At 46.6% G+C, this 72,089-nt stretch overlaps 1 protein-coding gene across 1 annotated transcript; it reads left to right on the forward strand.

Moving 5' to 3' along the window:
- Window positions 1–10,972: 10,972 nt before the first annotated feature.
- PWWP2B (PWWP domain containing 2B) lies at window positions 10,973–54,769 on the forward strand. Its single transcript, XM_040436824.1, has 3 exons — window positions 10,973–11,199; window positions 17,671–19,339; window positions 54,457–54,769. Exons 1-2 carry the CDS (start codon window positions 11,057–11,059, stop codon window positions 19,325–19,327), a joined length of 1,800 nt encoding a protein of 599 aa, XP_040292758.1. The 5' UTR covers window positions 10,973–11,056; the 3' UTR covers window positions 19,328–19,339; window positions 54,457–54,769.
- Window positions 54,770–72,089: the final 17,320 nt, after the last annotated feature.

The following is a 72,089-nucleotide window of genomic DNA, read 5'->3' on the forward strand; positions in this document are numbered from 1 at the left end:
CCATACTGCTGTTTGCACAGGAATATGCATAAATATGTAAGAAAACACATGGTTAATCCTATTTGCTGTGTGCACATAAGAAATGCACATAAAAACCGTTTTGCAGTGGAACACAAACATTGCTTAAAAAACTGCATAAACATTTCTAGCAACCGTTCTCCTTAGAACTTTGAATTGAGACCCAGAAGGACAAGACATTGAACGTACAGTGTTTGCATCTTTTTGGCAGCTGAACTACATTTGCTGAATCCAATATTCTGTGATCTCTTCAGGCTGGGGAGATGCTGACTATGGTGGTCTTCAATGAGAAGACAGACAAGACTCAGTCTCTGAGACGTCTCCAGTTCTGAGGAGCTCTGACGCACTTTCAGACATTTTTATGATATTAGTAGCTGACTCCTATAGTGTCAACCATTTTGGACCATCACAAATCCAGCCGCCACGGTGATGGACCATGTGATTGGACCATGTGATCTGACGTCACCACAGGTCCTTTAGCCGGCAGCTCATGATTAAAGAAGTAAGAAGAGACCGGCAGCTACGCGATCAAGAGGAGAAGGTGAGTTAATTATTTTTTAACCCTCAATTGACCACCTACTAAGCATTCTGTATTCAGAATGCTATTATTTTCCCTTATAACCATGTTATAAGGGAAAATAATACAGTGAATAGACTGTCACCTAGCAACCTTGCGTGAAAATTGCACCACATCCGCACTTGATTGCGGATGCTTGCGATTTTCACTCAGCCCCATTCACTTCTATGAGGGCCTGCGTTGCGTGATAAACGCACAATATAGAGCATGCTGCGATTTTCACGCATAAGCATAAGTAATGCGTGAAAATCACAGCTCATGTGCACAGCCCCATAGAAATGAATGGGTCCAGATTCAGTGCGGGTGCAATGCGTTCACCTCCCGCATTGCACCCACGCGGAATACTCGCCCGTGTGAACTCAGCCTAACTCATTGGGACACATTTACTATGGTGTCTGCGCCAGTTTTCTTGAGTAAAAAGCCTGTTTACGACTGTCTTATTTTTCATTCACCACCTTATTTTGCACCTGTTCTGGAGGCACTTGTGCCTGTGGCGCCTATTTGGAGTTTTAAAAGACTAATTCAGAAGTTTCTTAACTTTTGCGCCTATTTTCCGACCTATTTATGCAGTTGCACCTTATTTTGTGCCTAATTTACTTGTGAAAACAGTCTAATTTCTACTCCACTCTAGGGCTGGCGTACTTTTCTGTCTCTGTTTTGAGTGACGAGTTGTTCTACATTTTGCCTACTTCCATGGAGACGTGCACCTAATTTTAGCTCACTTGCACCACAATTTCATGCACATACTTATTAGACCTGTCTTTGAAAATATGAACCTGTCCTACAAGAAAACAACCACTAGATGTCAGACTTAAACCAAAGAAGAAAAACCTGATTTATGAAAGGATAATAAATGAGACGCAAATTAAAAACAGACTTTGCCAATATTGCAAATACACAAAAAACAGCCGTGTCCAGAGGAGGGTGAATGGAGCCTCTAGGTCAGTGATGGCGAATCTTTTAGAGACCGAGTGCCCAAACTACAACCCAAAACCCACTTATGTATCGCAAAAAGTGCCAACACGGTAATTTAACCTGAATACTGAAAAATACCAGCCAAGTTAACTGTGGGCGCGTGGCTTAACACGGGCCCCAGTAAAATGAATAGTCCCATTGGCGCCCCCTAGCATTAAAAATGTTGCATTAGTGGCCCCCAGTATTAATAATGCCCCAGTAGTGGCCCGCAGTATTAATCAGGTCCCTGTTAGTGGCCCCCAGTATTAATAATGCCCCAGTAGTGGCCCCCAGTATTAATAATGCCCTAGTAGTGGCCTCCAGTATTAATAATGCCCCAGTAGTGGCGCGCAGTATTAATCAGGTCCCTGTTAGTGGCCCCCAGTATTAACAATGCCCCAGTAGTGGCCCCCAGTATTAATAATGCCCCAGTAGTGGCCCCCAGTATTATTAATTCCCCAGTAGTGGCCCGCAGTATTAATCAGGTCCCTGTTAGTGGCCCCCAGTATTAATAATGCCCCAGTAGTGGCCCCCAGTATTAATAATGCCCTAGTAGTGGCCTCCAGTATTAATAATGCCCCAGTAGTGGCGCGCAGTATTAATCAGGTCCCTGTTAGTGGCCCCCAGTATTAACAATGCCCCAGTAGTGGCCCCCAGTATTAATAATGCCCCAGTAGTGGCCCCCAGTATTATTAATTCCCCAGTAGTGGCCCGCAGTATTAATCAGGTCCCTGAGTGGCCCCAGTATTAATAATGCCCCAGTAGTGGCCCCCAGTATTAATAATGCCCTAGTAGTGGCCTCCAGTATTAATAATGCCCCAGTAGTGGCCCACAGTATTAATCAGGTCCCTGTTAGTGGCCCCCAGTATTAACAATGCCCCAGTAGTGGCCCCCAGTATTAATAATGCCCTAGTAGTGGCCTCCAGTATTAATAATGCCCCAGTAGTGGCCCGCAGTATTAATCAGGTCCCTGTTAGTGGCCCCCAGTATTAATAATGCCCTAGTAGTGGCCCCCAGTATTAATAATGCCCCAGTAGTGGCCCGCAGTATTAATCAGGTCCCTGTTAGTGGCCCCCAGTATTAATAATGCCCCAGTAGTGGCCCTCAGTATTAATAATGCCCTAGTAGTGGCGTGCAGTATTAATCAGGTCCCTGTTAGTGGCCCCCAGTATTAATAATGCCCTAGTAGTGGCCCCCAGTATTAATAATGCCCCAGTAGTGGCCCCCAGTATTAATAATGCCCCAGTAGTGGCCCCCAGTATTAATAATTCCCTTATTAGAGGCCACAGTATTTTTAATGCCCCCTTCCCCACAAAAAAAAAATGAAAAAAAATTAAACTCACCTCATTCATTTGATTGCGCTGTGGTGAACACTTGCTGCTCAGTGTATGTGCAGGACAAGACCTGTGCTCCAGCGTGATGACGTTTCACACGTCCTGCTGCGAAATGCAGTGAAACGTCATCACGCTGGAGCACATCCAGTGAGCAGCGAGTGTTCCACGTGGCGCAATCAAATGGATGAGGTGAGTTTAAGTAATTTATTTTTTTAACACAAGCAGAAAGGGGGGGGTGGTGGCAAGGCTGTACTAATTTATTACTTATTAGTAATAGTGCACAGGTGACGACTCACACAGAGCTGCGCGCCCCCACAGAGAGGTCTCTGAGTGCCCACTCTGGCACGCGTACCATAGGTTCGCACAACTGCTGTACGGTAGGACCACCATAGCAGCCACTACGGGGTGCGCAGTCTCAGGGCGGCCCCGGCCTCAGTTTCTGTTGAAGAGCGGCCTAGGCAGCGGACAGCAGTGAGGGAATGTCCCCACCATTCACCGGAGCAGGGTTTCCATGTCCTCCAGTCCCCATTTGAATGGAGCGGCGGTCAAATATGCACACGGTCCATTGGACTGACGAAGATAGCCAAGCTCTGTGTTTGGCACATAGACAGTGAAATAAGCTCAAGTGCCAGGAGATGTGGTGCTCAAATGGGGGAATGAGGCTCCTGGTGATCAGTGGCTGCTCCAGTGCTTGGACCTCTACCGATCTAGAAGTTTATCCCCTATCCAGTGGAATACCCATTTCACTTTTACTTGGAACTGATAAAAGTAAGTGGCCGGGGGGGTAATTCAAAAGCTTGCTATGGATCCCAGCCTTTTCTGGTTACGTCCCTGCTCTGGGTGTTGAGGAAAGGTGACTGGGCAGGGAGGGTGAGGACAACACAAAGCTGGGCTGTATCTATCACCTATTCTCGAGACAATGCTCTTGTGCTATCTCCTTCCTGCTTTATAATAGAAATATTAGGATCCATTCTCGTTTTTTCTCCATGTTCGGCATATGCACCAGGAAATCCATAGGCCTCCATGCACCTGGCGCATGGAGGAGAGGAGAGAGAGAAAGAGAGAGAGAGGAGAAGAGAGAGAAAGAGAGAGGAGAAGAGAGAGAAAGAGAGAGGAGAAGAGAGAGAGGAGAAGAGAGAGAAAGAGAGAGGAGAAGAGAGAGAAAGAGAGAGGAGAAGAGAGAGAAAGAGAGAGGAGAAGAGAGAGAAAGAGAGAGGAGAAGAGAGAGAGAGAGGAGAAGAGAGAGAGAGAGAGGAGAAGAGAGAGAAAGAGAGAGGAGAAGAGAGAGAAAGAGAGAGGAGAAGAGAGAGAAAGAGAGAAGAGAGAGAGAGGAGAAGAGAGAGAGGAGAAGAGAGAGAAAGAGAGAGGAGAAGAGAGAGAAAGAGAGAGGAGAAGAGAGAGAAAGAGAGAAGAGAGAGAGAGAGGAGAAGAGAGAGAGAGGAGAAGAGAGAGAAAGAGAGAGGAGAAGAGAGAGAAAGAGAGAGGAGAAGAGAGAGAAAGAGAGAGGAGAAGAGAGAGAGATTTGGGGAGAGGAGAGAGACGAGGAGAAGAGAGAAAAAAGAGAGAGGAGAGAAAAAGGGAGAGGAGAAGAGAGAGTTAGGAGAGGAGTAAAAGAGAGAAAAAGGAGAAAGTGAGAGAAGAGAGAGGGGGAGGAGAAGAGAGAGAAAGGGAGAAGGGAGGAGCGATAAAGGGAGAAGAAAGGAGAGAGAGAGAGGGGAGGAGAAGACAGAGGGAGAGGGAAGAGGAGAAAAGAGAGAAAAAAATTAATTAAAATGTTAAAAGTGTGACACAAGAGAGAAAAATATGAGTCCTAGGAGACCTCACGGTGTCATACAAAACATTTCAGGCCAATTGGAGCGCTTTCATTTCAGGTAGAAGCGATTTGGACCAGTATCGAAGAGCCTGAGGTCTATGAGTGTGAATGGTGAACCTGCATCTCGCCTGAGGCCCTGGTTGTGGCGCTGAGTGCCTCGCCTGTACATAATTCTGTATTTTGGATGGTGGTAAAGACCGCCACTGACTATTTACAACATAATGAGAAAGATTCATCAAATGTAATTACAGCAGTCTTCTGACAAACCCGAATACAGCGCTAACCCTATAACACACACAAATCCTCTCTCGCCCATTTCTGAAACATCACATAAATGTCAGATCACATTTGTGTACATTGCTTTAAGGTGGGGTCACACATAGGTTTTTGTGGCAGTTTTTGATGCATATTTTTCAGCCAAAGCCAGAAGTGGTTTGGAAGGGAATATGAAATATAAAGGAAGGACTGATACTGATCCTTTCTGCCGGAACCACGGACGGTGCCCATGCATTAGGGACCCAGGCGCTGGCTTAGTTTTTACACCAGACGCTGGCTTAGTTTTTACACCAGACGCTGGCTTAGTTTTTACACCAGACGCTGGCTTAGTTTTTACGTCAGGCGCTGGCTTCGTTTTTACACTAGGCGCAACGACTGCCACAGATGCGCCTAATCATGAATTGGATTAATCTTACGGCGGCGCAAGGGTGGAAACTAAGACTGGCGAAAAAAGCCGGTCTTAGTAGAAGTGCCTCGCAGTGTGTGAACAGACACATGGAAATAAATGGATACGTGTGCTGTCCGTGGAAAATCCAGACAGCACACATCAGTGAAAAACAGAAATGTGAACGAGGCCTTAGGCCTGGGCTACACTGCGACACTTTGTAGTGCGACTGATTGATTTTAACTATTGAGTGACAGCTGCCGTCCAAACAATTGCATTCATCTGAATACATTTATTTGGACTGTAGCTGTAGTCCAGTAATTAAAATCAATCCGTCGCGCTACAAAATGTCGCAAAGTCATCAATCATTCCAGCTGATCGCATCTACTGGTGATCAATTCAAAATCCAGCTACACCCCTCCCCACAGGAAACAATCACAGGCTGCCGTGTCACATGCAATGCCTTCTCGAGTGTTCACGTGATTTATACACAGCCACGGTATCACATGCGACGTGAGATATATATATAACACTGAGGGTTTATTCACACAGCTTTTTGAATTTTTTTTTTTTGCTTAAATTTTATGCATTTTTCATTGAGTTTTAAGTGTTTTTGTGGCTTGTTTTTTTATTCATATATATTTTAGTTTTTTTTTTTCAACATAAGGCAAAATTTGTATGTGTAAGCACCATAAGGCCCCATTCCCACGAACGATATGAATTGGATGCGTTCAGTGAAACTCGCACCATTTTGCAAGAAAGTTTCGTTAGTTTTGTCTCCGATTGCGTTCAGTTTTTTCCGCGCGGGTGCAATGCGTTTTGATGCATTTTTCACTGAAGGTTTACAAACAACATCTCTTAGCAACCATCAATGAAAAACGCATTGCACCCGGACTTGCTTGCGGATGCGATGCGTTTTTCACTGAAGCCCCATTCACTTCTATGGGGCCAGGGCTGCGTGAAAAACGCAGAATATAGAACATGCTGCGATTCTCACACAACGCAGAACTGATCCGTGAAAAAAAACGCTCATGTGCACAGACCCATTAAAATGAACGGGTCAGGATTCAGTGCGGGTACAATGCGTTCATGTCACGCATCGCACCTGCGCGGAAAGCTGTGATAGGGGCCTATAGCCACCTGCACGCAACTGCAGGTAGACGCACATAAGATCCGCATAAATTTCCGTATGGAGTTATGTGCGTTTCTGCAGTATATATGCCATTTCTAATAGCGATTCTTGGTCCGGATTTGATGCTGTTTTGCAGCTAAAACGGCAAACATAAAGCCACCTGCACATGTTGCGGATTAAGTGCGTTTTTTTCTGCTCGGATTCCCGCGTGGAAAAACCGCAGCGTAACACAGTACCAGCAAAGTGTATGAGATTACACAAATGTCATGTACACTGCGGATTTTTTGTGTGCGGAAATTGACCTGCCGTGCAGATTTCCAAATCCGCAGCTTGACAATTATGTTTGCGGTTTTAGCCGTGTTTTCCATGTTTTCCAATGAAGGGTGAGATGTGCGGCAAAACTCCATCAAATCCGTCAGAAATTGCGGATTTTGGTGAGGATATGGCGCAGAAACGCACAGAAATCAGCAAGGAAATTTGTGCGGATCTTATGCGCTTTCACCAGCACTCGTGTGAAAGTGCCCTGGTTGACATGCTGCAGATAAAAATGCGTAAAAAAAAACGTAGTGTACATGAGGTTTTTCTAATCTCATGCACTTTGCTGGTACCGTATTACACTGCGGATAAACCGCTAAGTGCGCAGGTGGCCTTATGTGAGCGCACATAAGATCCGAACTAATTCCCATGCCGATTTATGTGCGTTTCTGCTGCATATCTATGTCTAATTGCGGATTTTGGTGCGGTTTTGCTGCATTGAAAAGGCTGAAATTCGCAGCTAAAACCGCAAACATAATTGACAAGCTATTTATATTGAAATCCGCACAGCGCGTCAATTTCTGCAAGGAAAAAATCTGCAAAGTGTATATGAGATAAGTGTAATCTCAGACACTTTGCTGGTACTGTATTACGCTGCGGTTCTTCCTCACGAGAATCCGCGAGGAAAAAACGCACATATACTGCAACGTGTGCAGCTGGCCTTAGGCTACCCGTACACAATGCCGATTATACGCTTTTTTTTTATGCGGTTTTGGTGCAGATTTCATGCTTATTTTCAGCACCTAAATCTGCCCCGTGAGCAGCCACTCTTAGGCGACCTGCACACATTTCCCAATATGTGGATTCCCATGCGGAAAAACCGCAGCCTAAGGCCTCTTGCACACGACCGTATGTATTTTGCGGTCCGCCGAACACATTGAGCACCCGAGCACAATGGGAGAACCCAAGCATTAAACCAGGCGCCCCCTGCTCTGAAGAGGGGAGGGTGTCTGGTTTACCGAAAAAGGTTAGAAATTGATACAAACACCACAGAAATTGTTTGGAAGTAGCATGGGGAGGATGTCTGGATGCATCTTGGACTCCTATTATCTACGACATACAATAGACAACCACACAAAGGCTGTATGCCAAAAACTGTGTATGTGCAAGCCATCAATCTATCCATGAGACAGATACAGTCTCTATACAGGTGATGTGGTTTAAAAGTTTTCTTTTATTATAGGTATTCCCGGAGGTGTACAGTGTCTCATTTCGGAGTTCATGTGGATTTATTGTCGTGTAGTCTCATGGTAGTGCGTCTTTATGTAAGGATTGATAATGCTTTATATGTTACTGGTTTCATAGTCTTATGACAAGACTATGAATCCAATAGACGGCGCTAATCATGAGTAGTGTAGATCGCGAATATTGTAATCGCAAATGTCTTTCCCATATGCCCATGTTTATGCAAGTGAGTTTACATGACAAAACTTTTTGTCACCCTTATGATAATGATCTAGGTGCGCAGGTCCACCCAAGCCATCCAACAGGTATGAAGCAACTTTGAGGCTTATTGGCTCTCAGTCAGATGAGAGCTGGTTTTGAATGTCTCATAGCGCACAAGGCTGCCATTGTGAGGTGTGCAGACTGTATCTGTCTCATGGATAGATTGTTGGTTTGCACATACCCGGTTTTTGGCACATAGCCTTTGTGTGGTTGTCTATTGTAGGTAATAGGAGTCTAAGATGCATCCAGACATCCTCTCTATGCTGTTCCCGAACCATTTCACTGGTGTTTCCATCAATTTCTAACCTTTTTCTGTGAACCAGACACCGTTCCCTCTTCAGAGCAGGGGGTGCCTGGTTTAATGCTCGGGTCTCCCATTGATTTTTATTGTGTTCGATCGCGCTCGAGCATACGCAGTACTCGGCCGAACACTGCGAAGTGCCGAGAATAGCGATGCTCGAGCCATACTGCTGTTTGGCCGGGCATGCTCGCTCAACACTAGTTGGCAGTTTTAACTGCGGATTTCACCCTTTTCAATGGAAAGGTGAGATCTGCGGCAAAAACCTGCTGTTAGACATTGCGGATTTTGGTGCGGATATGCTGCAGAAACGCACATAAATCCACACTGCGGATCTTATGTGCATTCACAAGCACTCATGTGCAGCCGGTCTTAGGACAGTTTCACATCACCGTTTTCTTTTCCGCTCTTCTGATCAGTCAGAAGAAGAGGGGAAAAAAACGGATCCTGTATTTTGAGCATCCATGGTGCTCATCTTGCATCCATTCTTGTCAGATCTGTCAGAGATCCGTTATTTTAGACGGGTGAAAAAGTCCTGCGGAGAACTGTCCCTCCTGTCTAAAATAACGGATCTGTAACGGAACTGACAAAAATGGATGGAAGATGAGCACCATGGATGCCCAAAATACATGATCCGTTTATTTTTTTCTCTTCCTCTGACGGATCAGAAGAACGTTAAACAAAACGATCATGTGAACCCGGCCTTAGGGCTCATGCAGACGAGCGTAAGGCAAATGGCGGTCCGCAATGTACGGGCACCGGCCGTGGGCATTCCGTGGCGCGGATGTGGACCTGTTGACTTGAATGGGTCCGCAACCGGCAACATACGGCAAAAGAAGGCACGGACCCGGAGTGCTTCCGCGGGCTTCCGATCCGTGCCTCTGCTCGACAAAAGTCCGCAATACGGGGACAGAGCCCTTACGGTCGTGTGCATCAGCCCTTATGGTGTTTTTTTTCACTGCCATCTACCCTCTACGATGTCAAAGCACCAGACAAAACATCTAAAGCGTCAGCATAAAAAATAAATATAAAAAAAAAGGCCACAGACCCAAAAAGCACAATCCTATGAAGAAAAAACGCCAGGTGCTAAAAACGCCATTAAAAGCCGGTGTGTGACATGTGAGAGCTCCCTCGGGGGTCTGCACGCGATGCGGAGACTCCGCACCTGCTGTAGGGGGGGCTTTTCCCCACGGGCTTCAATGGAGTCATTAACATAAACAGCAGCTTTTTATAGATGGGGGGGGGGGGGGTTGTGCCTTTTTTGATGCTGCTTTTATGTGCATTTTCTGCCCACAAATCCGCACCGCGTGCATGTTGCTTTTAGGGCTCTTGCACACCAGCGTATTTTTTGCCCGTGCCCATTCCATTTTTTTTTTTTTTTTGCAGCCCATATGTGGAACCATTCATTTCAATGGGGCCACAAAAAAAAAAACGGAAACGACATAACATGTGCATTGCGTATCCGTAAATCCGTTCTGCAAAAAAAAATAGAACATGTCCTATTCTTGCGGACGAGGACGGGCATTGTTTTAACGGATCCGTAAAAAATACAGATTTAAGGGCTCATGGACACGACTGTATGTATTTTGCGGCCCGCAAAAAACGGATCCGCAAAAAATACAGATGACGTCTGTGTGCATTCCGTATTTTGAGGAACAGAACAGCCGCTCCCCTAATAGAACAGTCCTGTCCTTGTCCGTTATGCGGACAATAATAGGACATGTTCTATTTTTTTGCGGAACGGACATACGGAAACGGAATGCACACGGGGTAACTTCAGTTTTTTTTTGCAGACACATTGAAATGAATGGTTCCGCATACGGTCCACAAAAAACGTCTATGAGACGTCTGGACGCGGATTTCAGGTGGAAACTGCGTCATGAACGGACAGGACGCTTCATTCTTTTCTGGACGTAGTTTTTAAAAACTGCAGGTGAAAACAAAAAAAAAAGGAAGAAAAAAAGCCCCATAGGAATGAACAAGTGGTTCCTTCCACTGAAATCAATGGAGATGAATTGAAAGCGTTTTTTTTAAAAAAAACCTCTGTGTGAACTACAGCAGAAAACACAAGCAAGAAGGGGAGGACATCATCTCGCTGCCAGTTCACACTGGACCACAAGCTATTGCATTTTTTTTTAACTGCGTCATTTCCATAATTGCCTACAAATAGTGCTCTAATCGCATGCGGTTTTTCTGTGTGGTAAAGCTCACCCTACAAAGAAATCGCATTGTAAATGGAAGCCACGCGGCAGTGAAAACGACGAAGCGCATCACACGGCACAGGATTCCCCCTCGCCGTGACGTCACAATGCCTGCAGGCACCAGCGTGACGTCACAATAGCCGGTGGGAAGGAGGAACAGGAGGGGGGCGGGGAAGCCCGGTTGTGTCGTCATCGCAATCCCAGAGCAGCGGCGGAGGCGGTGGAGGTCAGACGGGAGAGGGCAGGGGGCGCTGTGCACTCGGCGGGCCCTCGGAGCGAGGGAGGGCCAGAGCTGGCATCCGGAAGCATGGAGGCCGAGGACGGGCAGGAGCTGCGGGTCGGCTCCCTGGTACCGGTCCTGCTGGAGCAGGTGGTGAATGACACCCTGGTGGTGACTCTGAGCTGCGGGGACAGGAGCTATACCGGCGTCCTGCTGGACTGCAGCAAGAAGTGAGTACACTGCCGCACCGTCTGCACGCGTCCCTAGCACCCGGCGCGTCTCCTGACCAGGGGCTGTCCACTTCTATCAAGTTCTTACATAGTTCTGTCTGATCCTTGGAAAGATGGGTGAGAGCCAACATGGCTGCCATCACAGCTCCACAAGAGGTTGTCCTCCCAGTCCTGGACAGCTGATCCCCCACCACTGCCATACTGGTCTTCATCCAGCTTTCCCAGTTACAGCTTTAAAAGGACGTCCCAAGGACTCCTCTAGGTCTCAGAGGGGCAGTGATTTGCCCCCATTGTTGCGGCGGGGGCCATTCGCTACAGTTGCGGCTGGGACAATTCCACGAAGATCTGTGTGTGAATGGGCTCTTGTAAATCTCTGTTCACCAGCGCGGTGTTACGGTGTCGATTCTGCGCTGTAGAGCCGTAATGTGTTTGCCGCATGGCTGTGTGTTGGTTGATGCTGAGAATACACTGGTGGCAAGGACGTGGTTAAACCAAACCACTTTCTAGGGGTTATTCGCCCCCCCTGCCCCTAAAGCTGACCGTACCTATGAGATAATGATCGGCCACATTGCAGCCGATCAGTCGTCCATGGGATCGTTCATTCATAGGAATGATCGCACCAACAAAATTGTCCGACCCGGGAGTCCGTGTTTTTATAGAAGCAGATTCCATGCCATCAACATGCGCTATCGCCCCCACCGCCGGGTTCTGGCTCCGTCTCTTCAGGTCCCTGGTGTTCCCACATCAACGTCCGGTTGGCAGCGTGTCACCCATGCATCGTGACGCTGGGCTAAGTGCTGAACGGGTGACACTCCAGTTATTGGCGTCAGCGGTCATGTGACCCAGCATTAAACCGCATGTCGACGCGGGGAGATCCGGGAACTGCAGCGATGGAGCCGAAACCTATGGTTGGGGATCAGGTAAGTATGATTACCAGCGCGGGTCCGGCCACGCTGGGTGGTCTGTAGAAATGGTCCCCGGGGGTGAGCCACCCCTCAAAGGGTACGTTCAGACGTGGCGGATGCGTCGTGGATTATGGTGCGGATGAAATGTTAAGAAATCTGACCTGCGGCACAGAGGTGAGGCGTACGCTGCGGATCTCCACCGTTTTTTAATACAGCGCGTGGAGGAGATTTAACTCTTTTATAGACTTTGCTGCTACTGTACATGGGATGTAAATATGGCGGAAAGGTCGGCTGCAGGTTTCGCCATGTAAAGGGTGACAACTGCGGTGGAGATCCGTACTGACGGCTGACTTGGATGAGATTTCTTAAAAATGCTGTACAACGCTGCGAATCTTCCACCGGACGCGTATCTGTCACGTGTGAAGACGCCCCAGGGCTGCAGAAATCTAAAGGGAGGTCTGAGGCTTCTCCTCCTTACTGGATCCACCTCTGTTGTGTGACACCTCAAAATGGCCGAAATCTTATCTTACTGTAGATCAGGGGGTCAGTAACCTTTCTGAAACTACAGCTCCCAGCATGCACAGTTGTTCAACTGTCTTCCGGACTCCCACAGAAGTGAATGGAGCATGCTGGGAGTTGTAGTTTCACAACAGCCGGAGGCCGCTTACTCCTTGCTGTAGATCTGTTCTCTAGCTACGTGTTCATGATGATAACGGCAGAGGTCTCTCAGGGCGAGTTCACACAGTGTTTTCTTCCCGGATTTTGGCACAGATTCCGCGACTAAAACTGCTGCGCCAAATACACAGCTGCGGTTTTTCAGTTTGAATGCGGCGGATCTGCTTTGTGACTTTAGCCCCTTCAGGGTGGCGAGCAGTCACCCGCCAAAGTTTCTGCCAAGAAAGGGCGTGTCCTTTTTATGACTGTGGAAAAATTGCGTAAATAAACCGCCGTCGCATAAACGGCAATGGGAAAACTATTGAGAGGAGGAATCTGCACTAAAATCCAAGCAAAAAGTGGGGAATTGATTCGTTTTCTGGTGTAAAAAAAAGTTGCAAACCTTTTTTTTTTAACCTCTTCTGCGCCACCCTTGCAATTTTCCTATAAAGGGGAGGGGGTGTGACCAGTGGACCCCACACATTTATTTTCTTTTACGCCAGTTTTTTTATTTATTTAAAAGAAGACTGAAATCCACGCTCACTCCTAGGTGACTTAGATCTAAATCTAGGCGCACATCCTGTGCCTTGTCGTAAATTAGGCGCATTCTCCAACAGCGCAGGGGATATAGTAGACCGGACCGGCATAAAACACTGCTCTATGATAAATTCCCCACCCCCCTCAAGAACTCAGTCTGATCCCCCCATTACAGGTGACCAGATGATAAATGGGCACAATGGGGAAACTGGTGTAAAGGAAAACTGGCTTAGTTGCCCACAGCAACCAATCAGGTTCCACCTTTCATTTTCCAAAGGAGCGCTGAAAAATGAAAGGTGGAATCTGATTGGTTGCTATGGGCAACTAAGCCAGTTTTCCTTTTACACCAGTTTAGATAAATATGCCCTCACCCCCCATGTCCTTGGAGGACTGTCATGAAGCACGGGCGGCCATTTTTCTTTTGTACAGTTTCATTTACCCCCCCCTTTACAGTTAATCGGCGATTCTTGAACGTTCCTGTGATCTATGGCCACTGAACCTAGACCAAGGAGATGAGAAGGAATCCATTTTTAATGCCTCCGGCTTCAGAATGACTGTGCAGGATGCTGGTCCTTTCCCTAGGGCCTCATGCACACTGGCACGGAGACGTTCAGCCTCCATATGCTGTCGTACAGGCTGTGTGCTGGTCGGGCATGGATGGGTTTTACGTAAGAAGACGGACGGACTCCTCTCCCCGAGAACAAAAGAATCGGGCATTTGAAATCCAACTAGCCCAATCCATATCTGAACCCACAATCTGCCATCAGTGGAGATTCTACGCGACCCCCCCACCCCATACACACACAAACTCATTGGGCACGCCCCCCGATACACATACTTGATGGGCACGCCCCCCGATACACATACTTGATGGGCACGCCCCCCGATACACATACTTGTTGGGCTAGGCCTCGCATGCATGTGTTGTAGGTAGAGTGAGGGCAGTAAGTTGTTGCCGGATACCTCTGGCGGCAGCACATCTCCCTTTATGGCAAAAGGATTGGGCATGTTGCAATTCAATGGGGCGATCCTGCTTTACCCCGATATCTGCCCTCCATACACATTAGACGACCAGCGGCTTCTACCGACCTTCATCTAATGTGTACGGCCGACGTTGGATTATTTTGACAATTCTCTTTATAGGCAGCAGGATCCCTGAGTTTATTAATGTTGTTCCCCTTCCTCATACATTTTATGACCTGGGAGGGCGACTATGTTCTTGTGCTCCCCCATAGACCTGAAAGCTCCAATCGGACACCTTTGGCGCCACTTGGCCATGTCATCCATGTAACGTAATATAACACTTAGCAAGGGGCACCCCCCCGTGTGATCCGTATGTCCCAATAGAGTGCATGGAAACAGCCACCCTCCATTTCTTCCATGTGTACTAATGGAGCATGTGGAAAGGGCCGCTCCATATCGTCCATGTACCCTAATAGTGTGTGTGGAAAGGGTCAGCCCCCCCCCCCCATGTTGTCCATGTGCCCTAATAGAGCATATGGATAGGGGCACCCTCCATGTCATCTGTATTCCTCAGTAGAGGGCATGGAAACGACCACCCTCCGTGTCATCCATGTGCCCAAATAAAGCCTGTGGAAAATGGCACCCCTATGTCGTCCATGTGCCCTAATAGATCATGTGGATAGGGGCACGCCCTTATTGTCCATGTGCCCTAATAGATCATGTGGATAGGGGCACGCCCTTATTGTCCATGTGCCCTAATAGATCATGTGGATAGGGGCACGCCCTTATTGTCCATGTGCCCTAATAGAGCATGCAGGTAGGGGCACGCCCTTATTGTCCATGTGCCCTAATAGAGCATGCGGATAGGGGATAGTCATTTGTCCCCTTCTACAGATAAGGGCAAGGAGTGGTGTGGAGCAGATCACCCATTGATAGACAACTGACCATCCCCCGACCATTTGTTTGTGAATAAACTTCTCCTATTTTCCAATAAAATGGGGACAAGGACATTAGAATCGCACGGAGATTGTACTTGTACAATAGTAAGTGCTTTAGATAATAGAAATGTGCATTATTTCCCGGGGGGGTTGTTGGAAGGATCCGATGGCGCTGTGCTATATAAGGCAGCGCAGATAAATGCTCCTTTCTCCCAGATTTCCCAGTCTTTGGATCGGAGTGTTATACGTGGCCTTATAGGGTATGAGGAGCTGTCCGCACAATAGGCAGATGTCAGACGTCTTCTGGGTTTGTTTTTTGCTACTTCTTCATGTCACACAGACACGGGGCGTAGACCTTGGGGTAGGTATTGCATCTATATAGAGGCCGCCCGGACAGGGGAAGATCAAAAAAAGCAGCTGGTGAGGCCTTGGGTATAATCAGCTTTAATGAATGTAAGCCTTGCACGGTGACGCGGGGGAGGGGTGCAGGCTGCTTTCAGAAGATCTGCTGTCCTTCCCTCTGTTTACTCAACGTGCCGTCAGTGGGTGACATATGGCTGGATTCACACACAGCGTTTTTTGCTGCATTTTTCCAGGAGTTTTCCTTTGCGATTTAAGGCATCTGCTTTTTTCCTTTCCGGTTTTGAGATCCTGCAGATTCATTGTCAATGGGGACAAAACTGAACAAACTGGAACGCAGTGCACTAGAACGCGTTCCGATCCATTTTGTTGTGCTCCCATGCCGGACACACAACTGCCGCAAGCCGCGTCAATGGATACAGATCAAGACGGATCGGCACTAATGACTTACATTGTGTTTCATGCCGGATCCGTCTTGATCTGTATCCATTGACTCGGACACAAAAAAAAGGATCCAGCCCCCATAGACTTACAATGGAGAGAATACAACCAGATCCATTCTCAACGGACGCAGACGGTTATATTATTGAACGGATGCGTTTTTGCCGATCCTCTGCCGGATCCAGCAAAAAACGCAGATTTGAAAGTAGCCTACAGGTATATGCACACTGCAGTGTAGTTATGTGGGTTTTCTGTGCAGATTTTTGTTTTTTTGCTGAATTTACGCACCAAATCTGCACAAAATTCTGCTGATTTCGATAAAGATTTGCCCCAGATCTCACCCTTTGTGTTGCAAAGAGTGAAATCTACACTGAAAATCCCCGCAAACAGTGGGAAGGCTTTCAGCGCACAAAGGTTCCGCACCCATAGATGAGATTTTGAAACGTATCCGCTGCTGTATTAGGGCTCATGCCCACGAGTGTATTTGCCAAGTGCTGCAAACTGCAAATTCGGGTCTGCAATTCATGGCCCCTGGCCGTGTGCCCTGCGCATGCAGATGTGGACCCGTTAACTTTAATGGCTCTGCAATCTGCAACATACGGCCAAAGATAGAACATGTTCTATCTTTTTGCGTTGCGGAGACACTGATCAGAAGCCCACGAAAGTGCTTCGTAGTTCTTCTGTGGGCTTCCGATCCGTGTCTCAGCACTGTAAAAACATAGGTGACGCCCCATCCTCGATTGGGTCTGGCAGATGCAGACCCATTCAAGTCAAGTGGCCCACATCCGTGATACTGCCACTGAGCAAGTACACCCGTGGGCATGAGCCCCTTATGCTGCAGATTTTCTGCACCGAATTGAATGCGTTAATAGGCTCTGACAATCTCACGCCTGTGCCTATTCTCCGAGCAGTGACTGTTCATGCGCCACTACCCGGATGTCTGGCAGTGATTGCACAGTCACTGCTGAAGTAGCGGGAGCAGAGCCTCAGTGCTTGTGCCGCTCCTAGGCGTGTCAGCGCAGGCGCAAGATTGTCAGGGCTGGCACTGACAATCAAGTGGCACCAGGAGTGAGTTTAGCTTTGGCTTCTCAGGTGTAGAAATCTGATGAGATGAATGGATTTGCTCATCTTTACTTTTGGGGATCTGTGCCCCCCCCCCCCCCTTTTTTTTTTTTTGTAAATGCAGTGCACTTTTCCGCTTTTCCTGTGGACAGAATCTCTAAAGGATTTCTAACAAGAAAGAAAAAAAAAACATGTACAAAATATAACAGAAAAATGCCTGTAAAAAGTCTCCAAAATGCTGTGTGAATGAGCTCTACGAGGTCCTTGCCTGTGGGTGTAGTTTGCAGTTAAACTGTGACTTCTATAATATACATGTCAAGTAAGACAAAAGGCCCCGATGGTTTGATCAGGTCGCATTGTTTGCACGGTCAACTTTTTGTAAGAGGGAAAGAAAAAAAAAAAGCCCTTTTCTCCTATTACCTGGAAGTGTAACTATAAACAAGCCCTGGTGTTCTGCATGAGTCGCCTTCATGCAACTTGCTCCCTTTAAATACCACAGTAACCTGCTAGTTTGCACAAGGCTATAGTAAAGTATGTCCACTAATAAAAATATGTCCTTCAGAACTTGTCTACCTCAGCAAATCACACTGTTTTTTTGTTTGCTCCACTAGGTCCGGATTGTTCTGTGTGCCACCAGCTTCCGTTCCAAAAAATGACGACCCACCGTGCAATAGTTCGTGTAACAGTATTCTCGGAGATGCCAATTTTTTGCACCCTTTATCTGAAACGCCTAAGCAAGACACTGGTCTCCCTGTAACAAGTAACACTGATCAAGTTCCTCCACTCCTTCCACCTCCTGGGACTGCGCCATCTTATCCTCCTTACTTTGAAGGTGCTCCTTTTCCCCCTCCGCTATGGTTGAGACACTCATACAATCAGTGGGTAGCTCAGCCTCCACCTCGCAACATGAAAAGGACAAAAAGACGGATGTCGAGGAACAGGGACCCCGGGCGGCTCATAATGAGTACGATAAGGCTACGGCCTAGGCAGGTCCTTTGTGAGAAATGCAAAAACACATTAAATTCAGAGGAGACTCCTAAGGATAAACAGAACCTAAGAAGTAGTAGGAGGCTTCAAGGCGAGGATAAGGAGCCTCATAAGGTGGAGTCGGATCCTGAAGAGAAGAAAATGGAGAAGGAGAGGAGGGAGGAGAACAGTGCCTCTAGAGACTTGGTCCATAAGAGCCCCACTAAAGACTTGGTGCACAGAAGTCCAGTCATTAAAATCTCCTATAGTACACCACAAGGTAAAGGGGAAGTGGTGAAGATTCCTTCCCGTGTACATGGTTCTGTTGAACCTTTTTGTCCAAATAAAACTCAAGAAAATGGAAGTGGGGACCATGACATGTCGAAGGATGTAGACAGCTGTCAAACTCCTAAACGTCTGATGGACAGATCAACGAACAGTCAGATGGCTTCCATTCCAAAGTTAAAGTTAATTAAGCCATTGCATTCCAACGTAGATGTTCCACCGCCCAAAATTAGACTAAAGCCCCAAAGGATTAGTGACGGACAAAGCGTTTCAATCTATAAATCCGAGCTAATCGATGAGATAAATGTGCTTCAGAACAGCAGGGAATCTGGAACGGATTCTTCTGCTTTTTATATGGATGATGCAGCAGAAAGAAGCTATCATGATGTCTCCTTGGGAAGCTCGGGAGAAGATGATGACTTTAAAGGATTTCCACACAACCAGGAAGAACATAACTTAAATCTGCTTGGCAACTACCGCAAAAGAAAAGCTGATTCTTCGAGTGCATCCTTGTGTAGTAACGACAGTTTGGAGGAGTCGAAATCTTCTTCTTTCCTGGAGTTAAACAGGATGGATTTTTGTGATATGCCAGGCGACGATATTTCTGTGTCCTCTTCCAAAGATGAGCAAAAGACTGTGCCACCGCTAACGGTTAGACTGCATTCTAAAAGTGTGTCCAATTGTATCACTGTCGAAGGAAAGACTATTTCAGTAGGCGATATCGTGTGGGGGAAAGTTCACGGCTTTCCATGGTGGCCTGCACGTATTCTAAGTATTAATGTGAACCAAAAGGAAAACGGTGATCCTTCTTGGCAAGAGGCTACGGTCTCATGGTTTGGTTCTCCTACGACCTCTAGTTTATCGGTTTCAAAACTCTCTTCTTTCGCGGAATTTTTCAAACTGAGGTTCAACCGGAAGAAGAAAGGAGTCTACCGTAAAGCTATTACAGAAGCGGCCAAGGCTACTAGTCACCTGACGCCAGAAATTAGGGAACTCTTAATGCAGTGCGAAACGTAACTTCCATGGCAAGTAAGTGAGCCCGATAGTAATGTGTTTCTCGCTAGGTAAAGGCCCTTCAGTTCTGTCGTTCCTGCAGGGGACGCTTACTTATTTTTCTAATGCGTCGTCTCTATTTTTGGTGATTCAGGAAATCGAAGATTTCCTTACTTCTGAATAAATCTAGAGCGTTGCAACATGCCTTTTACCACAATTTTTCAAAGCGCTCCGTGAAAAGGTTTGAATAGTTTTGTGAATACGTAGGCAGAATTTTCAGGGGCATGACAGAATGTGAAGCATTTAGCAATAACGTGGGTCGTATAGAAGAAGCCGTGTATAGTGAAGGGCGCCGCATGCGAGCGATGGGAAAATGAAAAAATTAAGGATCAGTCTTAGTAAACCAGGCATTTAGCCCTTGATTAAAATTATACCCCTCTTGTGAAAATCTGTTGTGGTGTTTCTTTTTTTTCTTTATGCAAATTAGGACCTCAGTGCCCTGGGGGGTGGGGCTTAGCCCCTTGGCGCACCTCAGCTTTCCAGTGCTGGCCATATCTCTCAGTTGAATTAAAGGGTTTCTGTCACCAGAATTAACCCTATTAAGCTAGCTGACATTAGCGATGTGCTTATGTCAGCTAAACCTAACTAGCCTATTCCTACTTTTATCTATGCCCCCGTTACGCCAGAAATCTAACTTTTTTATAATATGCTAATTAGCCTCTAGGAGCCGGGGGGGGGGGGGGGGGGGGAGGCGTTGTTCCTGCTTTTAGAGGCTCCGTTCTCCCAACTTTTTCGCCTCCCTCCAAGTCCTGATTGACAGGGCCAGACAGCGCTCGCCTCCGTCTGCCAGCCCTGTGCTCTGGTGAAATCTTGCGCAGGCGCGGCGAGGAAGCTGGCAGTCTGCGAGCGTCTTTCCCTCACCGCGCCTGCGCCGAATGTGAATGTGAGATTTTTATACCAATGACCTGGATAGGTAATCCATATCTGATCGGTGGGGGTCAGACACCCGGGACCCCCGCTGATCCGCTGTTTGAGAAGGTACTGGCGCTCACAGCAGCGCCGTGGCCGTCTCTCAGCTTACCAAGCACAGCATAGTCTTTTATTCTTTATGCAAATTAGCCCTACAGTGTACCAAGGGGCGTGGCCATCATTGGAAAGCTGAGGTGCACAGAGGGTTAAGCCCATTTACGTGAGGAATAAAAAGTCTCTTTCTTGGGGGACGCCTCAGCCCATTTTCACAAGACGGTTTTAATTTTAATCAGCAAGATCCTCCCTACCAGGCAGAGTGTAGCTTGTATAATAGGACTGATTCTGCTGACGGGTGCTCTGTAATAAACCTGCCCCTGTGCGTCCTAGAAGTGAATTCCTATCTCTGTCTTGTTGACCAAGTAGAAGCGCTGAGCTTGTATTGGCTGCTTCTTGCTGTGCAGTTTGTGAGCCGTCATGATAGGCCTCCTGAACCTGCGAGAAGAACAGATCGTGCAGTGTTCCATTGTATATCGTATTACGGAGCTATTCTCTACACCCGAAGCTAATCCGCAGCGATACGTAGACACTCCATGTGCCGCCATACAGTCTGTGGGTACACGGAGGCCTAAGGCTGGCATCACACTCCTGTTTGGTTTTCTGATATGTTTTTGTTTGTGTTTTTTAAAAATGTTTTATCCGTCACCTTTTTAACTCTCAATAGTGTGTGTATGTATATATGTGTGTGTGTGTGTGTGTGTGTGTATATATATACACACACACACTTTTTAAAGAGAACATTTTTTTTTTTTTTGTAGTTTTCATGTGTGTTTTTTTTTGTTTTTGTCAGTGCCTTCAAGCCATCCTCTGCTTCCCCACTTTACTGGTGACTGGGAGGGTCCCACTTAATGAAGGCTATATATGTGTTAATTAGACAGCTTGGCGTGCTAATTAACCTGTCTGTCATGTCACCGTGATCCATGTCAGATTGTGAATTTCTGGAAATTTCCAAGAAGTAATTATAGGCCATTGTTCAGGTTTTCATTAAGGTGGTGACTTGCTCCTTTTACCCGTCATTGCTGGTGAAGGCTCCTTGTGACACGTCTCCTGCTGTTACACAGATCAGGACATCATTTTGGCCAATCTTTCCTGTTTTCTAGATGGCCCTGACCTACAACAGTCTATATATCTGACCCTCATGCACACCATCCGGATCTCATAATTTTGCAGTACCTAGGTTCTGCTTTCATCTTGAAGCCCCATTTTATTATAATTAATGGTTGTCTGAAGCAGCTTGACCAGTTTGGGGTGACCTCCGGTAGAATCCATATTCTGAAGTGGTCCCGGGAGGTTTTGTCTGTTTCACCAGGGACTCCCTTCACTAGGGTGTACTTGGGAACCCCGCGCTTAGCTACCAGAGAACTGGATGAAATTGCACAATTTGAGGATATCAGATCGGGACGAAAGGGAGCAGGTTATGGTTGGGATTCATGTGTTTCCAAGTGATCGGAATCATAATTGCCCGGGGTAAAATGCGTTTAACAACCAGATTATTGCTGATTGTGGATTAAAGTTGTTCTCATTAATTCTGGAAAATGCCAATGTACATGCGATAAATGTAATAGTCTTCGGGGCTAGAACAGTTGTGTGTCTTGGAGTTAAAGGGGATTTCCAACTCTTTTTTTTTTTTTTCTAAACGTTTTTTCTAAACGTGCCAGAGGGTAGCTCTATAAAACAAAGGGGAAAAAAATCACCCTCTTTTTGTAAGGCCACATGCACACCGTGCATAAAAAGCACCAGCTAGGTAGATGAGATTTTCAAAATCTGCTGTACACGGTGCAGACATTTTCCATGTGGAAATCAAAATTTGAAATCAGCAGAATATCAATTTTTGTGGGAATTTTCAGTGCAGATTGTACCCCTTGCTAAGGACCCTGCCATGTGCATACACCCCAAATGTCCAGCTGCTCAGTCCCCCGCCGTTCCGATGAAAATTAACAGTCCCCTGCTTTCTAATTATTTTAAAAAAAAGTTTTTAAAGGGAACCTGTCACCGGGATTTTGTGTATAGAGCTGAGGACATGGTTTGCTAGAAGGCCGCTAGCACATCCGCAATACCCAGTCCCCATAGCTCTGTGTGCTTTTATTGTGTAATAAAACCGATTTGATACATATGCAAATTAACCCGAGATGAGTCCTGTCCCTGACTCATCTCACATACAGGACTCCTCTCAGGTTAATTTGCATATGTATCAAATCGCTTTCTTTTACACAATAAAAGCACACAGAGCTATGGGGACTGGGTATTGCAGATGTGCTAGCGGCCATCTAGCAACCCATGTCCTCAGCTCTATACACAAAATCCCGGTGACAGGTTCCCTTTAAATGTTGGAGAACACCTTTAAGGGTCCAGACACAAATTTGCACCTTTTTTGTACCACTGTAATGCTAAAAATTAACCGCATGCTTTTTCTTTTTGGTCACCCACATTTTTCACCACATTTTTTGTGGTTTTTCCATTTTTGGCATAAAATTGTCACATGACCCCTTTTTTTGCGACTTTTTTTGAACGCCTGTGGGACAGTATTTGTTGCAGAGAGTGGAAGGAGGTGCCGCTGGGACTCTGGCCCTGGCAAATTTACAAATTTTGTGCTCGGAAAAGGTGTAAAAGTTGCCGAAAAACTATGGAGGCTGGCGTACATTTTTCAGCAGGGGCACGGACAACCAAAGATGCGCCTAACTTATGACGAGGCGCCCATCCTGTCATAAATTAGGCGCATTTTCCGGCAGCATCGCTGGCTAAAAGGTAGTAGGATAGCCAAAAAAATGAGTCTTAATGAATGACCCCCAGTGATTTTTTTGACATCTTCTCTATAGGGGAAAAAAAAAGCCAAGAAAGAGCCACCTAATGAACAAAAGCACCAGAAATAAAAAAAAAACCACTTGTGTCCTGTGTGTCATATTTCCCATAGACCTTTGGCTAACACCTGGAGCTGGCGTTTTTACAGCAAAAAAGCCAGGAAAAATGTAAAAAAAACAAAAACGTATGCGTCTAACAATGGTGACTTTCATATCCAGCACTGCGGCCCCTGCCTAGTCTGCTCCTCTAATCATATGAAGTTGGGTTTTTCTGTTTTTTTTTTTTTTGTTTGTTTTTCTCACAGATTTGAGAAGAGAAATGTTTTTTATATTTATTTTTTGCCATGTGGCATTCAGTATTAGAGGTATTCTCCCATAATGGCTTCCTCTTGGAGGCATCCTACAACGGCATTCTGTGTGCCGCCATATGGGGCACCGTTATCATGTGGCCTAAGGGTATATGCACATGGCAGTATTATGGGTTTTGTACAGAGCAGTATGGGGGCTGCCGTAGAGGTCTGTGATTCCTCGTCAGTACCTCTGAAGGCCTCTAATTTTGTGTATTCTGTGTTGGATTCCATTCAAATCCAGTGAATCCTCAGGATAGGATCGGTGGGGGTCCGACACCCGGGACCCCCACTGATCAGCTGTTTGAGAAGGCAGCGGTGCTCCTGTGAGCGCTGTAACCTTCTCTCGGCTCGCCAAGCTCAGCGCCATTCATTGTATAGTGGCAGTGCTTGGTATCGCGCTCAGCCCCATTCACTTCTGTGGGACTGAGCTGCTCCTAGGCCACGTGGACGATTACCGTGATATCACGTGGCCGAGAGAAGGCCGTGACGCTACTGTGAGCTCTGGTGCCTTCTCAAATGGCTGATCAGCGGGGCTCCCAGGTGTTGGACCACACCGATCAGATACTGATAACCTATCATGAACTGCAGAGACCACGCGGCAGGAGTCCGATTCTGCTGTGTGAACGGGCCCTGAGGTTGGACTGTAATAGCTTTGCCTGCATTTTTGTTTTTTTGCTGAGGTGTCTGAATGGGAGCCTGCACTTACTGTGAGGACACCAGGTAGTGTTTACATAGCGGCGTGCTGTGCAGCCGCTCCCGCGTTGCCAAGGTACTCCTATGGAAAGCCTCCCGCTGTTTGTGTACATAGAAACACGTCGACCACGCTGCAGAGACGCCAAGTGTCCTTGTGACCATTCCGATAGAGAGACCATTTTCTCTTGGAAATGTTCGTTTTTGGAAATCTCTCGGGTATACACGCGTCACAGTTGGGCTACATGCACACGACCGCAAAAAAAAGACGGATGACATGTTCTATTTTTTTTTTTTTTTTTTTACCATGTACGGCGGTGTGCTGTCCACATTTTTTGCAGACCCATTGAAATGAATGGGTCCGCATCCTATCCGCAAAAAAAACAAAAAACGGAACAGACACTGAAACAAACAACGTTCGTGTGCATGTAGCCTTACAGGTTATACTACCACTTCTTCTGCATATTTAAAGAGCACCTATCAGCAGGATGAGCCCTATTAAACAAGGCATTCTGCCGGGTAGGGTTGATCCTGCTGATAAAAATGGTACTTGTCTTGTGGATATTGGTTGCTGCGTTCCCAAGGAAATGGGACTTTTATTCTTTCTGCAAATGAGCGGTGCAGTGCATCAAGGGGTGTGGCCATCGCTGGAAAGCTGTGGAGCTAAGCCCCGCCCCTTGTGCACTGATGTCCTCCTCTACATAAAGATTATAAGTCATTTTGTAACCGATTTTCACAAGACGGGTATTGTTTTCATCAGCAGGATCTACCCTACCAGGTGCTCTTTGCGTAATGGCCAGAGATGCTTTTTATATGGCAGATATTTACAAAATTTTGTAAACTAAGAATTCAGTTATGGATTCCGCTACCACGGATCATAAGTTATGGTCTGAGGTAGCGGAATCCATAACGGAATTCTTAGATAACCCGAACCTTGTACGCCGCACTTGAAAACACAAGTTTGCTCATCTCTAGGGATAACTATCAGATCGGTGGGGGTCCTACCGCTAGGTAGGACCTCTACCAGTCACAAGAAAGGGGGCATTGTACCCTCTGGAGGCCCCCTGTTGGGCCACTGAAATGACCGGAGAGGCCGGTCGCACATGTGCTCGGCCATTATATTCATTTCTATGGGAGATCGATGAGTACAGCGCTCGCTTATCTCCAGAACTCGCATCGGTCATTTCAGGGGAGCAGCAAAGGGGCCACGGGGCCCTCGTGATCGGTGGGTCTCCCAGCGGTAGGACCCCCACCGATCTGATGGTTATCTTTTACATACCGGATAACCCCTTTTAAAGTGGTTGAGGAAAATTCATCGCCACGTCTGCAGTCACTTGACCTCATGATGTTTGTCTCTAAGGCCTCTTTCACACTTGCGTTGTCCGGATCCGGCGTGCACTCCACTTGCCGGAATTACACGCCGGATCCGGAAAAACGCAAGTGTACTGAAAGCATTTGAAGACGGAACCGTCTTCAAAATGCTTTCAGTGTTACTATGGCACCCAGGACGCTATTAAAGTCCTGGTTGCCATAGTAGGAGCGGGGGAGCAGTATACTTACAGTCCGTGCGGCTCCCGGGGCGCTCCAGAGTGACGTCAGAGCGCCCCATGCGCATGGATGACGTGATCCATGCAATCATGTGATCCATGCGCTTGGGGCGCCCTGACGTCACTCTGGAGCGCCCGGGGAGCCGCACGGACGGTAAGTATACTGCTCCCCCGCTCCCCGCTACACTTTACCATGGCTGCCGGGACGCTAAAGTCCTGGCAGCCATGGTAACCATTCAGAAAAAGCTAAACGTCGGATGCGGCAATGCGCCGAAACGACGTTTAGCTTAAGGCCGGATCCGGATCAATGCCTTTCAATGGGCATTAATTCCGGATCCGGCCTTGCGGCAAGTGTTCCGGATTTTTGGCCGGAGCAAAAAGCGCAGCATGCTGCGGTATTTTCTCCGGCCACAAAACGTTCCGTTCCGGAACTGAAGACATCCTGATGCATCCTGAACGGATTTCTCTCCATTCAGAATGCATTAGGATAAAACTGATCAGGATTCTTCCGGCATAGAGCCCCGACGACGGAACTCTATGCCGGAAGAAAAGAACGCAGGTGTGAAAGAGCCCTAAGCGGAGCGATGGAGAACCTGAGCCAAAATATCATGGCGGGTGTATTACAAAGTTCATCTTTGGGGAGGCGTTCAAGGGTTACTAGAGTCACTTGGCTCTTTGACAACCCCTGACAACTCTTCTACAGGGGACTTGTGATCTTGTGTGGTGCTTCCCTCTCCAGAAACCCTGGAAGGAGTATTGGGTTGAGGGTGACATCTCTTTTTCTGCTGTAGAGGTGGCCGTCCTGTTTGGGAGCGGCATGGGTGGCATCAACAGGGAACCGGAAGATTTCTAATCGGGTCAGAAAAATCCACCCCATTTTACCGTACCAGCGAGGTGGATGAGATTTTAAAGGGCTTCTTGGAATTCAGAATCAATATCAGATCAGTTGGGGGGTCTGCACTTGTTTGGCCAGTGACATCACATCTGTCAGTCACGTGACCTTTCTACAGCTCAGCCCTATTCAAGTGACCGGGGCTGGGCTGCAATACCAAGCACAGCCACTATACAATGTACGGCGCTGTTCTTGGTAAGCCGTGAGTAGGCCGCCACGCTCCTCGGAGCACCTCGGGCCTCTTCAAACAGCTGATAGCCGGGGATTCCAGGAGTTGAATCTCCATTGGTCTGATATTGCTGACCCATCCTTCAGATAGGTCATCAACATGCTGTAAACTACATCCAGAAAATTGATCCGCAGCATAGATTGAAGTGCAGCCCAAAGGATGAAATCTGCATGTAAATCCTACGGGATGTGCGGGTGACCTGCGTGCATTCTCCCCTGATACTTTGTAATGGATTAGTGTTGTACGCCATGCAGACTCCCACGCTCGGGGCTATGGCACGGAGTTGCACATTTTTGCTGTTTTGAAGCTTTTGACATGAGGCTTATGAGCCGAGGGCCCTGAAGCCTGTATGACGTCCTACATAGCTGCAGTCATCTGTATTTCTATAGCACGTTGTTTGTTTGTTTGTTTGTTTTTTTGTTTATTGGGTCAAAGGGTTATAGCATTTCTCAGTTAAGAAACCATTTCCGAAAGCAGTGTTCAAGTAGAAACCTCTTCTACGTGGGAAGAATAATGCTGTGTTCACACTGGTGGTTTTTACCAGAATAGCATCTTCCGAAGTCGTCGTCTTACCGTCAAAAATACAATGAAACCCGGCCCGATTCTAGCCCAGTAGGATCTGATATTGTATAAATGGGGAGAAACCGCAGCGTGCCCCTGTAAAAAAAAAAAAAATTGAGGCTTGCGAGGTACAGTATTGGACCCCTTCTAGGTTATGGGCATCTTAGTATAGATCCATACATCAAAGGGGCTTTCCGAGAATCCCAGGATAGATCATCGGTATCTGATCTGTGAGGACCCAACTCCCATAGACCTCAGCCAGTCAGCTTTTTGAGAATGCGCCGAAGCTCGCAGTAGCGCTGCATCCTTTTCGCAACTTACCCTAAGCCATGTGATGTCCTGTTCATTGGTCACATGGCCTAGGCACTGCTCAGCCACCTTAAAGTGAATGGGGATGGGCGTCATATCAAGCATAGCCGCTATACAATAAGACCGCGGCGCTGACAGCGGATCGGCGGAGGTCCCGGAGGTCATGTATGTTTGCAGCCTTATTCTCTTGCGTTAATCAATATGATTCCTTTTTTTAATTGCACCTTCCGAAGGGAGGAATGGGTGAGCACATGTAAGGCTATTTGCACACGACCGTTGTCCGTTTTGCGGTCCGCAAAACACAGGTGGCGTCCGTCTGTGTTCCACAATTTGCGGAACGGCACGGACAGCCTTTAATATAACTGCCTATTCTTGTCCGCAAAGCGCGTACAAGAATAGGACATGTTATATTTTTTTTTGCGGTCCATGGAACAGAGCCACAGATGCGGAATGGGTCTGCATCCGAGACGCCAAAACTGCGGCTCGGATGCGGACCAAAAGGCCGTGTGCATGTAACCCAACTGTGCAGGTGTTATGTCTGCTTCAGGGGTCCAGTGGTTTGGGATGTACCTCCATAAGAAGGAAGGTTTTGTGCGCTTAATGGGGCTCACAATCTAAGCTCCCAATTGTCTTTGGAGTTCAGGAGGAAACCCCCGAAAACACAGGGAGAACGTACAAACTCCAGATGTTGTCCTTGGCTGGATTCGAACCTAGGACCCCAGCGCTGCAAATCACCGTAGTATGTGTCCGCACCGGAACGGGTGCAGACCCATTCATTCTCTATGGGGCAGGAATGGATGCGTACAGCACACAGTGTGCTGTCCGCATCCGCATTTCCAGAGCGCGGGCCCGAACTTCCGGCCCGCAGCTCCGGGGAAAAAAATAGAACATGTCCTATTCTTGTCCGGAATAGCGGACAAGAATAGGCAGTTCTGTGGGGGTGCCGGCCGGGTGTATTGCGGATCCGCAATACACTACGGACATGTGAATGGACCCGAAGGCTACATTCACACGGCTGTGTGTTTTGCGGTCCACAAAACATACAAAAAATACAGATGACGTCCTTTTGGCATCCGCTTTTTCAGTTCCATTGTAACAATGCCTATCCTTGTCTGCAAAACGGACAAGAATAGGACATGCTCTATATTTATTGCGGGGCTATGGAATGGATATATGGATGCGGACAGCACATGATGTGCTGTCCGCTTTTTTTTGCAGATCCATTGAAATTAATTGGTCCTCATCCAATCTGCAAAAAAACGGAACAGACACGGAAGCACAATACATTAGTGTGAATGTAGCCTAATAATCTGATGGGACAAACAATGATAATGCCAGTTTAACTTTAAACACAAGGAACTGTGATGACTTAAAGGGGTTGAGCACCTTTTGGATACTTGCCTGCTTCCCGCACCGTCTCTCTTCAGCGGCTCCACTGCGCTTCCAGGATGTAAACTTCCATTTTGACGCCACTGCAGCCAGTCACTGGCCACAGGGGTGACACGCTCCCCTGGCATCAAGACAAATGGTCAAATGACTCAAGGATCGCAGGTCACTGTTGCAGCCAGGAATTGGCTGCAGCTGCTTCAAAACAAAAGTTTATATCATGGGAGCGCAGTGGAGCAGCCGGGGCCAAAAGGAGCGGGAGCGAGCGGCAGGAAGCAGGTAAGTAAGAAGGTTTCTCTCACCGGTCTGAACAAGAGGAACAAGGATGAAATCAAGCGAGCCCCTAGACTTCTGCACAGTCCGTCTCATGCAGTGAGGAGAGAGAGCGTGTGATAGGGATCGGTGGGGGTCTCAGGACTCGGACACCCACCGATCACAACTTTTGCTAGGTCTTTATGACATATGAAGTTTTGTGAAAAGTTGGTGACCTTTTAACTCTTTCAGAGAGGGAAGGTGGTGAGAGCATCCCACATTACACTGACGATGCTCTTCTGTCGGCATCTTTATCTAGGCCTATGGAGAACAATAGAACTGTCATCCCAATTCTACTAATCTGCTATTATGAGGATTACCCTCCCCTCACAGCAGCAGTGAACTGACAATGGATCACCTATCTATACACGGTAGAGCTCGGCTATCTCCGCCAATCCCATACAGTTGAATGGAGCAGCAGCATGCGTGCTCATGATTGCCATAGGACCCCCACCAATGAGTCGCCCTTCTGCAGAATCAACCCTATTAAACCAGGAATATAACCTGGTAGGGTTGATTCTGCTATTGAAATTGATACCTGTCTTCTGAAAATCAGTTGAGTTGTTCCCGAGAGAGTTTTATTTTTTATGCAATTGAGGGCCTCAGTGCACCCATGGGTGGGGCTGAGTGGCGCTCCTCAGCTTTTCAGGGCTGGCCACTCCCCCTCAGTTCACTGAAGCCCTCATTTGCATAAACCTTTTCACCGATTTTCACAAGACAGGTATCCATTTCATCAGCAGGATCAAACATACCAGGCAGTATTCCTGGTTTAATAGGGTTGATACTGCAGACAGGTGCTCTTTAAGGGATTAAATGGCTTGATTGATCTATCTCAATGTTTTTTGTGTACTTGCTGCTGCTGAGATAAATGATGTCATGCTTGTTTTACAGGATCAGTAGGGCAAGAATATCTGTCCAAAGATCTTCTCCATCTGCCTCATTCCTTCGTAAACTGATCTTGGAGATACATAACTTATGTAAAGATTTGTTTTGCTGACTGTATATGAAGCATTATTGCCTCGGGAAAGTACATGTTGTGATCGTGCGGCAGGATTTGGTTAGTATTTATATAAGTCACAGAATGAAGTGGCCTAAATGGGAGGAAAACCCCAAACACTGTGGCGTGTTTATACCCGGGGGGAGCAACCCCTCCGCATGTGATCCGCCGCTAACGCCAAGTATTGTCAGTAGCATATTATTGTGGTGCACCTTTTGCAGCGATTTAGTATTTATAAGCCAAAACCAGGAGGGGGTCTAATACACGGAAGGAGATCACATCTGTGGCGGATGGGGGCTGATCTGCGGCTGTGGGGTCCCATCTGAGGTTGATTGGGGCTAGGGGTCTGAACGTGCTGGGGGGTCTGATTGGAGGCTGATCTGAGGCTAATGGAGGCTGGGGGGGGTATGATCTGAGGCTAATGGAGGCTGGGGGGGGTATGATCTGAGGCTAATGGAGGCTGGGGGGTATGATCTGAGGCTAATGGAGGCTGGGGGGTCTGATTGGAGTCTGATCTGAGGCTAATGGAGGCTGGGGGGGGGGGTATGATCTGAGGCTGATGGAGGTGGAGGGGTCGGACTGAGGCTGATGGAGCTTGGAGATCTGAATTTGGGGTCTGATCTGATGTCCCAAGAAGAAGGGGGGTCTGATGAGGATTGTTGATCTGATTTGGGGGTCTGCTCTGAGATCTGATGGGAAAAAATAAATAAATATGTATATATATTTTTTTATTTTCCTCCTCCAAATCCTATGTGCATTTTATAGTCTGAAAAGTACAGTGCTAAATACTTCAGCTGCTTTTCATTCTTTGCTGCTGTTTTCTGGCCTTTCTGTCGGAATGAAGGGCCTTGGGCCTTCTAGAAGTAATAACGCTGAGGAGCCATCCTCCGTCTATTCCATTACAAGTACTGCACAAGCGCCCAATTTGCTGTAATTTAATTGGAAACTCCCCACTAAATAACATTAAACCAATAAAAAATTGACCTGCTCCACCTCCACCCCGCCCCAGAGGAACCTTGGTGGCCTAGCAGCTAAGATCTGTGTAACGGCCATTTTACATGAAGTAGGGGTCAGGGCAGTTATTGGGAGATGAATGTTTATACAATCCTTCATTCCCGAAAATTGCCTTGTATTAATGTGCTGCTGTTCATGCGATGAACTTTTTGTTGCCCGTCAGTCAGCCCATATAAAAGGGCCTTTAAAGGGGTTGGCCCATCTCGCCACCAATGTCCAATGGGAGCTGCACCCATCTCTAGAACAAGGTACCCGTAGTGAAGGACAGTGCACCAAGCATGTGCAACGTGCTCTTCATTTACTTCTATTGGAGTTCTAAATAGTACACAGCCAATCTTCAGGATCCTCTCATGTCTCTGACTATAAATGGATGGATGTTGGTGGCTTCATTGAAGCACCCCTCCATAATACGGTTGGGTTGCCATACAGGTTCTGTCTGGTGCTGTACGTACAGAAATATCTGACCGCAGAAAACTGCTGAATTTGTTTTTCTTCTCTGGAATTGCCATCGAATTTGACCTAAAACGCCTCCATATGAGATCAGAGGCCTATGGAGGGGCAGTAGAGCACCACTATGGGAGTGGCACATTACAAAACGGAATGTTTAAGGGGTTGTCCCCTGAAATCCACTCATCTTCTGGATAGGTGAGAAGTGTCTGATCAGCGGGGGTCCGACCACTGGGCCCCTGCTGAATACTAGAACCGTAGCCTGTTCGTCCCTTTTGAATAGACCATTAGACATGCATACATGTCCACCGCTCCGATCATCTCTATGGGACTACCGGATATAGCAGAATACAAGCGCTCGGCTATCTCTGGCAGCTCTAGGATGCTGCGTGACTGCCGCTCCATACAGACGGGGAGATTATTTTGATAGTCAGGGCCCCCTGCAGTCGGACCCCCGCCAACCAGACACTTATCCTCTATCATGTAAATTAGGGATAACTTGTCTTTATGGGACAATCCCTTTTAATACTGCTGTGTGCATAAGGCTTCATTCACACGTCCGTGGAACACTGTCTGTGAGACACTGGACTGTCATCCTGCTTAGTGCAGGAGCGCACGGCGTCATTGGTTGCTATGACGCCGTGCTCTTTGTGCCGCCGCCGCAGTACAGTAATACACTCGCATAGATCATACGAGTGTATTACTGTACTGCGGCGGCACAAAGCGCATGGCGTCATAGCAACCAATGACGCCGTGCGCTCCTGCACTAAGCAGGATGACAGTCCGGTGTCTCACGGACCATGTTCCACGGACGTGTGAATGAAGCCTGAGGCTTGGAGAAACCTGTCACACATAGCTACACGTCTCCAGTGCATCGTTTATTTTATTTTATTATCTTTTCTATCGTCTTTACTCTACAAACAGTAACTGCACATGACTTGGCATATGAAGAGCTGGTATCAGGATATCCTCTTGTACACGTTCCTGTCACAGGATCCTTTACATGCCCTTTATCTTTGTTCTTAAAGGATTTGTGTTGCCAAACAACCAGTAATTCCTTACAGAATATCTATCCTTAAAGTGGTATTCCAACTAACGACACTTATTCACCATGGGGCTGTGAAGTACAGCACTCGGCGCCATCTCCTGCAGTCCCATAAGTGAAGAAGCCTGTGACATCAGTGACTTTTTAAAGGAGTTGGTCAGTTGTCTATATTAATGACCTATCCTCAGGTCCAAGTCCCGGCACCCCTGCCAATCGGCTGTTTGAAGAGAACGCATCGCTCAAGCTGCATTCTTTTCCCTCTTTACTCCACTGTCGGCATTGCAGCGTCGAGCTGTGTAATTGCCGCTCCTCCATCCCCTGCACGTCAATGGGAAGGAGCAGCTACACTCAGTCTACTCCTTCCCATTGATAGATGGGGGTCCCACACCCTGCCGATCAGTTGTTCTGCAGTTGAGTAGTGGATTTGCCTGCCTGAGTAGTAGTCAGGTTATGTCTGTAGCTCGCGCTCAGACGGCACAATGCTACTGCCTGAGCGTGAGCTACTGCGCCGGACGGAGGACAGGAAGTCAGAAAAACGGGACGGTCGGGCCTAAAACCCTATGTCTGGCCACCCTTTTCCCGTAGGACTATATACAGAGCGGTCTCTTCAGTCAGGCATATACACCATCACAGAGGAAATTGCTTCACTCGTTCAGCTACTGATTTGTGTAATTACAGCTAATAATAGTTGTTTTTGCCGTGTCTTGCGCAATTTGATTTCTTCTTACAACCTCTTCAGATTTTGAGTTTTTACTCACAGTAATACGTAGCCAGGTTATTGCTAAATAGATTGTCACCAACCTGTTCCACACCAATAGGTGACGCGCACATGGCCGCATTTGGAATCTGTCTCTCATTGATCCAGGATATCTTGTACCTCATGGGATGTCTCTGCCCACTGACACCCTACCATGGCATCCCTGTGGCACTGTACTTTGCATCAGACTTTAGGAACTGCATTGCTATCATCTTGTAAGCGCCAAGAAAAGAGTTAAATATTCCATCAAAAAATTATTATTTTTTTTTTTAGGTAACCCATTGTCAGTTTACTACTGCTGTGATGGGGAAGATACCGGTTAGTATAATAGTAGGTATAGAATTGGGATGACAGTATTGCAACTGTTGATAAGGCTACATGCACACGACCGTTGTGTGTTTTGCGGTCCGCAAATTGCGGATCTGCAAAACACGGATGGCGTCCGTGTGCGTTCCGCAGTTTGCGGAACGGCACGGACAGCCATTGATATAACTGCCTATTCTTGTCCCCAAACGGACAAGAATAGGATGTTATATTTTTTTTTTCGGACCACGGAACGGAGCAACAGATGCGGACTGCACACGCAGTGCTGTCCGCATCTTTTGCGGCCCCATTGAAGTGAATGGGTCCGCATCTAAGCCACAAAAACTGCGGCTCGGATGCGGACCAAAACAACGGTCGTGTGCATGAGGCCTAAGCCTGTAGATGAAGATGTCCACGGAAGAACATTGCACTTATCAGTGTAATGCTCTAAGTCATCCCCATCCCTCTCTGGCTGCATTGAATGATCTAAGTGAGAGTTAGGTCTCTTGCACACGACCGTATGGCTTTTTCAGTATTTTGCAGTCCACAAAAAATACGGATGACGTCCGTGTGCATTCCGTTTTTTGCGGAACGGAACAGCTGGCCCTTAATACAACAGGTTATGCTTGTCCGTTATGCGGACAATAATAGGACATGTTCTATCTTTGAACCGAACTGAAAAACTGAGTAGAGGTGCCTTCAGTTTTTTTTGCAGATCCATTGAAATGAAGGGTTCCGTATACAGAACGCAAAAAAAAAGGGAACGTAAACTGGAAAAAAAAGTTTGTGTGCAAGAGGCCTTAGGGCTAATGCACACGACCATAGTTTTGGTCTGCATCCGATCCTTGTTCTTTGTGGATTGGGTGCGGACCCATTCATCTCAATGGGACTGCAAAAGATGTGGAAAGCACACCTGTGCGCTCCCCACAACCGTAAGTCCGTTTCGCGGCCCTGAAAAAGAAATAGAACATGTCCTATTTTGCAGACAAAAAAAAGGACATTTCTGCAGGAGTAAAAAAAAAAAAAAAATGGCAGCATGCACTCGGCCGGTATCTGTGTTTTGCGGACCTACGGCTGTGTGCATGATCCCTTAGGCTAGTGCTACATGGCGACGTGTCGCAGAAAAGTCGTGTGTCATTTTTTGTAATGATAGTAGTGTCGCAAAAAGTACATCCAAGTTGGATTTTTCTACGACTGTATGTCTCACTGCAACACCATTGACTATCACTACAAAAAATGAAGCAGAAAAGTTGCGTGACGCATGCCGCTGTGTAGCTGTACACTATACTGTCCCGCAACACTTGTCGCTGTGTAGCGCTAGCCTTTAGGTCTCGTGCACACGCCTGTAAGTTTTTTGTGGTGTGCCTGAGCGCATGCCACCATTTATTTTTGGCTCCTGCAGAAATGTCCTATCCTTGTCCGCAAAACAGACAATAATAGGACATGTTCGTTTTTTTTTTAACAGAACTGACATAACGGACACAGAATGCACAGAGTCATTTCCATTTTTTTTGCGGCCCCATTGAAATGAATTGTTCTGAATACGGGCAGCGTAAAAGAAAAAAACGGAACAGACATGGACAAAATATATATTTGTGTGCATGAGCCCTAAGAGAGACTTCAAAGAAGGCAGTTAGGCCGGGGCTACACGACGACATGTGTCGCGTGACAATTTTTACAATGATAGTCTATGGTGTCGCACTCACCATCCAAGATGGATTTTTCATGTTCCAGCGCGACACTATAGACTATCACGGAAAAATTGTTGCGCGACACATGTTGCAGTGTAGCTGTTGCCCTATGTGTCGCGCGACTTGTTGTCGTTGTGTAGCCCTAGCCTTAAAGAGCCAGGACAGGAAGTAAAATACATGGAGTGACTTAAACATTTTTTGGGATGAGTATCTCTTTAAGTGAACCAAGCAGAGTGATCAGTCGTGTGTTTTAGAAGGTGGGGGTGGGGCTGTGTGCTGCTGATTAGACGTCTAATCATGTTCTCTCCTATTATTGATTGCGTCCTTTGTTGTGCCGCACCCACAGACATGCATTTTATTTTATTTTTTTCCACGTTCTCCCATCTGTCTCCTAGCAAACAGCGGTGTACAGAGGCTAATTAGCATTTTGTAGTGTTTTTGTGTGTTTAGTGTCTTTGGATTGTATTAGGCCTCATGCACACCACAGTATTTCGCATCCGTCTCCAATCTGCGTACATGGACCCTTTCATTTCTTTGGGTCCGTGAAAAAAAAAAAAATCCCAGCACATTGATGTCATATGTCCGTTTCGCAGATTATAGAACCTGCGAAAAATAATACTCCTTTCTAGTGATAGGAGTAAGAAATACTCGGATGGCACACGGAAGTGTTGTGGAAATGTTACTATGCGGACATTTTACTTTAGGATGTGTGTGTGTTTTTATAGATTGTCTTCTGTCTCCCTGTGTCGGATTTAGCCAAAGAGCGCTCTAGCAGCGGGTACTTTGGCTGAATCGGGACCAGTGGCAAAACCGTCAGTATGAAAACCTTCCCATGGGCTTGGAGACATATCTGCCTTGTCGGTATACTCGTACCGTATACTGACAATAGCCGTAGCAATGTCTCGCAGATAATCTCAAACCTATAGGAACCAGTAGAATGATCTTCATTAGATACTGATCACCTTTGAGCAGTGTTGAATGAGGTCCACGCTGACAGTGATGGGGGATGGGCGGCCACCTGGCTGATCGGACAATGGACATGACTCATCCTTCCTTAAACAGGGATGGGGCGTGTGCATTGTCTGCCCGGCCACATTGATTGCCCCGCCCTGTCCTTTGACATCACTTCCTGTATGTCATCACTTCCTGTATCCTTGTCTTGGGCCAGCCCCTACAGGCTGGGCAGGGAGAAGGGGAGTTGCTCAGAATTCAATCAAGATGGTAACACCTGTGTCTGTCTCGAACTGCGGCTGAGGGAGGGGGGACTTACCTTTTTCCTTACACGGACTTTGATGCGAGCGGATTGCACCTATTAATATCTTCTACAACAGAAGGTTCCGTATCTTGTGGATCTGTGGTTTGCGGTCCACAATACGGTCATGTGCATAAGGCTACTTTCACACTTGCGTTGTTTTCCGGTATTGAGATCCGGCAGAGGTTCTCAGTGCCAGAAAAATACGTGTCCGTTTACTCCTCATGCATTCTGACTGGAAAGAGACCCGTCCAGGATGCATCAGGACGTCCGACATTCCTGCAGCATTCCGTTTTGTGACCGGACACAAAACCGCTGCAAGCTGCTGTTTTGTGTCTGGTTAAAAAACTGAAAAAAATTTAAAACAATGCAAGTCAATGGTGACTGATCGGGTTTTTTTAAGAGCCTTAAAAAAAACGGATCCATCACCCATTGACTTTTAATATATTTAATGATGGATCTGTTTTTTGATTTCACACAACCGCATCCTAAAAGAACGGATGCCTCCTGATGTGCAAAATCAAAACAGATCCGTTTAATTCCGGTATTGAGACCGTCTGCCGGGTCTCAATACCGGAATTAACAACGCGTTGAAAGTGTGAAAGTAGCCTTAGGATTTTTTCTTTTTTTTTTTTTTCTTTCTGCATCTTCATATTTTTACACTTCATATGCCCAAAAAAATAACATGCCGGTCGGTGTTCATTGGGAGTCTGACTGCAAGAATTTTGTTTCTGTAAGGGTAGGTTCACAACACAGGTTTTATTTTTTTTCTGCCATTATTCTGCACTGTAGCATTTTTTTATGCAGTAAAATCGCCCTCACCAGGTGTTAGCTGAAGGTCTGTTTTTTTTGTTTGTTTTGTTTTTGCTGCTCGTGGTTTTGTTCATTAAGTGGCCTTTTTTTTTTTTTTTATCTCTCTGGCTTCTGTTCAAAAATCCAGCATGCTGCAGCTTTTGGCATTTTTCAAGCATTTTCACATTACCTTCTCTATAGGGGGAAAGAGTCATGAAGAAACCGCTAGTGGTAGTAGTAAGACACACCGGCCAGATTTCCTAGTTCTAAGGCCTCTTTCACACGGGCGTGTCCGGATGCGTCCCTGGCATTGCGGCAAACCCGCGCGAGTAGGAACGCAATTGCAGTCAGTTTTGACTGCGATTGCGTTCCGATGTTCAGTTTTTATCGCGCGGGTTTGGGTTAGTTGTAGTGTAGATTGTATTATTTCCCCTTATAACATGGTTATAAGGGAAAATAATAGCATTCTGAATACAGAATGCATAGTAAAATAGCGCTGGAGGGGTTAAAAAAAAAAATAAAACATTTTTTAACTCCCCTTAATCCACTTGTTCGCGCAGCCGGCATCTCTTCTGTCTTTAACTGTGAGCAATAGGACTTTTGATGACGTCACTGCGTTCATCACATGATCCATCACCTTGGTGATGGATCATGTGATGAGCGTAGTGACGTCATCAAAGGTCCTATTGCTCACAGTTAAAGACAGAAGAGAAGCCGGCTGCGCGAACAAGTGGACTAAGGTGAGTTAAATTGTATTTTTATTTATTTTAACCCCTCCAGCACTATTGTACTAAGCATTCTGTATTAAGAATGCTATTATTTTACCTTATAACTAGGGATCGACCGATATTGATTTTTTAGGGCCGATACCGATACCGATAATTTGTGAACTTTCAGGCCGATAGCCGATAATTTTTCCCCTCACCCATGACGGCACCCTGTGCGACTCAGGACCTCCCATCAGGACAGGAAACCTGAGAAGATAAAAAGGACACACCTCCACACAACACCAGTTCAGGTTTCCTGTCCTCCGGATGGGAGATCCTGAGAAGCAGCACTGCTGAAGACGTACCTCCAAGACACCGGAGCTGGGGAAGGTCTGTGGCTGAGTGCCGTGGGAAGTCCTATCCCTGGGGAGCGGTAGTTCTGTGGCCGTGCCGGAAGCCGCTCCCCATAAGTCTGCCTGCGCTTGCCCTCTCTCCGGCACTGCGGGGAGCCGCTGTGGCCGTGTCCAGGCGGCTCCCCATGCTCTTCCTCGCTCTGCCCAGTTCCAAGATGGCGCCCGCGCGTCCGTGCGCTTATGCGCATGCGCGGGGCCGTCTCCTGGAGATGACATCGGGGGGGGCGGGGCTTAGCCCGTGCAGGACCCGGAAGTAGAGGCCGGAGCGCGTCCTTTAAAATACAAATACGGCGGCAGGTTCAGGCAGCCAGCTGGGGCACAATTTGGATGTGCCACGTAGCGATCCTGGGCAATCATGTCGGAGCCTACAGAAGGACGCGCTGAACCCCAGGAACCCTTGAGGCCTGCAAGTCCGGTACCGGTCTGAGGATGGGGAAAAAAAAAAGGAAAAGCTTCAGGGTGAGAGCGTTCCTTTTTATTCTAATATGGTGTTTCTTATGATTGTTTTTAGATCCCTAAACCACCTAAAAAATCATCTTCTAAGACAAGACACAAGGAATGTGCGGAGTGTAAAGTGCCCCTATCTGCATCTTATCAGAAGGCGTTATGCTCAGCGTGTATAGATAATCTGGTAGCAGAGCAATCCCAGACCCTTACTAAATCCATGAAATCTATTATTAAGGCGTCCTTTAAAGCATTCAGTAAGAGCCGTGCCAGGTCCCCAGATAAACCAGGAAAGGATACAGAGTACGACAGTATTGAGTTGGACTCTTCCGAAGATGGCGGAGAATCCGGACAACTATTGTCTAGTGATTCGGACTCCTCGGATGAAGATTATTCAGGGAGATCCTTCTTTTCCCCAGAGGACACGCAGCCGTTATTAAAAGCGGTCAGAGCAACCATGCAATTAGAAGAAGTTAAGCAGACCAGATCAGTTGCGGACCAGGCCTTTCAGGCATTAGGCCCTAAAAAACATCGGGTCTTCCCTATTCATGATAACATGCAAGCGATCATCAATAGAGAATGGAAGAATCCTGATAGAAAGTTTTTCTTACCCTCCTCGGTGAAAAGGAAATATCCTTATGAAGAGAAAGTTTCCTCCAGCTGGGATAGGGCTCCTACGGTAGATGCTCCAGTCGCTAAGATAGCTAAGAGATCTGCCCTCCCCTTTGATGATCTGGGTTGCCTGTCGGACCCATTAGATAAGAAAGCAGATATATACCTTAAACGGGCATGGGAAACTTCCGCTACTTGTCTTAGACCCGCAGTGGCAGCCACTTGGGTATCCCGGTCCTTAAGATTGTGGATTGAACAGCTAGAGAAACATCTGAGGGAAAAAAAGCCCAGGGAGGAAATCTTAGCTTCTCTTCCCACCTTTGCTAAAGCGGCAGATTTTTTAACGGATGCTTCTACGGATGTTATGCGCTTTGCTGCCAAGTCCTCAGCTATGACAAATGCGGCTAGAAGAGCCATTTGGCTTAGGTCATGGAAGGGTGACCAGGGGTCTAAGGCCAGGCTGTGTGCCCTTCCGTGTGAGGGTGATAGATTGTTTGGATCCTCCCTGGATGACATCTTGGAGAAGGCATCTGACAAGAAAAAAGGGTTTCCTGTCCCTCAAAAACCCCCCTTTTTTCGTAAACCCCAGCAGGGCTTTAGAAAACAGAGGGGTAAGCCCTATGATAGGAAGGAAAGGGATAGATTTCCAAGAAAAACTAGCGGTTTCCTGTTTAAATCCCAGGATAACAAACCAAAAGACAAGCAATGACGCCAGACTCCAGGTTGGGGGGAGACTCTCTGCCTTTCTCCCGGCTTGGGCGAACGTCACCCAAAACAAGTGGGTTTTGGGGGGGATAGCGGAGGGATTCAGGTTGGAGTTCCGCTCCTATCCCCAAGTCTTTTTCACCCACACTCCAACTCCAAAGGATCCTCTAAAATCCACAGTTCTGGAGAGAGAGGTTCAGTTATTGTTGGACAAAGGAGTGGTTTGCCAGGTCCCGGGGAGGGAGGAGGGCAGGGGGTTTTACTCCCCACTCTTTTTAATAAAGAAACCCAATGGTTCCTTTCGTATGATTCTGAACCTAAAGCGTCTAAACAAATTCCTGAGATACAAAAAATTCCGGATGGAAACTATAAAGACAACTTTAGACCTGTTATACCAGGGTTGCTGGATGGCAAGTATAGACCTAGAGGATGCCTATTATCACGTCCCAATTCACTCTTCCTCCCAAAAGTATTTAAGGACGGCTGTCCAAGTACGGGGCCAACTTCTGCACCTACAATACAGGGCACTGCCGTTTGGGGTCTCTCAAGCCCCGAGAATTTTCACCAAGGTCGTGTCGGAGATGGTGGCATTCCTTCGATCATCTGGGATAGTAGTAGTACCATATCTGGACGACTTTTTGTTCATAGCCCAAACAAGGGAGCAGTTACAAGCAGAGCTCGCCCTGGTGTGCTCTCTGTTGAAGGATCTGGGGTGGAAAATGAATCAAGAAAAATCTTGTCTAACCCCTTCTCAAGTTTGCACCTTTTTAGGAATGCAGCTAGATTCTACGGCTCAGAAGACATTCCTCCCTCAGAAGAAAGTGTCCTCGACAATAGAGCATGTTTGGTTCCTTTTCCGGTCCTTCCAATGTTCCATCAGGGAAGCGATGGCAGTACTGGGGCACCTGACGGCTACAATTCCAGCCGTACCATTCGCTCAGATCCACACGAGACCGTTACAGTCAGATATCTTGAAGATTTGGAATGGTCTTCCACAAACACTAGAGAGAAAATTTCATCTTTCCTCCAGAGCAAGGTACTCCCTTCTGTGGTGGACGTCCGAGAAGAACCTCTCGATAGGAATGCCTTGGTCCTTCATAGAACCCATGCTGATAACGACAGACGCCAGTCCGTGGGGCTGGGGAGCTCATTCAGAAGGAAAATACTGGCAGGGAAGATGGGATTTAAAAACCCGGGTCTGCACGTCAAATTACAAGGAGCTCAAGGCGGTAGAAAGAGTACTAAAGGTGGCAGTTCCAGAGGTCTCCAACAGAAAGTTGGTATTTTACTCGGACAATTCAACAACAGTGGCCTATATAAATCATCAAGGCGGGACAAAAGTACCATCCCTAATCTTCCTCTGCCAGGAAATTTTCAAAATAGCGGAAGACAGGAACCTGGTCTTATCCGCAATACACTTGAAAGGGAAAGAGAACACGGTGGCCGATTTTCTAAGTCGAGTAGAACTCAGGCAGGCAGAGTGGAGTCTGAACGAGGAAGTTTTTTCCCAGATTGTAACAATGTTTGGGACCCCAACTATAGATCTCTTTGCCACCCGGAAGAACAGGAAGACAAAGAGGTTCTTCTCCCTAGATTACACAGAGAATCCTACAGCGGTAGACAGTCTGGCTCAGGATTGGAGCCAGGAACTCGGCTATGCCTTCCCACCTATTTCCCTAATCCCGCAGGTTCTGAAAAAAGTACGGACGGAGGGAGCCACCATAATCATGATAGCCCCAAAGTGGCCCAAGAGAATCTGGTACCCCACCCTCTTAAGTCTAGCCAGGGGCCCTCCCTGGGTGATCCCTCCGAGGGAGGATCTACTCTCCCAGGGGCCTGTATGGCATCCCAATCCGGGGATTCTTCAGTTGGCAGTATGGAGATTGACAGGGACATCTGGTTGAAGAGAGGGCTTTCTAGCAAAGTTGTTTCCACCCTTCTAGGTAGCAAAAAAGCGTCAACAGCTAGGAAGTATAATAGGGTGTGGAATGTCTTTTCTTCCTTTTTGGGTTCTAGCCCTGATCCATTTAGTCCTCCTGAAATCCCTAAGGTTTTGGACTTTCTACAAGCAGGGTTAGACAAAGGGCTCAAGGCCTCCACCTTAAAAGTTCAGGTGTCGGCCTTGAGCTACTTTTTTGACTTCCAATTAGCAAACCACCCGTGGGTCAAGCGTTTCCTTTCTGCCGCTGCCAGAATCTGTCCTTCCGTTAGACCTCTTTCCCCTCCTTGGGACCTAAATAGGGTCTTGACGGCCCTAACCGATAGACCCTTTGAACCCTTACTAGAGGTTCCCATTGACATCTTATCCATTAAGATGGCTTTCCTCCTGGCTATTACCTCGGCTAGGAGGATATCGGAGATCCAGGCCTTCTCGGCATTTCCGCCCTATACGATCATCCAGGATGACCAGATAGTTATTAGGCCCTTGCCTTCTTTTCTTCCCAAGGTTGTCTCCGATTTTCATAGGAGCCAAGACATTGTGTTGCCTTCCTTTTTTCCTAACCCCTCCAATAGCTTGGAGGAAAAGTTTCATTGCTTGGATGTCAAGAGATGCTTGTTAGTCTACTTAGATGTTACGGCTCCTTGGAGAAAGGACGAGAACCTCCTGATTCAGTTTTTAGGAGGAAATAGGGGGAAAAAAGCATCCCGAGGGGTTATTGCTAGATGGGTGAAGAAGGCCATAGCTAGAGCTTATATTTCCCTGGGTCTCCCCCCCCCCTTCAGGTTTTGGGGCCCATTCTACGAGGGCGGTGTCTACTTCGTGGGCTGAGAAAGCTGATGTATCGTTAGCCCAGATTTGCAGGGCGGCTACCTGGAGCTCCCCGCATACTTTTCTTAAACATTACAGATTACAGCTCCATTCTGATGCTTCCTTTGGAGAGAAAGTCCTTCAGGCTGTGGCCCCCCCCTAGGTTCTACTTATAGTTTATCTCGCACAGGGTGCCGTCATGGGTGAGGGGAAAACAACATTGCTTACCGGTAATCGTTTTTCTCGATACCCATGACGGCACCCGATATTTCCCTTCCCAAGCAGATATATATATATTTGTTGATGGCTTTTTGCCAGGTCTATATGACGTAATATAGATAAAAAAAAAAAAAAAAAAAAAAAAAAGGGGGTTTTTAACCCTTTGTCACTTCTCTCCGGAGAACAATTTATTTCTTCTACTGGTGTTGTGTGGAGGTGTGTCCTTTTTATCTTCTCAGGTTTCCTGTCCTGATGGGAGGTCCTGAGTCGCACAGGGTGCCGTCATGGGTATCGAGAAAAACGATTACCGGTAAGCAATGTTGTTATACCGATATTCTGGGAATTTTCATTTTTGAGAAAAAAAAAAAATTCATACACAAATCTGCTGAAAATTAATATGTTTATTGTTAATGTGTATTTTGGTTTATTGTTAATGTGTATTTTTTTTTTTTATAAATCTTTTTCATTTATACTTAATATTTTTGTATTTATTTTTTTTTTACTAACTTTTAGCCCCCTTAGGGACTAGAACCCTTGTCCTATTCACCCTGATAGATCTCTATCAGAGTGAATAGGAGCTCACACTGTCCCTGCTGCTCTGTGCTTTGTGCACACAGCAGCATGGAGCTGAACATGGCAGCCAGGGTTTCAGTAGCATCCTGGCTGCCATGGTAACCGATCGTAGCCCCAGGCTTACACTGCTGGGGCTCCGATCGGAGGAGCAGGGAAGAGGGGATCCTGTGGCCACTGCCACCAATGAGTAATACTGGGTGGGGGGGAGGGGCGCACTGCGCCACCAATGTTTTTACTATTGGCCGGCATTGGGGTGGGGGGCGCACTGCGCCACCAATGATTAATACTGGGGGGCTCGGGGGGGGGCGCACTGCGCCACCAATGAAGAGGAGTCTTTCATTCATTCATATACAGGAGGCGGGAGCTGGCTGCAGAATCACATAGCCGGCTCCCGACCTCTATGAGCGGTGGCTGCGATCCGCGGCACCTGAGGAGTTAACTACCGCGGATCGCAGCTGCCGTTCATAGAGGTCGGGAGCCGGCTATGTGATTCTGCAGCCAGCTCCCGCCTCCTGTATATGAATGAATGAAAGGCTTATCTTCATTGGTGGCGCAGCGGCCACAGCCCCTCCCCTCCTCTTGTCTCCTCTCCTGCTATTGGCGGCAGCAGCAGCATCACAGGGGGGAGGAGACACTGCTTCCTTCTCCCCTGTGCTGCGGAGGGAACACAGAACGCGCTGAGAGCAGCGCGTTCTGTGTTCCCCATACGTTATCGGTATATCGGCAAAATAGATGCCGATACCGATAACGGTCAAAATCCTCAATATCGGCCGATAATATCGGCCAAACCGATAATCGGTCGATCCCTACTTATAACCATGTTATAAGGGGAAATAATAATGATTGGGTCCCAATCCCGAGCGTCTCCTAGCAACCGTGCATGAAAATCGCACTTGCTTGCGGATGCTTGCGATTTTCATGCAGCCCCATTCACTTCTATGGGGCCTGCGTTGCGTGAAAAACGCAGAATATAGAGCATGCTGCGATTTTCACGCAACGCACAAGTGATGCGTGAAAATCACCGCTCATGTGCACAGCCCCATAGAAATGAATGGGTCCGGATTCAGTGCGGGTGCAATGCGTTCAACTCGCGCATCGCATCCGCGCAGAATACTCGCCCGTGTGAAAGGGGCCTAAAGGTGGTGTAACCTTGGACCGGCACCAGATTTATCACAGGGGCTCAGGATGACAAGTGTGGTACAATTCATTAGAGTTAAGTTTGGGCAGGAAAACACACAGCATTATAAATCGTTATAATGCCATGTTTTCGGATCACAGGAACAGTTTTCGGTGCGGGAAATACTTCTGTCACACGGACTGAAATTTGCCATAAAGGGGTTGTCCAAGTTAAATAAATGACTGGGCCTGCACCTGTTGCTCTTTCATACCATTGTCTGAATGAGCCCTAAATGTGACAAAATAGCAAAAAGAATCAACACTCCCTTTTTTGTCTCTGCTTCTTCTACCGATGCTTTCCTATTCTCCCAGACTGTTCTTGTTTTCCTGGCTACAGTGGTGACATTCCATGCACTTGGGTCACCGGTGCAGCCAATCTTCTCTTTCGATGACGTCATCGGCGCAGGCGCACTGAGGGAGTGCTGAGGAGGCGAGCCTCCTTATCTCGGAGCGCCTGCGCCGAATCAACACAGGCGCACGATTTTTGAAATGCTGACAGGGCCAGCCGGAGGAGGAGATCGCGGCTGGCCCTGTCAATCAACAAGAGGAGGGGGCGGTTTTCTGCAGCTGCTACCAGCAAGTAGACGCCCTACTTGCTGGTAGAAAGGTAATTAGCATATCATAAAAGTAAGTTTTTTGCTAAATCTACTGAACGAAAATTATTAATAACATAATGTATGGCAATATGGCAGGATAGGGATTATAAGTACACAAAAAAAAAGAGTTTAGTGGGGTGCTTCACAGTTACATTAAAACATACATTTATAAAAAAAAAACATTAGCAGCCGATTTGTGTAGGTGGGCTTGAAAATGAGGAAGTGGTGGCAGTTTAGCAATAATGTCCTGATTTTTCAGCTCACACTCTAGTTTTGAACATTCCGCCATTCATTCCTATGGGACCAATTTCGCCACAAAAAACGCTGATATTTCGTGAACCATTGGGCGAAACGTTCCACAAAGTAATAGCACACCAATCCGCACGTTTCGGTATATTACTGTCTATGTAGTGTAAAAACTGTGGGAGGAGTTAGGGTGGTAAATTTGGCTATAATAGGAATATACAGTCAGGTCCATAAATATTGGGACATCGACACAATTCTAACATTTTGGGCTCTATACACCACCACCATGGATTTCAAATGAAACGAACAAGATGTGCTTTAACTGCAGACTGTCGGCTTTAGGCCTATTGCACATGACTGTATGGCTTTTTCTGTGTTTTGCAGTCCGTTTTTCACGGATCCGTTTTTCACGGATCCGTTCCGTTTTTTGTTTCCGTTTGTTCTGTTTTTCCATTCCGTTTTTTCCCTATGGCATATACAGTAATTACATAGAAAAAATTGGACTGGGCATAAAATTTTCAATTCATGGTTCAGCAAAAACAAATACGGAAGACATATGGATGCATTTCCGTATGTGCTCCGTTTTTTGCGGACCCATTGACTTGAATGGAGCCACGGAATGTGATTTGCGGGCAATAATAGGACATGTTCTATCTTTCAACGGAACAGAAAAACGGAAATACGGAAACAGAATGCATACGGAGTACATTCCGTTTTTTTTGCGGACCCATTGAAATGAATGGTTCTGTATACGGACCGTATATGGAATGCAAAAAACTGCCAGTAAACCCGGGGGGGGGGGGGGGGGGGGGAAACTGCTGTGTGCATGAGGCCTTAATTTGAGGGTATTTACATCCAAATCAGGCGAACGGTGCAGGAATTACAACAGTTTGCATATGTGCCTCCCACTTGTTAAGGGACCAAAAGTAATGGGACAGAATAATAATCATAAATCAAACTTTCACTTTTTAATACTTGGTTGCAAATCCTTTGCAGTCAATTACAGCCTGAAGTCTGAAACGCATAGACATCACCAGATGCTGTGTTTCATCCCTGGTGATGCTCTGCCAGGCCTCTACTGCAACTGTCTTCAGTTCCTGCTTGTTCTTGGGGCATTTTCCCTTCAGTTTTGTCTTCAGCAAGTGAAATGCATGCTCAATCGGATTCAGGTCCGGTGATTGACTTGGCCATTGCATAACATTCCACTTCTTTCCCTTAAAAAAACTCTGGTTTCTTTTGCAGTATGCTTTGGGTCATTGTCCATCTGCACTGTGATGGCCCGTCCAATGAGTTCTGAAGCATTTGTATGAATATGAGCAGATGATATTGCCCAAAACACTTCAGAATTCATTCTGCTGCTTTTGTCAGCAGTCACATCATCAATAAATACAAGAGAACCAGTTCCATTGGCAGCCATACATGCCCACGCCATGACACTACCACCACCATGCTTCACTGATGACGTGGTATGCTGAGGATCATGAGCAGTTCCTTTCCTTCTCCATACTCTTCTCTTCCCATCACTCTGGTACAAGTTGATCTTGGTCTCATCTGTCCATAGGATGTTGTTCCAGAACAGTAAAGGCTTTTTTAGATGTCGTTTGGCAAACTCTAATCTGGCCTTCCAGTTTTTGAGGGCCCCCCAATGGTTTACATCTTGTGGTGAACCCTCTGTATTCACTCTGGTGAAGTCTTCTCTTGATTGTTGACTTTGACACACATACACCTACCTCCTGGAAAGTGTTCTTGATCTGGCCAACTGTTGTGAAGGGTGTTTTCTTCACCAGGGAAAGAATTCTTCGGTCATCTACCACAGTTGTTTTCCGTGGTCTTCAGGGTCTTTTGGTGTTGCTGAGCTCACCGGTGCGTTCCTTCTTTTTAAGAATGTTCCAAACAGTTGTTTTGGCCACGCCTAATGTTTTTGCTATCTCTCTGATGGGTTTATTTTGTTTTTACAGCCTAATGATGGCTTGCTTCACTGATAGTGACAGCTCTTTGGATCTCATCTTGAGAGTTGACAGCAACAGACTCCAAATGCAAATAGCACACTTGAAATGAACTCTGGACCTTTTATCTGCTTATTATAATTGGGATAATGAGGGAATAACACACCGGGCCATGGAACAGCTGAGAAGCCAATTGTCCCATTACTTTTGGTCCCTTAACAAGTGGGAGGCACATATGCAAACTGTTGTAATTCCTACACCGTTCACCTGATTTGGATGTAAATACCCTCAAATTAAAGCTGACAGTCTGCAGTTAAAAAACATTTGTTTCATTTCAAATCTATTGTGGTGGTGTATAGAGCCAAAAAATTTAGAATTGTGTCGATGTCCCAATATTTATGGACCTGACTGTATATGTGAGATAACAGTAAGTGGTCTTGCCATGCAAGAACACTTAATTAATGTTTTGCACTCTGCAGACTATGGATCTAAACAATTCCCTTTTAAAAGATGGCTCCACAACCTTGTGAGATTATTTTATAGCCAGTTGCTCATTCTTCCTTATTGTCATCATGCTGGGATCTTCTATGATGCAGCTCTGTGTCATGTTTGGGTGGTGATTTAAAGTTTATGTTCAGCAAAAACTGAGACTCACACCACATGAGTGTTTTCTATTAAAACAAATATATAGATGGAATACGTATATCTAAAATAACATCCCCAGAGAGAACTATGTCTCAGGCAGATATGTAAATGATTACAGGTTTGGTCTGATTAGACACTGGGTCTTGCCACAAAAGGGCATAAAAGTACATCCCCCGCTGCCCTATAAAAAGTCTCTCAGAAGCTACTTTTGAGTACTGTACCTGTTGGTGGGAGATCGTTGACTGCTAGATATGTCTCTACGACTCATTCAAAGACATTTTGCCCAGTTGACAGGCTTTGAGAGAAGGTGACTTTTTGGACTGAGAGAAGCAGAGTTGTCGTTTCTATGAATTGCCAGCCATCTAGGCTCTTCAACTTCTGACCTAGCTTTTTAGGAGGTGTTGAGAGCAGTGGTTGCCTAAGGGCGCGCACACATCTCAGCTGAGGACTTTGCCACATACTTCAAACAAAAGATAGTCAACATCAGAGAAAGCTTCTGTACACAGTCCCCACAGACCCTCTACACAACTGCTCAGTCCTCTTCTCCCAAAACCCGCTTCTCCACCATTACAGAAGAAAAATTATCTACTCTACTCTCCAGATCTTATCTGACCACCTGTGCACTTGACCCAATCCCATCCCACCTCATCCCTAACCTCACCACAGTGTTTATCCCAGCCCTAACTCATCTTTTCAACCTATCACTAACCTCTGGTGTCTTCCCCTCTGCTTTTAAACATGCTACCATTACAACACCTATCCTCAAAAGCCTTCACTTGACCCATCTTCTTTGTCCAGTTATCGCCCCATATCACTTCTTCTGTATGACTCAAAGCTACTTGAACAACATATCCATTCAGAACTTTCCTCTCACCTCTCCTCCTGCTCCCTCTTTGACCGGCTACAATCTGGCTTTTGACCCCACCACTCGACTGAGACTGCCCTTACCAAAGTCACCAATGACCTACTAACAGCCAAAACCAAAAAAGATTACGCTGTCCTCCTTCTCATTGACCTGTCCTCTGCCTTCGACACTGTTGACCACTCCCTTCTGTTGCGAACTCTCATCTCTTGGCATCACTGACCTGGCCCTCTCCTGGATCACATCATACCTCACAGACCGGACGTTTAGCGTCTCCCACTCTCGCACCACCTCCTCGTCTCATTCCCTCTGTTGGTGTCCCGCAAGGCTTTGTCCTAGGACCCCTGCTCTTCTCTATCTACACTTTTGGCCTGGGACATCTCATAGAGTCCCATGGCTTTCAGTATCACTCTTATGCTGGCGACACACAAATCTATGCTCCAGACATCACCAGCTTTCTATCCAGAATCCCACAATGCCTATCTTCCTTATCCTCCTTCTCCTTTTGCTTTCTAAAACTTAACATGGATAAAACAGAATTCATCATCTTTCCCCCATCTTGCTCAACCCCCCCCCCCAATTGACCTATCTATCACGATCAATGGCTGCACACTCTCTGCCTTGGAGTGACCTTGGATCCTGCCCTCTCCTTCCGACCGCACATCCAAGCCCTTTCCACCACCTGCCGCCTCCAACTCAAAAACATCTCCCGCATCCGTGCTTTCCTTAACTTTGAATCTGCGAAAATGCTTGTACATGCCCTCATCATCTCCCGCCTAGACTCCTGCAACATTCTCTTCTTTGGCCTTCCATCTAGCACTCTCGCACCCCCCCAATCTATCCTCAACTCTGCTTCCCGACTAATCCACCTCTTACCCTGTTACTCCTCTGCCTCTCCCCTCTGCCAACCCCTTCACTGGCTCCCCATTGCCCAGCGAATTCACTTCAAAATACTAACAAATACATACAAGGCCGTCCACAACCTGTCCCCTCCCTACATCTCTGAGCTACTTTCCCAATACATCCCCACACTCAATCTCCGATCCTCACAAGACCTCCTTCTCTACTCTTATCACCTCTTCCCACAATCGCCTCAAATATTTCTACCGTGCATCCCCCACACTCTGGAACGCTCTACCTCAACATATCAGACTCTCACCTACAGTGGAATCCTTCAAAAGAAACCTGAAAACCCACCTCTTCAGACAAGCCTACAACCAGTGACCCTGCTGCCTCTATACCGCCATGACCAGCTTCACCCGCACCTACTGTGTCCTTCTCCCATACCATGTAGATTGTAAGCACTCACGGGCAGTGCCCTCCCTCCTTCTGTACCAGTTTGTAACTTGTCTTGTTTATGATTGGTGCAATTGTCTGTATTATGTATGTGCACCGCTTTTCAGATGTACAGCGCTATGGAATGAATGGCGCTTCAATAATTAATAATAATATGGAATGAATGGCGCTTCAATAATTAATAATAATACGCTCCAGACAGACCACCGATAGAGTGGATCGTTTGATCCGCCGACAAGCACGAGCAGCTCCCACAGTTTTGTTGTCCACCATCCAGACACAGGTGGCAACTTCTTTACACCCCCCTGTCTCTGCCCAGACCATTTCCAGGCGCTTATCAGAAGGAAATCTGGTGTCATGGCGCCCATAATGTCCTGCTACTGACAGACAGGCCATGTAGCCTTTGTTTGCAGTGGTGTCATGAATGAGAACACATGGACTGGAACTGTATTGTCTTTAACAATGAATTCAGGTTCTGTGTGAGATCTGACAACAATAAGGCCTCATGGTGAGCACTTCAACCCTAACTTTGCTGTGGAGCGACACACTGCCCCCACTGCTGGTGTGATGATCTGTGGAGCCAACGCACAAGACAGTTGGTCGCCCCTAGTAGTGATACAGGGGGCACTAACAGCTCAGCGATATATGAAGGACATCCTGCCACCACATGTGTTGCCTGTCATGGCAGGGCTTCCAACTGGCATTTTTCAGCAGTATAATGCTCGCCTTCACAGCAAGGGTTTCCCAGGAATGTCTCCACCGCATTACAACACTAGCTTTGCCATCCGGGTCTCCATATTTATGGCCAATCGAGCATTTGGAGGACCAGCTGGGACGTCCGCTTCAGCAACCTACGAGTGTGCAGGATCTACAGGCCTAGCTGTAACGTCTGCGGATAGCACACTGATCCATTCATTTCTATGGGGCATCTTTTTTGGATCTGCGTGGCCATTCCTCAAATTATAGAACGTGTCCTGTTCTTGTCCATATTGTGGGCAAGAATAGTCTTTTCTGGTGATGGAAGTGAGGAGAATACTAATGCACAGGGAAGGTATTTTTCGGATACATTTTTTGTGGACCGAAATACAGACGTGCCCGAGGCCTTAGGCTAGGTCTACACGACGACATTTGCCGCACCATTGTCGCGTGACAATTTTTAGAATGATGGTCTATGGTGTCACACTGCGACATGCTGCGACGCGACAGTTGCAAAAAATCCATTTGAGATTTTTCTGTGACTGTCATGTCTCAGTCGCAGAATGTCGCATTGCGACACCATAGACTACCATTATAAAAATTGTCAAATGTCGCGCAACACATGTTGCGGTGTCGTTGTCCCCTATGTGTTGCGCGACACATGTCGTCGTGTAGACTTAGCCTTAGAGATTATTCCTATTTTTAGAGGGATGTAGATTAGGCTATAAATTATGTACTTTACAATCTGGAGCAACATTGCATCGGCTGCAGTGAAGCAATATGGACAGGATGCTGGTAAGGTATATGAAGGGTTTTTTCCTGATACAAATTTGCATAAATAATTGAGTAATTTTGCAAATTGCTTTACGTATCTTGCAGCGATCTGTGTTCAGGCTGGTGCTGCAGGAAGCGATCTCTTGTTTCTGTCTGCAGTGGCTTAATAATGGTGGACTGACACATCCCTAACAGCCTTTTTCCAGTCCTTATAGTGCCCGGCTCTATGCTGCACTGCAATCAGGGATTTTTGTTGCGTCAGATTAATGTATAATCCATTAGCGGCATTGTACTTGCATCTCAGAAGCCTATAGGCACATTAGAAGTGGCATTTTAGACTGAGCTTATGAAAGAGTTGGCTTTAAAGGGGATGTCCAAATTTATAACCCCTTTTACATTTAGCCAGTCCTGCGCCTTAACTATACAAAAACATACTCCTCTGCTCCCAGGCTCTGATCCCGTGTCTGTGGTCCAATCAGTGTTCCTTCTGGTCGCAACCTGTAACATTCTCGTTGAGGTCAAGTGCACTGCTGCCGCCTATCACTGACCTCAGCTGTGACGTGTTCCCAAGCAGCGCGCCACCAGTAGTTCAAGTGATTCTTGGGGATACGTCACTGCTGGGGCCGGTAATTGGCTGCAGTGGTGCATACGACCCTTTCCAAAAGTCTACAGGCCAGTGACCAGAAGGAGTGCAGATTGGGTCTCAAGAAAGGAGAGGCAGGGAGCAGATGAGTGTATTTATTATTTTATTTAATTTTTTTTCTTTTTGCTACAGCGCAGTACTGGCCAAATTTAACGCCTGGTTCACACCTGAGCGTTTTACAGCGCGTTCCTACGCGCTGTAAAGCGCTCAACAGGCGAAAACCCATGTTTCCCTATGGGCATGGTTCTCACGTACGAACACGATGTAAAACGCCCTACGCCCAAAAAAGTACAGGGGCTTCTTTGGGGCGTATTGTTGCGCGTAACACCTCTGTTTTTCATTGGACGCCTCTGTGGTCAATTGCAAGAACGCGCGTTTCCTATTTCCAAAACGTCCGACAAAAACGCGCGTATCAAATACGCTCAAGTGTGAACCAGGCCTAAAGGGGTTAAAACCTGATCTGAGCTGATACTAGGGGCAATTATCAGGAAGGAACCGTTCATTCCAGATCATTGGCAGCTCGCTCACCTGCACTTACACGCAGTAATAATCCCCTTGGTATGGGAATGAATGATCGTTACTACGATCATTCATCCCTATAGAGTTTTATTGTTTGCATCCAATCCCTGGTGACACAGGGCAATGAGCAGCCCACAAACTGTGGTTTTATATGCTGCACAAATGATGCATCTCCGAAGAGAAGTGATTTGGTCATTTGTCAGGTGAACAGCAACAAATCAGGGATTGTGTCCTTAATCTTTACAAAGCAGAAAATGCTTAGACTTCAATGTATGTTTCCGCTATAGGGTTGACAACTGCTGATTAAAACAATACCACTTGCAAAATCTGTTGCCCCTTTCCAGAGAGCAGCAGTTTTATTCTATATGCCAATGAGGCGCGGGCCCTACGCCCTTGGTGCACCTCTGCTCCTCGACTTTCCTACATTTGCCACTCCCATCCCCTTTACTGACGGGGCTAGGTGCCATCATGATCCTCTTGCCTGGCTCTGTAATCCCGTTAATCTACCAGAGATTCTATCATCGGCGCATGCGCAGTAATCCTCTCGGCAGTGAGGAACCCCAAGGAGGGATGTACTGAGCAGGTGCCAATCTACTGCACATGGGCCGCACAAGAGGACAGGGGTGATGGATGGGGGGCCTGGCAGATGCTAGGGTCCACCCCTTGGTGCACTGAATCCCTAATTTGCATATTAAATAAAAATCTTGTTGCCTCTGGAAATTTTTGCCATACAGGTGTCATTTTTAATCCGCAAGATCAGCCTGACCACGCTCTTCGAAAAGGACTGCTGTGCAGAAGTGACATTACCATGACCTCTCTCTCCCTGGAGCATACCCGATCATTGATTTATTGGGGGATGTATAATCGTCAGCGTCTTACTGCGATGGTTAATGCATGACCACACATATATTACCTATGTTTCCCTTCCTTTTAGATAAGCGGATCAGAACACAGCTGTTCCGGAGTTTCCCGACGCCTATAAACATCCTGTCAAGCTTCCCTGGAGACTCGTACAGCGGCCGCTCGTCTGCAAGATGAGCTTTCCAATCATCTGTGAAGGATGGTGGTCGTCACCTGAACGTGGACTAGGAGCCTGGTCACAGAGCTGACACATGGAGCGCTCCTGGACATCAGACCACACATTAAACCCGCTCTGTTACTTTATAGAAGGGGCTTAGGAACATTCAACTTAATTTATTAAAATTCTTTTTTTTTTTTTTTCTTTTTTTTTTTTGTGTTTAAACTACGAAAAAATTTAATCTTGCTGCTGCTTAGTTTACAGGTAATAGACTAAAGCTATGAAACCTAACACTACGGAGACGTATTTAATCAAAGCCTAAAAAAACCTAAACTGAATAAGGATCATGAGGTTCCTCGATAGACGTGTTTCTTTCTGCACAAAACGTTTCTTTTCCGAAATCTCTACCAAAGGAAAGTGTCTTTTCAAAGTATTTATTTAACATACGACTTTAGGGATTTTTTTTTTTTCTTATTTTTAAAATCCTAATGTGAATTTCATGGATTCACTTAATGTACATGAATGTTTTGCAGACTGTTGGCTGATTTTATCCCAAACTTAGTAAACGATTTTATTTTTAAATGCTATTTGGTTTGGATATTTTTTTTATGTCATTTTCTAGTTTAAATAGTTTTTATAATGAGGTGTAAAAAGGTTGCAAATCATGCGGCACGCCATCATTTGCGACATTTCACTTCCCTTGCCACTTTTCAAATGTGGTGAGAATTGTGCGTAGGTTGGCAAGGAAGGTGCGTCCTTCCACAGCCCAGCAGATTTACTATCTTTTATGTCAGAAATTGGTGGAAGTGATGGCTCAGATCTAGTCCATGGCTCGTAGCTGTTGTAGACTCGAGTTTCTGGAGCACAAACTGCTTGAAAATGCTCTAATTTTATTAAGATGGGAATTTATTCTAAGGCCGCATTCGCAGAACCATAGGACGGCCATGCCCGTGTTGCGGACAGCAAACTTTGGTCTCCAAAATACGGGCACTGGCCGTTTGCACCCTGCATCACGGTGAGAACCCATAGACTTCAATGGTTCTGCGATGCTCAAGATGCAGTGAAAGATAGGACATGTCCAGTAGCACATGGAAACTCAGAAGCCCTTTTGTGTGCTTCGGGGTTTGTGCCTCTGTGCTGCAAACGATAGGACATGTCCGATCATTCGCCGCGGATTGCAGAGCCATTGAAGTCCATCACCACGATACGGGTTGCAAGCGGCCAGTGGCCATGTTTTGCAGATCCACGGTTTGTGTTCCACGGCTGTCACATGTTCGTGTGAATCTAGCCTAAGACCAGTGTTTGTAACGTCGGTATCTGCCCCAAAATTTTCTCCATTTGTATCATCTGGTGTAAATGTAACATATGCAACAAAAACTTGTCAGCTCAGATCTACGCCACAATTTACGCCAATTTCTATAGTAAATATGATGGGCAGCGGAGGCCATGCCTCTCCCGTCGGGCTCTTCCTGCTGTTCTGGCTATTTTTCAAAAGTAGCAAGAACAGTGAAAATAATCCAGCAAATGTGGTGAGCTCCATAATTTTCAAGTGCCAAAAAATAACCACTGTGTTTTTCAGACTATAAGACGCACCCCAGGTTTAGACAACCGAAAATTAGAATTATTGAAGTGGAAGGTCCCTTCATCAGGCCAAACACGACAGTTATAACAATATGCACAGATATATATATATATATACAACTACCATGGAGCCATCCCTTGCTCCCTGGGTCACCAGGTGATGGAGCTGGTTCAAGAAAGTATGAAATAAACTGTTACAGGTGATATGCTGCACATGTCACTACGGGGGTGACATGCAGTATGGATGGATGCATCCCCACACTGCTGCACACCTAGTTCTTCCATTGTGCTCACGCCTAAGACAGGGTCTGCATGCGCAGCTCATCACTGGAAGCAGATGAGGACCTCACCGGGCAGTGTCTGGAGGCCGGTGTTATACCTCAGCTCACTGACCACCTGCTACTGTGGCTTCCTGACGTCGCCGCTCTACATTTTCATTGGTGGCAGTGGCCGGCCACGTCGCCTTGGGAAGGGAGGAGCGCGCTCCCCTCCTTCTCCACTTGGGCGCTAATGAGAAGATGACATGCGCTGCATTGTGCGTGCACCATGTTGTCTAATTCAGTGGTCCTCAACTCCAGTCCTCAGGGCCCGGCTGCCGGTCATGTTTTCAGGATTTCCTTAGTATTGAGCAGCTGATATAATTAGTGTCCATGCATCAGGACTTACCACAGGTATTCATTCTGTGGGATACTCCTAAATCCTGACCAGCAAGTGGGCCCTGAGGACTGGAGTTGGGGAACCCTGGTCTAATTGGAATCAGGCCGCTTGCCCACGTTGCGTAATACACACCGTTTTTGCAGTGTAATTCAGTACCAGCAAAGTGTATGAAATTACACAAATCTCATGTAAGGTTTGCAGATTTTTTTTTTGGTGCAGAAATTGACCTTCTGTGCAGATTTCCAAATCCGCAGCTTGGCAATTAGGATTGTGGTTTTAGTTGCAGATTTCACTCAATGGAAGTGTGAGATCTGCGACAAAACTGCATGTAATCCGCACCTAAATCAGCCATTAGACATTGTAGACATGGTGTAGAAACGCAGATAAATCCACACGGGAATTTGTGCAGATCTTGTGTGTTCACCCGCACTTATGTGCAGCCGGCCTAAAGCGCACACGCCTTTTCTTGCTATAAAATCCATCTAGTAGCCCAAAAAAGACATTAGAAAATGTGCCCAACGTCTATTATAGTAGATTTGGTGGATACTCACACTCGCCATAAAAAAAAAAAAATTTATAGAGAGAATGGATACATTTAAAAAAGTTTGTTCTTTCCTTTGCATAAAGGCCCCTTCTAACAGCTGATTGGCAGGGGTGGCGGGAGTCGAACCCCCTGCAGAATAGATATTGATGACCTATCCTGAAAGTCATCAATATTATTTTTCAGCTGTTCAGCGTCAGTGAAACACGGACAGCAAAAACTGACACACGGACCCAACACGGATCCTTCACGGATGCATCACTGACCTCCTGCTCACGGATTTGAGCACGGACATGGACGTGTGAATGAGGCTTTAATGACCAGGCCCGAAAACGCCTTAGGGGGAAATTCTGGTTTCACGAGAAAAAAAACAGAAACCAGAATTTCCCCGGGCCTGGTCATTAAAGCCTCATTCACACGTCCGTGCTCAAATCCGTGAGCAGGTGGTTAGTGATGCATCCATGAAGGATCCGTGTGTCAGTTTTTTGATGTCCGTGTTTCACTGACTCTGAACAGCTGAAAAATAATTTTCAAAGAATCTCTTCTTAATGATTCGTGGTTTTCAAGGACCCATAGACTATAATGGGTGTGATGGATCCATGAACACAGACCAAATAGAGCTTGCTTCCGTGCTAAAAACACTGATGTGTGAATACACACATTAAAATGAATAGGGACGTGTGCTGTCCGTGAAGAACACGTACCGCACACATCCGTGACGTGTGAATGAGGCTTAAAGAGGACCTTTCACCGATTATTACACTATGAACTAAGTATACAGATATGTAGAGCGGCGCCCGGGGATCTCACTGCACTTACTATTATCCCCGGGCGCCGCTCCGTTCTCCCGCTATGCCCTCCAGTATCTCCGCTCACTAAGTTATAGTAGGCGGAGATTCCAGTCCCTAAGTTATGGTTGGCGGAGTCTGCCCTTGTTCTGCTCTAGCGCTGGCCAATCGCATTGCAGAGCTCACAGCCTGGGAGGTTATCTTCTCCCAGGCTGTGAGCTCTGCAATACGATTGGCCAGCGCTACAGAAGAACAAGGGCAGACTCCGCCTACCATAACGTAGGGACTGGAATCTCCGCCTACTATAACTTAGTGAACGGAGATACCAGAGGGCATAGCGGGAGAACGGAGCGGCGCCCGGGGATAATAGTAAGTGCAGTGAGATCCCCGGGCGCCGCTCTACATGTCTGTATACTTAGTTCATAGTGTAATAATCGGTGAAAGGTCCTCTTTAAGGCGCCATACCTATCCGTAGTACGACCGTGTGTATGAGCTCTAATTGCAATGTTTTTTTGCTCACATAAGTATGCGATGGGTAATGGTACTCCTTAAAATTATTTATTATTATTAAAGGGCCATTAACTCCATGGTGCTGTACATATAAGTGGTGCACATACATAATACAGACAATTGCGCTAAGCATGAACAAGATGACTGGAAGGAGAGTGGCCCTGCCCACGAGGGCTTACATTCTACAAAGGTAGGCATACTGGCACTGGAGAGCGGGATTTTCTCGTTGGGTGTTATCGCGCTCGTGCATAATGAGGATTCTAATATTTCCATGTTTTGTTCAGACGGAAGCCCTGTGTCACCTAGTGTTAGCTATTCTTAGGCTTTTCTGTCTCAGAATATAAAAGAGAGTTTTGGGTGGAGTTGGACAGGTTATAATATAATAAGCAAATATCAATAACTTCTATCCGAATCCTCCGTTCTGGTGGATCCTGTTTTACCGAGCACCTGTCACTAGTGATGAGCAAATTTCATATTTTGAAATTCGTTCACGCTTCGTTTACTGATAAAAGGTGAATTGCGTTATGTATTCTGTTACCACGGACCGTAACGCAATTCTATGACTGAATGCCTTTAGAGGCATTCCATTATTCATTCCGTCATAATAGAAGTCTGTGGGCTGCAAAACAGATCCGTCCCATTTCCATTATGCTGGGGAATCCTCTCCTGCATAACGGATCCGTTATGCAGCCCCACAGACTTCTATTATGACGGAATGAATAACGGAATGTCTCTAAGGATCCATTCACACATACATGTGTGTTTTGCGGATCCGCAAAACACGGACAGCGGCAATTATGTGCCATTGCTTTATTATTCCTTCCTCATAGTCTGAAACTGGCAGCACTGATTGGATAGTGTCCGCAGGGGTCCCCCCCCCCCCCCTTCCCAACTAGATCAAGCGGATCTTCATTGCAAACTGCTAGTGCATTTATAACTTCTAGCAGGAATAATAAAGGAATGGCACAATAGAATCAAAAGAATTTTTATTACATGGGGAATACAAGTAGTTCCTAAAACAGACATATCAGGAGAGGAGACAGATACTCATTAAGGGATTTCGTTTACAAAGAGACATTGTGATAGGATCCTTTCACTTAAAGGGACACTTGAATGAGGAAGGGGTATTTCTTTACACAAATTATTCACATAAAATTGAAAATGAAATACAAAATATTGTCCTTCTGTAGCAGGCAACACATCTTATATAGATAGGTACTCCAGTAACAGTTTACTGCCACTGTCAGGGAGAAGATATGTCTACAGGGTAATCCCCATGAGAATAGTAGGTGTATAATTGGTATAACAGTATGGCGGCTCTATTGGATAGGCCCAGATAAAGATGTCTGCAGAAGACCATTGCTTTTATTAGTATAATGTGTGCTACTCAAATTGAGCCACTACAGGGGGGAAGGAGGGCTTCCTATGGCCGCAGTGGTGGTCTGACTGAGAGAGTTAAAGAGCCAGGACAGGAAGTATAATACATGGAGCGACTTCAAACGATTATATCCAAAAAAAACATCCACCTGTTTTTTCTATATAAAAAATGCATATAATATTCAGATGTAGGTTGTTAATATAATGTGTTTATTTTGTATGTATCCTTTTAGGCTTTACTATAGCACAGTTACACGTCATGGCTTTAAGGCCGGATTCTCACGTTCACACTCTGAACGTATTATACAACCGTATAACTCATGGCCCCTCATCGCGTCATGGCCTGACCACAGGTTTAACTAACCCAAGCTCACATCTGAAGGATTTATGATGCTGTGAGTTTGGGTTTGTTAAACCCATGGTGATACAGCCGAAACTCGGATCTGTAAATACACCCTATGGTCTCTAGCAGATAGCCACGCTATGTGCCATATTTCTCTCTGGTAAGCAGTGCTTCTTGCATAGGCCTATAGATTTGGATGGATCCCTACAAGATAGTTCTACAATGTGTTTTGTGCTTCAGGCCTAAAGAAAAAGTTAACGTACACTGAGCCCCTGATTTATCAACAGGGGGCAATTGGAAGTTTGTCTCCACATTTGTGTAAAGGTAACGGTCCGTAAGCCAAATTTGTGAAAGTGACACACAGCACTTGTTAAGGGGGTTTTCATCATTTTTCTCAGCAGTATGGACACATATGAACATGGGACCAACACTGATGTCTTCAGCTGCCAAGCGCACATGTAACAGGTCAGCCAGTGTCATAGGGACAAAACTGCTGACAGATGCCCTTTAAAGGAAAAAATCTGGATAACCCCTTTAAATGGTTTTCCACCGATCAGCACAATAAAGGATCTACACCTCTCCAGTGGGTGCCCGCTGCTCCTCATTCTGTACACATGCACAGGGGCCGTTTACTTGAATAGGATTTACCTGCGGTACCAGGAACAGCCGCTTGTACAGAGAAGGTAATGTAACCATGAATGGAGCCGCCACTCATAGTGGTAATTGGTGGGGGTCTGTAGGTCAGGGTCACTTCCCACCATTTTATGTCTGTTCCTGTCATCCTGCGAGGTGACATCATAGTCCCGCTGAGTCATGTCCATCATCAAATGCTGGAACTCACCATAAGCCTTCAGGGAATTACTAATGTCTAGAAGGAGCTCAGGGTCATGTCTGGGGTGCATTAGGTGTAGGCGGCCGCCCTCCCCTCAGGGACGTCACTCATCAGATACAGGAAAGATGGGAAGCACCAGCTGCGATCGACTAAATATACTTTTGGTCTTGTTCACAACTGGCCGCACCGCAGAAAGGTCTGAAATGAAATCCACTGCAAAATCAGATTGTGTTGCATGCGATTTTTTTTCTGCGGACATTTCCACGGATTTCTCTTCTGTGCATTGCGATAGCTAAAATCCACGATAAGAAATGTCAGTGAGGAATCTGTTACATGTGAACCTGTCCTTAGCGCAGGAATGCAGATTATGGCAGATACACACTGTATGTCATAAATGTGTGATAGGTGCGAGTCCCATGTGCAGAGATGGCCATGCAAGCGCGCCTCTCTACAAGCGCCAAAAACAGCCAAATGTGCCTACTGAGTTATTTTTTGGAACTCCCATAGAAGTGAATGGAGACAGTTGCACATGTGCAGCCACTTCTCCGTTCTTAGCGGCATGAGACAAGGTCCCGATCCTGAGTCTAGGGCTGCAGCTATCGATTATTTTAGTAATCAATTATTCTACCGATTAATCCAACAATTAATCGAGTACTCTAATAAAAATAAAAAAAATTATGAAAATAATGTTTTCTATAAAAACTTATCAGCCCCTCTGCCATCAATCTCCCCATACCATCAGCCCCCCCCAGTGCCATCAGTTCCTCCTCCCTTGTGCCATCAGTTCCTTCCCCAGTGCCATCAGTTCCTCCTCCCTTGTGCCATCAGTTCCTTCCCCAGTGCCATCAGTTCCTCCTCCCTTGTGCCATCAGTTCCTTCCCCAGTGCCATCAGTTTCCCCCTCCAATGCCATCAGTTCCTCCAGCAGTGCCACCAGCTCCTCCCCCTCCAATGCCAGAAGTCCCCCTTCCCCCCCAGTGCCACCAGTTTCCCTCCAATGCCACCAGTCTCCCATGCTATGTGTTGCTCCCCCCAAGTGCCACCAGCTGCCCCCACGGCTATGAACTCCCCCATGCCATCAGTTCCCCTACTCCCTCTCCTAGCCATCAGTGCCCAACCGCAGTGAACTAAAATACTTGCCTTTCCTGTAGGGGCGCTGCCGACACTCCAGAGATCTTCCATCCTCTTCTTCACCGCGCTGCACTGGATCCCGACGTCACACTTACGTGCACTATGTCCTGATGATGTGTCAGGATCCAGTGCAGCGCGGTGCGGGCCAGTGGGAGACCACGGAGCGTGAGTAATAGCCAGTGCTTCACTCATGCTCCATGGTCACATAACACAAATGAATCCTCGATGCCAAAAATTTTAGATTTTTTAGTGTCGAGTTGATTAATTCAAGTAATTGTTTCAGCCCTACTCGGGTCCCTCTTCTGACATGTCCTGTCCACATGAAGGTCCAGATGGGAATACCCCTGTATGTGAATGTGGTTGTGAAAAAGTCACATACTTTAGATCTTGCGATGGCTATGATCACGCGACATGATTGTCATGGAAAAATAATCGGGATTTCTGCTGCTCATTTCCAGTCAGAACTGCTGCAGGTCCATACGCAGATTCGCCGCGCTCAGTAAAGCTAATCCACATGTGGTAGACCCTCCATGATTTCTGCATGGATTCTACATCAATAATTGACATGTCCACAGATTGCTATAAACTGTGCGTTGTGGATTTCGGCAAGGAATATACCCTAAGGGCTGTTTCACACGAGCGAGTCCATTGCGGGAATCAGGCTCCGTGTGTGAGTGTGATCCTCCGCTCTGGACTTGCAGGAGCGCACGGCATTATCATGATTTATAATGCTATGTGTCTCTGCATGGCCTTATTTCTACAGAATCATACTGACAGTTTTATGTCACTATGATTCCGTGGAAAAAAGGCCATGCAGAGACACATAGCATTATAAATCATGATAATGCCGTGCGCTCCTGCAAGTCCAGAGCGGAGGATCACAGTCACTTACGGAGCGTGATTCCCGCAATGATCTCGCTCGTGTGAAACAGCCCTGAAGCTCCACATTTTAGCTTATGAACACGAGCTGTGACTAATCATGTCTGTTAGGGCTAATGCACATGACCGATGGTGTTTTGCGGTCCGCAAATTGTGGATCCGCAAAACACAGATACCGGCCATGTGCATTCTGCATTTTACGGAAACGTTCGACCCCCTAATAGTTCAGTCCTATCCTTGTCCTTAATGCGAAGAAGAATGTTCCACGGAACGGACATACGGATGCCGACAGCACACCTTGTGCGGTCTACCTCTTTTGCAGCCCCATTGAAGGGAATGGGTCCACATCCAACCCGCACAAAATGCTCGAGGTGTCCAACATTTTGACTGGAAAAGCCTCGGCTCGCAGGGCTATTTTTCCCATCAAATATCACAGAATCTGTGATGGAAACTTGAAGCAGGTGTGAACAGAGCCTAAGGCTAAGGGCTCATTCACTTAACATGTGATGACGTCTGTTTTATCAGGGCAGATGAACGTGAAGGGTCCGTTGTCTGGTCCACGTGTCATTCGTATTCCACATGCACTGCTAGGCTGAAAAAAGGATTTCCAGAGCATCTCCTGCCAATGGTCAGGGACAGAACTCGCGTTTGTGAGGGATTTGACGGGGCTGATATAGGAACAAGCCCTTCTGATTATTGAATTCTGCATATAATGGTAGCTAGTATCATATGCCTGAGGGAACGAAGCCACAATGGGTCGGAGGACTTCTGGTGGAGCCGCCACGAGTGCATCTCTTGGTGGTAAAAATTTGGGGTTTTTAAAGATGGCAATGTCCGTGATCGGAGATAACTCCACATCACAGCAGCTATACAAGAAAAGACCTTACTGCTCCTGTCATCAGAGGGTGCGGAATATGGGACGGAGACTTCGGCACATAGCGAGCAGCCATTAGGTGATTGATGCCTGGGCCATAAAAGCTGGCTGCATCATATGCAGATGGAGCCGTACACTACTATTAATGAGGTGTGTGGAGACGAGGGCTGTTTACCCCTCTTTCTACAGGTAGTAGTTTTTGGAAGGGAAATGATTTAATACAGCTTACTCCACAAACACACGGATGAAATGGCTCCTGTCTGTCCGGGGCACAGGCCGCTCTGCGTGGCGGAGATACAGCGCTGCCACTGACAGCAGAAGAAAAGATGCTTGTAAGATTATGGGAAATTATATAACCATAACTCAATTCTGTCTATACAAATATAGATATTGGGAGGGGGGAGGGGGGAGGGGGGAGTCCAGAATTCTGTCTTCAAAAAGTCACAAAATAGGGCATTTTTACATCGATCACTCCAGATTTGAACGTTAGGTGGAAAAATGGGCACGGTTAGCTATGTTAATGACTTTCACTCCAGATTTATGACTGGGACTTTTTTAAAAGTTGCAAAAGAATAGTCCCAAAGTCACTCTAGTAGGGGTGGTGGTGTAGAAAAACTGAAGTAGCATTTGTAGACAAAAGCTTTAGGTTTAAAGGGTTTTCTGAGACTTTTTAGCTGATGACCTATTCTCTGGATAGGTCAATCAGTATCTGATCGGTGGGGGTCCGACACTCAGGACCCCCACATATCACAGGGATCTCAAGTCTCCCGGAGGTTCAGGGAGTCTCCCGCTATTAGATAGCGGCTCCCTGACACATGTGAGACAATATATCCCCGGAAAGGTTTACTGATAGCAGAGCAGAGAGATAAGAGAAGTGACAGAACAGAGTTTAGATTACAGGTTGAATTAACCCTTTAGGGTCAAATTGGCTTCTCAAGGAGATATATATGTTAAAGGCATCCCTTCTGTCTCATTCAGTAGCTATAGAACTATTGAGAGAGATGTATTTTTTTTAAATACATTTACACATTTAACCCTCCATTTTAAATATATTATTTACCCCAGTGTTAACCACTTAAGGACCACAGGTTTATACCCCCCTAGTGACCAGGCCCTGGTTTGGGTAAAAGTTATAGCGTTTACAAACTATGGTACAAAAATGTGAATTTCCGCTTTTTGAAGCAGCTCTGACTTTCTGAGCACCTGTCATGTTTCCTGAGGATCTACAATGGCCAGACAGTACAAACACCCCACAAATGACCCCATTTCGGAAAGTAGACCCCTAAGGTATTCGCTGATGGGCATAGTGAGTTCATAGAACTTTTTATTTTTTGTCACAAGTTAGCGGAAAATGATGAATTTTTTTTATTTATTTTTTTTCCTTACAAAGTCTCATATTCCACTAACTTGTGACAAAAAATAAAAACTTCCATGAACTCACTATGCCCATCATGAAATACCTTGGGGTGTCTTCTTTCCAAAATGGGGTCACTTGTGGGGTAGTTATACTGCCCTGGCATTTTAGGGGCCCAAATGCGTGCGAAGTAGTTTGAAATCAAAATCTGTAAAAAATGGCCGGTGAAATCCGAAAGGTGCTCTTTGGAATGTGGGCCCCTTTGCCCACCTAGGCTGCAAAAAAGTGTCACACATGTGGTATCGCCGTACTCAGGAGAAGTTGGGGAATGTATTTTGGGGTGTCATTTTACATATACCCATGCTGGGTGAGATAAATATCTTGGTCAAATGCCAACTTTGTATAAAAAAATGGGAAAAGTTGTCTATTGCCGAGATATTTCTCTCACCCAGCATGGGTATATGTAAAAAGACACCCCAAAACACATTGCCCAACTTCTCCTGAGTACGGCGATACCACATGTGTGACACTTTTTTGCAGCCTAGGTGGGCAAAGGGGCCCACATTCCAAAGAGCACCTTTCGGATTACACAGGCCATTTTTTACACATTTTGATTTCAAACTACTTCGCTCGAATTTGGGCCCCTAAAATGCCAGGGCAGTATAACTACCCAACAAGTGACCCCATTTTGGAAAGAAGACACCCCAAGGTATTTCATGATGGGCATAGTGAGTTCATGGAAGTTTTTATTTTTTGTCACAAGTTAGTGGAATATGAGACTTTGTAAGAAAAAAAAAAAAAAGAAAAAAAAATCATCATTTTCCGCTAACTTGTGACAGAAAATAAAAAATTCTAGGAACTCGCCATGCCCCTCACGGAATACCTTGGGGTGTCTTCTTTCCAAAATGGGGTCACTTGTGGGGTAGTTATACTGCCCTGGCATTTTAGGGGCCCTAATGCGTGCAAAGTAGTTTGAAATCAAAATCTGTAAAAAATGGCCTGTGAAATATATTTTGGGGTGTCATTTTACATATACCCATGCTGGGTGAGATAAATATCTTGGTCAAATGCCAACTTTGTATAAAAAAATGGGAAAAGTTGTCTTTTGCCGAGATATTTCTCTCACCCAGCATGGGTATATGTAAAAAGACACCCCAAAACACATTCCCCAACTTCTCCTGAGTACGGCGATACCACATGTGTGACACTTTTTTGCAGCCTAGATGCGCAAAGGGGCCCACATTCTTTTTAGGAGGGCATTTTTAGACATTTGGATCCCAGACTTCTTCGCACGCTTTAGGGCCCCTAAAATGCCAGGGCAGTATAAATACCCCACATGTGACCCCATTTTAGAAAGAAGACACCCCAAGGTATTCAATGAGGGGCATGGCGAGTTCATAGAATTTTTTTTTTTTTGGCACAAGTTAGCGTAAATTGATTTTTTTTGTTTTTTCTCACAAAGTCTCCCTTTCCGCTAACTTGGGACAAAAATTTAAATCTTTCATGGACTCAATATGCCCCTCAGCGAATACCTTGGGGTGTCTTCTTTCCAAAATGGTGTCATTTGTGGGGTGTTTGTACTGCCCTGGCATTTGAGGGTCTCCGCAATCATTACATGTATGGTCAGCATTAGGAGTTTCTGCTATTCTCCTTATATTGAGCATACGGGTAATGAGATATTTTTTTTTCGTTCAGCCTCTGGGCTGAAAGAAAAAATGAACGGCACAGATTTCTTCATTCGCATCGATCAATGTGGATGAAAAAATCTCTGCCAAAAAAAATGGAGGGGAAAGGCGTCTACCAGGACATAGGAGCTCCGCCCAACATCCATACCCACTTAGCTCGTATGCCCTGGCAAACCAGATTTCTCCATTCACATCAATCGATGTGGATGAATAAATCATTGCCGGGATTATTTTTTTTTTATTATATATATATACAAAGTGTTTGCCAAAGTATATGAACACCGCCGCCTCCTCAGCTCATATGCCTCGGCAAACGTATCTTTTACTGCAGAGGAGAAATCTTGTCTTGCAGCGCCGCATACACCGACTTTTGTGTAATCTGACAGCAGCGCAATGCTTCTGTCAGAATGCACATCAGTGCTGCAGCTGCTTGATCGCTTGGTCCACCTAGAAGGTAAAAAAAAAAAAAAAAAAAAAAAAAACAGGCCGCAACGCAATAAATTTATTAACATTAACTTTAGAGAACATTAACTTTTATAAACTTTTGAAACAGAACAATAAGTTTTTTGCTTACCGGTGATTTTTTTTATTTTTATTTTTTTTACCTTTAGAGGACAAACCTCTCCTGCCCCATGGGACAATGTGCAAAGCGCAAATCGCCCAGAGATGTGGCGAAGTACATTATGCACTTTGTCCCAGGGGAAAGGAGAGGTTTGTAGCAGCTCTGTGTGAAAGGGCCCTAATAGCCCTGTGTGCCTGTCCTGTGTACGCAATCCCTACACTAATAGTGTACCTGAGTGTGGAACTTGCGGAAACACTCCCCTATGCATAGGGCAGGCTGGTCAGGACAGTCAGGACAAAAAAAGGTGGTGTCACGCCTTATTCCACCCCTGCTACAGACACGACATCTTTTTCTTGGGGAACGTTGTGTTGGGGTACCAGGATAGACAGACGGGAAGTGTCTGCCATGTAGCCGGCTCACTACATCAGGGCCTTGGGGCACGGACCCTCCTGGATACAGGATTTCCGAAATGATCTCCTCCTGGAATTTTAGGAAGGATCCTGTTCTCCCAGCCTTACTGTAGAGAACAAAACTATTATACATCGCCAATTGAATTAAATAAACAGACACCTTCTTATACCAGCGTCTGGTGCATCGGGAAACTAAATAGGGAGCCAACATCTGGTCATTGAAGTCCACCCCTCCCATGTGAAGGTTATAGTCGTGGACAGAGAGGGGTTTCACAATGACTCCAGTTGCCCGTTCAATTTGGACAGTCGTGTCTGCGTGAATGGTAGACAGAAGGTAAACGTCCCTCTTGTCCCTCCACTTCACTGCGAGCAGTTCTTGGTCACACAAGGCAGCCCTCTCCCCCCGTGCAAGTCGGGTACTAACGAGCCGTTGGGGGAAGCCCCGGCGACTAGGTCGCGCGGTGCCACAGCATTGAATTCTGACTAGATGTAAGTGCCGAAAGAGGGCCACGCTTGAGTAAAAATTGTCCACGTATAAGTGGTACCCCTTGTGGAGTAAGGGTGACACCAAGTCCCAGACAATCTTGCCACTGCTCCCCAGGTAGTCAGGACATCCGACCGGCTCCAGTTTTGAGTCTTTTTCCTCATAGACCCTAAAACGATATGTATAGCCTGTGGCCCTTTCACAGAGCTTATACCGTTTGACCCCATACCGGGCGCGCTTGCTGGGGATGTACTGTTTTATGCCAAGGCGCCCGGTAAAATGTACTAGGGACTCGTCTATGCAGATGTTTTGATTAGGGGTATACGCATCTGCAAATCTGGATGACAAATGGTCTATGAGGGGCCGAATTTTGTGGAGCCGGTCATAAGCAGGGTGTCCTCTTGGATGACAGGTGCTATTGTCCGTAAAATGCATAAAGCACATGATGACCTCAAAACGTGCCCTAGACATTGCAGCAGAGAACATGGGCATGTAATGTATTGGGTCTTTAGACCAATATGACCGCAATACATTTTTTTTAGTTAGACCCTTGCTGAGGATAAGGCCCAAAAAAATTTGAAACTCGGAAACTGTGACTGGTTTCCATCGGTAAGGCTGGGCATAGTAGCTTTCCGGATTGGCGGTAATAAACTGTGTGGTGTAGCGGTTGGTTTCTGCCACAACTAGGTCATAGAGATCCGCGGTGAAGAACAGCTCAAAAAACTGAAGGGCCGATCCTAAATGAGCCGTCTCCACGCGAACTCCAGACTGGGCGGTAAGAGGGGGCAATACGGGTGCGGCGGAATCAGGGGAGTGCCAATTAGGATTTGCCAGCACCTCTGGGAGACTAAGGGTTCTACGGGCCTGTGAACGCGGTGGCTGCGACAGGGGAGTTATTGCACGTGCCACCGTACCAGCTGGAACTGCCCTTCTGGTGCTCGCCACTTCACCAGGGAATACGGCAGTGCTGGTAGAAGGTCCAGGATGTGCTGCGCTGCTGGTGTATGCCGCACCATAAACAAGATCAGCGCCAGCACCACTCTGCTGCAAATGAGGGTCATCATGCAGGGTAGAACTCTTACATGGGATCGGGTACGTCTAGCCGTAGCAGGGACCTCTACCTCGTCATCTTCGCTAGCGGTTAGAGTGCCACTGCTGTCTACAGGTTCATATTCTGAACCACTGGATTCAGCGGATGAGGCGTCCCCATCGCTTTCATCCATCACGGCCAGAATCCTGTAGGCCTCTTCAGCGGAATACCCCTTGTTTGACATTTTGGGTTCACTAAATTTAGGGGGTATTCTTCTGAGACTACTCGGGAAAAAGAGCAAACCTACCTAGTAAAAAGGAGTGCTTGCGAAGTAAAGCTGCGATCGCTAATAAAGATCCAAAAAGCTCAAAAGTGATCTTTATAGCGGCGCAGCGATTTTACCGTGTTTTTGCAGTGATCAGAAAAAAAAAATTTCTGTCACTGCGGTGGGGCGGACTGAACGCAAGTGTGCGCAAAAGATCAGGCCTGATCGGGCGAACACTGCGTTTTGTAGAGCCTAAGGTGACCCTAATGTACTTATATAGATCTGAATGCGATCAGTCTTGATCACTTACAGATACTATATAGTACTAGTGCTGATTAGCGACAGCGATGACGCTAATCAGCGACTAAAAAGTGACTGCGGTGCGGTGGGCTGGGCGCTAACTACCTAGCAAGTAGCTAACTAACTGGCAGGGATGAGGGACCCTTACAGGGGGGTGATCAGTGACAGGGGGGTGGACAAGGGGGTGGTCAGGGTGATCAGGGAGTCTGATATGGGTGATCAGGTGCTAAATAAGGGGTTAATAAATGACAGGGTAATGTGTAATGTGTAGTGTGGTGATTTGGTGCTACTTACTGAGCTGCCTGTGTCCTCTGGTGGTCGATCCAAGCGAAAGGGACCACCAGAGGACCAGGCAGCAGTTATATCAGAGGCTATTTTCAAAATAGCGTCTGACATAACCATTTCATTAGTCGATTCAAAAATCCACAGCCTGCCAGCCAATGATCGCGGCCGGCAGGCTGCAGAAGAACTTGTGTACTACGCGATCCTGTGAACGCGCGCTCCTGTGTGCCCGCGTTCACAGGAAATCTCGGCTCACGCTAGATGACGCCAATCGGCGTTAGTGTGACCTGGGAGCGCCGCAGAGATGACGCCTTTCGGCGTTAGTGTGACGGTAAGTGGTTAAATTCAGCCCTCCTGGATGCTTGTTTTTTCCTACAGTGGGGTAGATAATTACACACAGGGTTTTAAAGAATAAACTTCCTGACTCAGACCAAGAGCCGACTCAGCGAGTCAGCAAGTGAATGGAAGCATCCGCGCATGCGCATTGCGCAACCTAAGCTTCGGTTAACTTGCTTCTTGTCAGCTCAGCGAATGAACCGATTCATGTGAAAAATCCGAACTTCCCATCTCTAGTTTACTCGCAGTAAACCTTTCCGGCAACCTGTAGCAGTGTCCCCTTCTCGGCGCGTGCGCACAGAAGAAGCCGATGCCAGCAGTCCGCAACGGCGCATCAGGCTGAGCCTGTGCGCACGCGCGGGATCTCAAAGCGGGAGGAGGGGGAGGGAGAGGCGGCACTGAGGAGTAGAAGGCGGCGCTGGGCACGAACGGCGATGCGTGCGGCCGGGCACCATGCATCCACAGACCTCCCCTGCTTGGGCACCTTAATTCAGTGATTGACAGGTTAGTAAAACCTGTTTTTCCGCAGAATAAAGCCACAAATAGCTTTTATACGGCCACCTTAGAAATCAGAATGCTGCCCTGGACATGAGCATATGTTTAGCTCACAGGGCTTATAGGTGGTGACAGAATCCCTTCAATTATATACATAAATAGGATAATTTGGGGCAGGGTAATGAGCCCCGTCCTCCACACCACAGAGCAGAGTGTGCAGATACTGCATATGTTTGGAAAATGTAATAAAAAGTTTGTGAAAGAAAACCTCCCTGAAATGAGAAGTGCACCTCCCTGAAATTAGTTTTTGCAGGTTGGGATGTCTGATATCAGCTGTTTGAGAAGGCATCGGCGCTTCTGTGAGCGCCGTGGCCTTCTTGCAATTTACCAGGCACAGCGCCATGTATTTACAGTGGCTGTGCTTGGTATCACAGCTCAGCTCCATTGACTTGAATGGGGCTGAGCTGGGCCTAGGCCATGTGACCGATGAATGTGACATTACTGGCCTATCCATCCATCCACAGGAACATAAAGTAAGAGTATTAAGAACGCCAAAAAATTTCAATTCAAAAAAGTGGTTTATTCATCCATATCAGGCATGCTGGAGTTTCTATAGTGAAGGAGTTTAAGCATGCATGGGATAGGCACAAGGCCATCCTTCATATAAGATAGGGCCGGGGGCTATTCATAGTATTCAGTATATTGGGAAGACTAGATGGGCCAAATGGTTCTTATCTGCCGACACATTCTATGTTTCTATGCTCAACCTGCGGCCCTCCAGCTGCATTCAAAATGCCATCAATAAAATGCACCTGTGTTCGTTTTCCATAACAT

The sequence above is a fragment of the Bufo bufo genome, chromosome 6 (genome assembly GCF_905171765.1).
Source record: "Bufo bufo chromosome 6, aBufBuf1.1, whole genome shotgun sequence".
Lineage (NCBI taxonomy): Eukaryota > Metazoa > Chordata > Amphibia > Anura > Bufonidae > Bufo > Bufo bufo.

Excerpts from the sequence above, each read along its gene's own strand:
- PWWP2B (XM_040436824.1), top strand. The coding sequence starts at position 11,057 with ATGGAGGCCGAGGACGGGCAGGAGCTGCGGGTCGGCTCCCTGGTACCG. Across the intron at positions 11,200-17,670 it reads CTGCTGGACTGCAGCAAGAA|GTCCGGATTGTTCTGTGTGC; the intron begins GTGAGTACACTG and ends TTGCTCCACTAG.